At 50.5% G+C, this 56,549-nt stretch overlaps 1 protein-coding gene across 2 annotated transcripts; it reads left to right on the forward strand.

The window, feature by feature from the left end:
- Positions 1–14,328: 14,328 nt before the first annotated feature.
- On the forward strand, positions 14,329–56,227 carry LMO1 (LIM domain only 1). 2 transcript variants are annotated; one of them, XM_081540813.1, is made up of 5 exons: positions 14,349–14,732; positions 19,182–19,441; positions 51,346–51,559; positions 54,220–54,345; positions 55,851–56,227. In XM_081540813.1, the coding sequence occupies exons 2-5, from the start codon at positions 19,417–19,419 to the stop codon at positions 55,954–55,956; spliced, it is 471 nt and encodes a 156-aa protein (XP_081396939.1). In that variant the 5' UTR covers positions 14,349–14,732; positions 19,182–19,416; the 3' UTR covers positions 55,957–56,227. The 2 variants fall into 2 exon arrangements, with proteins under 2 accessions (XP_081396940.1, XP_081396939.1); XM_081540814.1 differs by lacking the exon at positions 19,182–19,441 and having other exon boundaries at positions 14,329–14,732.
- The last annotated feature ends 322 nt before the right edge of the window (positions 56,228–56,549 follow it).

The following is a 56,549-nucleotide window of genomic DNA, read 5'->3' on the forward strand; positions in this document are numbered from 1 at the left end:
CAGGTCCTGGGTAGCAGCAGCCATGGAGGACTATGTGCTCCCAGGGGGCTGGGTTTTTCTCCAAACTTGCATCATTTGGGAGCTGGTGGGGCATGAGGAAGAACCTTTGATCTTGGGGTAGGGATGGGACAGAAGGATCCCACTAGCTAGAACCTGGAGGAAGCAGACCAGGAATGCTCCCCAACCAGCGCCACATGCCTTGGCCCCTGCCTGCAGCATAAGGACGGCTTCTATGATGTGTGTACTGTTGGGACATGCAGTTGTAGCTCCAAGGGGACCACCTGCACGTGGGTGTGTGCACTCTGTGAGCTTGTCGGGAGACGGTCTGTTCTCTGGGAGTGAATCACCGTGCCCAGCCCTATGGGCCAGTCGGTTGGGAGTCTACAAAGCTCTAGAACCGGCATCAGCCCCCGGAGCATGTGGGAACACCCAGCCTGGGAGACCCAGCCCAGGACCACTCCAGGACTCCAGACCTCGGTGGACAGGTGATTAGGAAGGTGGGAGAGGGAGAGAGGACCCTAATCACGCAGGATGAGCACTGGGGATTCTGACTGGAACTGAGGTTGGGATTCTGAGGCTGCAGGTCAGGCTGGAGTTTGGTTACTGGAGTGGCTGTGACCCCAGAGGGGACATCGGGGCTCCAAGAGCCCCCATAGTGAGGGTCTCTCAGGGGTGGGAGGTGCAGAAGAAAGCCATTCGGCCATTAGGAGAGACCCATCCTCCAGGTGTGCCTCATTCTAACTGCTGAGGAAGGCTGCAAACTCCCCAGCAATATAGAGGCTCTGTCATCACCAATTTTCAGAACAAGCCAGCTGGCTAGATAAATAAGAGAGTGGATGGAAATATTTGAACAGACAAATTCTCCCAACTGAGCATTGGGTGGTGAGTGTGTGGAGGGCAAGGGCAAGTTCAGAATCTCAGAGTTGAGTTAGAACCCCAAGGCCTTCTTGTCTGACCCATTTCTCCCCCAAAGCAGGAAGCTGGAAGAGAAGATGCAAACACTTGCAGCTTACTAGTTTTTCTTTTATCCCCATCACACAAATCACTATACAAATAACTATATGTAATTAACTAGATGGTTGTGATAAGAGCTATGGAGGAAAAGAAAAGCAGAGAGGGCTCTGCCAGACTGTAACGGAGATCTAACCTAGTCTGCAGGGGAGAGGCCACACTGATGAAGGGAGGGACATTAAATCCCAGACTCACAGTGTGAGCCAGAGGTGGTCCAAATGAAGAACATTTCATGGAGAAGAAAGAGCAAGTCTGAGGGCCCTGTGGCAGGCAGTGGTTCAGGTGGTGACAAAGGCAATGGGTGTTGGTGGGGGCAGTGGTAGATGTCCATGATGGGAGATGCTCTAGGAGAGCCTATTTGTGTAGAGTCAAGGGACAGGCAGAGATGGGGGCTTTCTGCAGAGAGTAATGGGGAGCCATTACAGCTTTGACGGTTGGTTGACAAAATCTGATTTGCATTTTTATAATATGTCCCGGCAGCCTATGGAGTATGGAGGCTGGATTAGTGGGCCTCAGGGTGGATGCAGGTATTCTAACAGGATGCTCTTGGAGTTTTGTTGTTCAGTTGCTCAGTCACGTAGGACTCTTTGCGACTTTATGGACTGCAGCAGGCTAGGCTTTCCTGTCGTTCACTATCTCCCTGAGTTTGCTCAAACTCATGTCCATTGAGTCGGCGATGCCATCCAACCATCTCATCCTCTGTCATTCCCTTCTCCTCCTGCCCTCAATCTTTCCCAGCATCAGGGTCTTTTCCAATGAGTCAGCTCTTCTCATCAGGTAGCCAAAATATTGGAGCTTCAGCTTCAGCATCCATCCTTCCAATTAATATTCAGGGTTGATTTCCCTTAGGATTGACTGATTTGATCTACTTGCTGTCCAAGGGACTCTCAAGAATCTTCTCCAGCACCACAGTTTGAAAGCATCAATTCTTCAGCACTCAGCCTTCTTGACGGTCCAACTCTCACATCCATACATGACTACTGGGAAAACCATAGCTTTGACTATATGGACCTTTGTTGGCAAAGTGATGTCTCTGCTTTTTAATACACTGTCTAGATTTGTCATAGCTTTTCTTCCAAGGGGCAAATGTCTTAATTTCATGGCTGCAGTCACCATCTGAAGTGACTTTAGAGACCAAGAAAATAAAGTCTGTCACTGTTTTCATTGTTTCCCCATCTATTTGTCATGAAGTGATGGGACTGGATGCCAAAATCTTAGTTTTTTGAATGTTGAAATTTCATGCTGCTCTTGGAGTAGCAGCATGGAAAAGGTAATGGTCACTTGGACTAGGACAGTAGTGGTGACTATGTGATTGGAGAGAGTGTTAAATATGACTCCAATTTATTTCTAAATTTTTTAAATTACAAATTACTTATTCATTATAAATAATAAAAAGATTCTAAAAGTATATAATGAAGAAAGGTAATACTTTCCCCTTAACGCTCATCTTCTGCTCTTACCTGCTAAGGCCACCCTGCTGACAGCTGGAACAGGAGCAGCCTTGCACATCTTTCCTTTGTGTTCATCTAAGGGGAGAGAGGTTTTCTTTTAAATGGGATATTACTTGCTACTTACTCTGCAACCTACTTTTCTCCCTTAACAGTACATCACAGATATCCTTTGCAATTCTGTAGCTGTTGGTCTAACTCATATTTTAACAGCTTCATGGTGTTCTACAGCTGGGCTGTACGACAATTTGTTTGATCACTGAGTGACATTGATATGTAGCAGGTGGCTTCCTGCCACCACAAACAATGCTGAAATTATTAGGTTATCCTTAAATACGGGTGATTTTCCTCCATAAGATACTTTCCAGAAGGAGAATTTCTAGGTCAAAAGGCATCTGCATTTCTAATTTTAATCAATAGCACCAGGTTGCTTGCCCCAAATTGTAATAGATTGTGCCAGATTACTTGCTCAGCAACAAATGAGAGCATCATTTTCTCAGATTTTTAGCAGACCTGAACATTTTACTCTTAATTTTTTTCCAATCTGATGAATTAAAGTAATGAAAACTTATTTCATTTTAATTTGCATTTTCCCAGCTGATAATTAGGGTAAGCATTTTATTGGCCATCTAGGTCTTCTCTCACAATGACTAGTTCATACCCTATTTCCATTTCTCTTTTGGGCATTTGTCTTTTCCTTTACAATTTATAGAAACTCTTTGTATATGTGACATATTTTCCCTTTTACTGTTTTATATTTTGCAGATTTCTGGTAAATCATTTGTCTTTTTCTCTGTTTATGGTACCTTCTACCATCAAAGTTTTAAAAATCAACTCTAGTATAATATCTATCTTTTTCTGTTACTCTTACAGGTATATCCCACTAAATTTATTCATAATTTCATTATCCAAATCTATTCTATTTTCCTTTAAATTTTTGTAATATTTTCACTGGTTCATTTTTATGTTAAAATCTCTAACCCATTTGGAATATAATCTTTATGGGGGGTGGGTAGGGATATCATTTTTTTTCTTTCAGATAGATAACCAATTATGACAGTACCATTTTTTTGTAAATTAATTTATTTACTTTAATTGGAGGCTAATTACTTTATAATATTGTAGTGGTTTTTGCCATACATTGACACGAATCAGCCATGAGTGTACATGTGTCCCCTGTCCTGAATCCCCCTTCTACCTCCCTCCCCAGCCCACCCCTCAGGGTCATCTCAGTGCACCAGCCCTGAGCACCCTGTCTCATGCATTGAACCTGGACTGGTGATCTTTTTCACATATGGTAATATACATGTGTCAATGCTATCCCTCAAATCATCCCACCCTCGCCTTCTCCCACAGAGTCCAAAAGTCCGTTCTTTACATCTGTGTCTCTTTTGCTGTCTCGTAATAGGGTCATTGTTACCATCTTTCTAAATTCCATATGTATGTGTTAGTATACTGTATTGGTGTTTTTCTTTCTGACTTACTTCACTCTGTATAATAGGTTCCAGTTTCAGCCACCTCATTAGAACTGATTCAAATGCATTCTTTTTAATAGCTGAGTAATATTCCATTGTGTATATACCATAGCTTTCTTATCCATTCATTTGCCAATGGATATCTAGGTTGCTTCCACATCCTAGCTGTTGTAAACAGTTCTGTGATGAACATTGGGGTACACGTGTCTCTTTCAATTCTGGTTTCCTCCATGTGTATTCCCAGCAGTGGGATTGGTGGGTCGTACGGCAGTTCTGTTTCCAGTTTTTTAAGGAATCTCCACACTGTTCTCCATAGTGGCTGTACTAGTTTGCATTCCCACCAACAGTGAAAGAGGGTTCCCTTTTCTCCACACCCTCTCCAGAATTTATTGTTTGTAGACTTTTTGATAGCAGTCATTCTGACCGGCATGAGATGGTACCTCATTGTGGTTTTGATTTGCATTTCTCTGATAATGAGTGACGTTGAGCATCTTTTCATGTGTTTGTTAGCCATCTGTATGTCTTCTTTGAAGAAATGTCTGTTTAGTTCTTTGGCCCATTTATGACAGCACCATTTTAAAAAATAACTTTATTGAGATATAATTCACATACCATACAATTTACCCATTTAAAGCATAGAATTTAATGTATTTTAATATATTCTTAGATAGATGAATCACCACAGTCAATTTTAGAACCTTTCATTATCTCAAAAAGAAACCTTGTATCTTTTAAGTAGAGGATGAGATGGTTCGATAGCATCATCTACTCAGTGGGCATGAATTTGAGCAAATTCCAGGAGATAGTGAAGGACAGAGGAGCCTGGAGGGCTACAGTCCATGGGGTTGCAAAGAGTCAGACACAACTTAGCAAATAAATAACAACAACAACCTTTTAGGTGCTAGCTTGTTACTCCCCTTGCAACCACTCATCTGTTTTCTATCTCTATAGACTTGCCTATTCTTGACATTTCTATAGATGGAATCATATAATATGTAGACTTTAGTGACTGCCTTTTTTCACACAGCATCACATTCTGAGGCTTATTCACTTTGTGGCATGTATCAGTATTTCATTCCTTTTTATGGCCCAATAATACCCTTTGTCAGTTGATGGCCATTTGTTTTTTCCCCACCTTTTGGCTATTATAAATAACGCTGCTTTCAACATCAGTGTACAAATTTTTGGTGCAGATATGTTTTCAGTTCTCTTGTCCACATACCTAGAAGTAGAATTAATGGGTCATATTGTGATTCTATATTTACCTTTTGAGGAATTACCAGGTTGTTTTCCAAAGTGGCTGCACCATTTCACATTCCCACCAGCAGTTAGGGGTTCCAATTTCTCCACATCTTCACCAACATTTGTTATTATCTGACTTTATGATTTTAGCTTCCTAGTGGATGTGAGTTCAGTTCAGTTCAGTTCAGTTCAGTCACTCAGTCGTGTCCGACTCTTTGCGACCCCATGAATTGCAGCACGCCAGGCCTCTCTGTCCATCACCAACTCCCGGAGTCTACACAAACCCATGTCCATCGAGTCGGTGATAATAACTCAATCATAAAGTCAGATAATAACAGAGTTATTATCTGACTTTATGATTTTAGCTTCCTAGTGGATGTGAAGTGGTATATTATTGTGGTTTGATGTGCATTTCCAATAGTGATGAACATCTTTTCAGGTGGCTTAATGGCTTATTTGTATATCTTCTTCAGAAAACTATCTATTCAGTTCGATCTATTCATTGTTTTGTCTGATGAACTGAAATGAAACTTTATCATATATTAAATTATTTTCTAATTTGGATCTGTGTATTGGCTCTTTGTTCCTCTGATCTATTTACCACTTCCTAGCTTATCCTGTGCTGTTCAGATCATGGTGGCTTTGTAATATCTTTTATTATCTAATAATGCAAGTTCTTGTCAACTAGTCTTTCTTTTCATGTTTTCTTAACTAGACTCAGATGCTTATTTTTCAAATAAAATTCAAATTAATTTTTTTACATTTCCAAAATACTTTTAAATTTGAGATTCTGATAGAAATTGCATTGAAAGTGAAGTGAAGTGAAAGTCACTCAGTTGTGTCCAACTCTTTGCGACCCAATGGACTATACAGTCCATGGAATTCTCCAGACCAGAATACCGGAGTGGATAGCCTTTCCCTTCTCCAGGGGATCTTCCCAACTCAGGGATCGAACCCAGGTCTCCTGCATTGCAGGCAGATTCTTTACCAGCTGAGCCACAAGGGAATTCCAAAAGGCTGACTTGTCAAGAGTGGGAAATGAATTATTTTTATGAGAATAAGTCTTTTCTTTGAAACATGGCTACCTTTCTATATGTTCAGATCTTGTTATATGTCCTTCAATATGATTTCATAACTTTATCCAAAGAACTTTACCTTTGCGATTGTTGTTTTAAAATTATCCCTTAGTATTTTGCTGTTTTGTCACTATTGCAAATGAATTTTTTTGTCATTTACATTTCTAATGTCATTGCATTGAGAAAAAAACTATAGATTTTCCTTTACCTTTTATTTAGCCACCTTTCCAATTATCCAATTCTAGTAACTTCTAAACTAAACTTTGTTGGAATTTCTTGAAATACAATCACATCATTTGTAAACAAACATGTTTGTCATTTAAAAAAAATCAGCTATTTATTCCAATTAGTTTATTTTTGTCTTATTGAATTAATTAAAATCTCCAAAAAATGTTGAATATTAGTGATGGTAATGAGAATCTTGGCAAGAGATGTTCTTGCCAATTTCTGGCAAGAGCTTCTGAATGTCATATATTTGTTATTGAGTTTTGATAGATAGTCTTTATCAAATTGCAATATTTTTCTTCTTTTTTTTGCTTTGCTTGTATTTTATTAGCAATATTTGCTGAAAGTTATGAAATGATTTTTTGCATCCATTACTATAGTCATATTTTGATCCTTTCATTGGTTGATGTACTGGATTTATATTGATAAATTTCTTGATGCAGAATCTGTTTTTGATGATAAACTCTCCTATGTATGGTGTAAATTTTTGATACTTTTCCCATATCTAGTAGCTAATATCTTATTTTAGATCTTGCACTCATTGAAACTGGTCTGTAATTTTTTCTTTCTTTTTTAATTCAATCTTTATAAGTTTGGGGAATTAAGAAGATGCTAGCAAATAAAACAAACCAGTAATATTTCCAAATTATTCTCTTGTCTGGAAATAATTTAGGTAACATTAAAAATCATCTGTTTTTAAAGGTTATATAAAACTCATTTTTGCTATAATCTGTGGCTTGTAATATTTTTATTTTATTCTTAATTATCGTAAAATACACATAACAAAATTCACCATCTCATCCATTTTTAAGTGTACAGGTCATTAAAGGTAAGTACATTTACATTGTTATATAGCCAATCCCCAGAACTTTTTTTATTTTGCAAAACTGAAACTCTATCTCCAGAACTCTTATCTTGCAAAACTGAAACTCTATACCCATTAAACAAAAACTCACTGTTTTCCCCTTCCCTTAGCCTCTGACAGCCACAATTCTACTTTCTGTCTCTAAGAATTTGACTGTTCTAGGTACCTCTTCGGAGACAGAAATGGCAACCCACTCCAGTATTCTTGCCTAGAGAATCCCTTGGAGAGAGGAGCCTGGTGGGCTGCTGTCCATAGGGTAGCATAGAGTCGGACATGACTGAAGTGACTTGGCATGCATGCATGCATTGGAGAAGGAAATGGCAACCCACTCCAGTATTCTTGCCTGGAGAATCCCAGGGACAGAGGAGCCTGGTGGGCTGCCGTCTATGGAGTCGCACAGAGTTGGACATGACTGAAGCGACTTAGCAGCAGCAGCAGCAGCAGCAGGTACCTCTTATGAGTGAAATCATGCAGTACTGGTCTTCCCGTAATGGTCTTTTTTTACTTAGCATAATGTCCTCAAGTTTCATCCAAGTTGTAGCATTAGTCAGAATTTCCTTCCTTTTTAAGGCCAAATAATACTCCATCATATATATATCTATTCATCCACTGATGAATACTTGAGTTGCTTCCCCCTTTGGGCTATTGTGAATAATGATTCTATGACCAGGGGTTTACAAATACCTCTTTAAGACCTTGCTTTCAATTCTTTGGTGTATATTCCCAGGAGAGGAATTGCTGGATCATACAGTATCTTGTGGGCTTCCCAGGTGACTCAGTGGGTAAAGAATATGCCTGCAATGCAACAGATGCAAGCAGACACGAGTTTGTTCCCCAGCTTGGGAAGATGCCCTGGAGGAAGACAAGGCAGTCAATTCTAATATTCTTGCCTGGTGCAGGAAACATCAGTTCACTTCCTGGGTTGGGAAAATTCCCCTGGAGAAGGGATAGGCTACCCACTCCAGTATTCTTGGGCTCCCCTGGTGGCTCAGACAGTAAAGAATCTGCCTGCAATGTCTGGATTCAATCCCTGGGTCGGGAAGATCCCCTGGAGGAGGGCAAGGCAGCCCACTCCAGTATTCTGGCCTGGAGACTCCCCATGTACAGAGGAGCCTGGTGGGGTACAGTCCATAGAATCGCAAAGAGTTGGACATGACTGAAGCAACCGAGCATGCATGCACATGGTATCTTGTAATGTTTTAATAGCAGAGTTTTCATTAAAAACAACAACAACAACAACTTCTGTTTATTGGCCTATTCAAGATTTCAACTTCTATGCTCAATTTTGATAATTTTCTACTTTGCCTGGAAAGTATTTCCTCTAGGTTTTCATATTTGTTTTCATAGGCTTATGTACATTATTGTTATAATTCTTTAACCTTTTCTGTACCTGTGATATGACTCTTTTCTTATATCTAATATGGTATGTTTTTGCTTTCTTGCTTTTCTTAACTAAGGTTGCCTGGAAAAGTTTATCAATTTTGTTGGCTTTTTCAGAGAACCAGGGTTGGGTTTTCTTTTAATTATTTTTCTATTATTTATTTTCTGTTGTGTTAGTTTCTGATTTTTATAACTTTGTCAATTTCATTTATTTTCTTTGGGCTTAGTTTGTTCTCTGTCTAATTTCTTAAATTAAATACTTAGTTAAGATTTTTTTAGTCTTTGTTTCATTGTTAAAAGCACTTACTATGCAACTATTTTTTAAAAATTCTGTTATATCTATAGTAAATATATTTTTAAAAAAACAAACAAAAAACATATATGGCTATATTTTTTCCTCTGAATACAGCTGTGTCTTATAAATTCTGTATGGTATGCTATTCTCTTTTTCATTACTAGGTGGTTTGTAATTTCAGTTTTGACTTTATTTTTGATCCAGTAGTAATTTAAAAGAGTGTTTCTTAGTTGCCAAGCAGTATATACTTCTGGCCTTGAAATTAGTCTTATTTATATTAATATTGCTGTTCCTACTCTTTCTCTGATTGCATTTACTTGGTGTATCTTTGCTCATTGCTTTATTTTCAGTCTTCTTTGTCACCTTGTTTTGAGAATATTTCTTGTAAACAGCATGTGGCTCTATTTTATGCTTTAAATTACTCAGACAATCTGTTTTTTGATAGGGAAATTCAGCCTCTCCGCAGGTAGTGTAATATATCGACATACTTAGCTTTACTTGTTCCACCTTATTCCACATACTTGTTGTTTCTCCCCCCCCTCCACACACACACCTTTGTTGTTGTTGTTGCTTTTGCTAGCTTGGTTGAAATTCTGCTTTACTTCTAGATTTCTGGTATTAAGAATTGAGTGGTTGGTTTACTGAAACAAGATAAAGAAAGATTTGGGAAGAAAATCATGAGCTCAATTTGGCTTTTAAATTTATATATATCCAATTGGAAACATCCAATGGGATGAAACATTCAATGGGAGATGTCAAGGGGGTAAGTAGAAATACCAGAGCAGAACTCAGAGGGAGAATCCTGAGCAAGGGCCACACACACCAACAACCCTAGATGGCACCTCCGGGTGGGGAAGGTGTTCAGAGACGCCTGGGACCTGGTCCTGGGGGATGCCACAGTTAACAGCTGATGAAAGGAGAAAAGTTGGCAATACATGAAGACTAACAGCAATGTCCACAGGGTAGAAGGAAAACTCAGAGAATGTGTCTGTCTGAGGAAGAAACATGTTCAAGACAGAAGGGATTATAGGCTTTAAATTCTGAGAGGTATGGTGAGGCCTGAACATAGTCTTTTAGTGACATAAAAGTCACTGGTGACCTTGGCAAGCCTTGTGGAGGCTAAAGCCAGATAGCTGTGGAGGAGGAGAGAGTGGCTGGTGAGGAAGTGTGACAACAAAGGGAATAGATGGTAAAGGGTCTCAAGGCAGATGTGAGGTCCAAAGAACTCCTTTGTTTACTTGTTTTAGGTGAGACACCAGAGTTTGTCTGCCTGCTGTGGTGAAAGGTCCAGCAGAACCAGGAGGTCAAAGAACCAGGGGAAGAACCAATGGGCCCCTTTGACCAGTGGTAGCTGGTGGACCAGAGCACATGCTGAGAGATAGGGCCCAGCAGGAAGAAGGTCGTGTTCTCTAAGAGGGAAGGTATGCGTGACCAGGTACCTGTTGCAGATGTGGAAAGTGATGGTAGGAGCACAGACCTGGGGCAGGAGGACCTGGGCCTTTCTGTCTGACACATCTCATCTCTTAAGGTAGGAAGTGACATCATCTACTGACACTGCAGTGGAGCAGGGGAATGGATCAGACAGCTGGGGAGACAAGAAGACAAAGAGAGTGTGGGAGAACACGTGTGGCTTCAGGAGACCTTCCGGGCAGTGAGGGGCAGTGGGAGCAAAGCCTTTGGTTGGCCTGATGTTGATGACATTGATGATGCCCTTTGCGTCTCTGGCTGAGCTCCACTGCCCCCCCAGGCAAGGCTGGCTGTGGGGGCTATTCTGGCCCATTCTCGCTCCCACAGCCTCTCCCTTCATGCCAGTCACATAGCTAAAATAGGTTGGAACGTGGAGGCCGTATATATGTCAGGTACCAGATCTCACACATTTATAACAATCAGCTCCAAATTCTGATTCCTCTCTTCTAGGTCCTCCTCTCCAAAAAGGTGTAAGACCTTCTAGGGATGTTTACACATGTAATTCAGGTGCCCTCTGGACACCATCAGATTTTGGGTTCTGGATAAAGCCGTTTTCTCTCTAACATTCCCAGGGTTGGGAGGTAGAGCTGATAGGCTAGGGATACAGATGCCTCCCATATAATTAGGGTTGCTCCCTGATACTCTCGCCATCTTGTCATCCACTGCATGCACGTGCTTCCACCCATGCCACTGAGCTGCTGACGCAGGTGCTTTTGTCCCTCTCTGCAGTTACCCATCATTTCTGGTAACCAGCTGTTTTAGAGGAGGCTTTGATAGTAGAGCTGTAGGACTCTTAGTGACCTGCTTCCTCATCTGCATTACTGCCCTCTTCTCATTGGAACGCTGGGCAGAAGTGGGCCAGGCCCAGCTTTGCACCATACCTGGAACTGTTGCCCTTCCAAACTCTAGGCTTTGCTACTCAGTCTAGACCCCCATGGGGATTTCCTCTCAGGACCCTCATTGTCTCTCCTCCAGCGTGGTCCCCACTGGGGACCTTGATCCTTATAGTACGTCTGTCCATGTCAGAATCTCAGGACAGTGTCCTTCACTAGTGCTTGAGGCCCATATACATTCAGAGATGGGGCTGGGCATCTGTTTCAGTTTCCCTGACCATTCATCATGGTGAAGCTCTAATGTTCTCTTCCACGATGAAAACCATGAGGCTGGTCTTCAAAGAGCTCACCCAGGCCCTCAGTTTAAGTGAGGGTGGGGGCGGTGAAGCTGGGTGCTCAACCCCTTGGGCTGGACTCAAGTGTCAGATCTGGCCAAGCAGATAACCCAATTGCAGGGCCATGCTGGTCCATACAGTGCTTTTCTGCAAATTAGCAAAAAGTACTCTCTTTTGGCAGGTGCAGCCTATGTCAGGCACATGGCTTGGAGCGCAGAGAGAGGGCAGAATTTCAGCCCCCTCTTGCCCTCTTGGCCAGAAGCCCTAGTGCCAGGAATAGCCAGCACCAGTCTAGACAGTGACTGTGTCTAGCAACACAGAGAACTAAACAGCATGGAGATCAAAATATTGGATTCATAGGAAGCATGCCCCTGGGTTCTGGTCCCTTTCCATCTGAGGTTCTGGGCGGAACAAAAAGATGTACCTAAGGTTCTCACCTTCTGAGCCTCCATTTTTGTATCTGAATTCCTCCCCTGCCTCTGCAGCTCCCATTTTCTCCAGTGACCCAGTGTAGACTCTTCATATGGTATCTGTCCTCCCACTCCAAGAGAGAGCTGAAACTGTGCCCTTAGGGACTGACCTTATTCTCCAGGCTTCAGTGGAGTAAGGCAAGTACCACTCAGAAGTCCAGACTTCACACAGAGACACTCACTTAGAGGAACACAGGGGAGATGTTTCCTTAGACGATTTTGAGAGGTGGGCAAGGGCTTCCTAAGCAAAAGGATGCCATGAGAAGAATCACTAGAGTAAGAACCTGCAGGGTGTGTTGAATTACAGCAAAGCAATCCAGAGGGGCAGGAGTGTGAGGCTGTTGTTGGAGGTCAATAGATAGCAATTAAATTGAAGCGAAGGGCAGTGGTGGTTACAAAGGCTTCCCCAGATCTAGTGAAGGGCCTAAAATGATCTGAGAAGCAGTTAGGGCTTGGTCTTGTGGACAAAGGGGAACCACGGAAACTTTTTGAGCAGGAGAGCAGTAGGGTCAGCTCTTGGCACCCGGAAGATGACTCTAGCAGCTTGTGCTGGATGGTGAGGAGGATTTGCCAAACTTGGTCACTGCGTGGCTATGTCCGGTGCTTGTGGAAGATGAGAGCAGCAGACTTGGGAGGTCATTCTGAAGGGCACCTCTGAACAGCCCCCTTTTCTTCACTGAATTGAGTATAATTAATTCACTCATTTCACAAACTTTGCCCCATACGAACTATGTGGGTCAATGTGCGAGGATGGAGGAGGGCAGCAGGAATCAGGATGAACCCTCCCTTCCCCTCCCCTAGCCCTCTCTCCACCCCTCAATCAGAATGTGTTTTGATAAGTGGGGGCTTGGAGACAGCATAAGGGTGACAAACTGTGCCTCCTCCACCAATTAAATTTTTTAAAAAGCTGCTATGGAAGGAGCGAATATTAGTTTCCTGATTTATAAAGCCAAATGGATTAAGCTCATTCATTGCCCGAGGAAACAAAAAGGAAATCTTCAATACCTCTGTGCACATTGAGAACAGGAACAATACTGGTCTTTAGAAAGCAGAAACCTAATTTGGGGGAATCAATTACCCTCTGTGTCCCTGCCTCTGTGGGCTCTCTCACTGGCTCTCTCTCAATAGAGATTTCCTGGGAGGTAAAATGTGGAGAAGTTGGTCAACCATAGGCACACCCTCTGTTTAGCCTTACAAACAGGAGGCAAAGAACTAGGGTTTGTGGAGTGGGAGTGGGGGGTGCGCCTAGGTATCAGACACTTGTGGAAATGGGAGGAGGCAAGCTGCGCTGGGGAGGGCTTTGGGATAAAACCTGGAGAATGAGAGGATGGAAATATAGGGATGTGCAGTGAGAGGGCAGGAGAAGGAGATGATGGGAACCTGGGGTTTATACCTAGGCGGAAGGGGAGCATCGTCCAGTCCGTGATGGGGTGAGGAGGACACTCTCTCAGCCTGGCTCCACAGACCCCAACAGCCTCCTGATTCGTTTCTTCTGTGGTCTGCACTTGCCCTTGTGGCTTTAAGCCTGCAGTGTGCAATGGCCAGAAAATTAGACAAAATGAAAGGGGATGGGGCGCCGGCCACAGTAGCCACGGAGTCACATTCACAGCCACACACAGAAGCACGTGCACAAGCTCACACATTCCTGTGCTGGGTCTCAGACACTGGCCCACCATCCCCAGCCCCAGAGCCACACTCACCCCGATGCACTCACAGTCACACATGGGGAGTCACACTCACAAGGACACGGTCAAAGACTCAAAACGACACCCCACACACTGCCACCCGAAATCGCACACATTCCGCCTCCCCCAAGTCCTAGCTGAAGCTCCCACGGTGTCTCACCACCCCACACAGCCCTCACTCTGGCATGTGGTCACACACACACACACACACACACACACACACACACACACACACACACACACACACAGAGTCCCTCACATGCACACACTCTGGCTGTGCTTTTGTGTTTTGTCAGAATTAATGAGAAAAGTTCCCGTGCCCTGCGGGTAATTAGTGTCCTTGGAGTTAAATAAGCTAATGGCGGGCACCTCTGGCCCAAGCAATTATGTTTGTGTATTGAATAATTGATTCAAAGGGGGGGAAGGGCCGCTAATCAGATCTGAACATAATGAATTGATTTAATTCACAGGGGAATCTGAGGGGCCCTGGGAAACGCAGGCTTCTTCACTCGGCTGAGCGAGCGCGGCCCGCGAGGAGAGAAGAGCGCGCGGCGACGGCGGCGGCGGCGGCGGTGGCTCCGGCGGCTCCGGCGGCTCCGGCCCGGCCCGGGCAGCGGCTGCCGGCTCGGCTCGGCTGTCGAGGCCGGGCGGACTCGCCCCAGCCCCAGCCCCGCCTCAGCCCCGCCCCCAGGTCTGGCCGGCCCGCCCTCCCGCCCGCCGGAGCTCCTCGCCGGTGGGGCTCAGCTCCGGGCGCCGGTCGATCCGCCCCAGTCCGCGGCCGCGCTCGCCGGGCGCGGAGCCCGCGGGGGGCCGGCGGGAGCAACGCAGACGGGCGACGGCGGAGTCCGAGCCGCCCGCCCCTCCGCGTCCTCGGCCCGGGCCGGGCTGGAGCCGCCAGGGACCATGGTGTTGGACCAAGAGGACGGTAGGTGCCCGGGGACCCGCGGGGCGCAGGGCGAGGGCGGCGGCAGCGTCCCCCGCGCCCGGCCCCGGCCGCCTTTGGCCGGCTCCCCGGAAGCCCGGCGGTGGAGGTGCGCGCGGGTGCGTGTCGGAGTGCTGGGCTCAGCCCGAGGCTCCTCAGCCGGATTAGGAAGTCACACGGGTCAGCCAAGCCCGGCAGCCCTGCACGCTCGGGCTGGGAACTTTCTCACTGGCTCTTGCCGCCTCGCGGGCAAAGGAGCGCCTCTCCCATCCGCACCGTGGGCTTCCCCGCAGTGCCCACCGACCCCAGTCTCTCTGCCTCCCCACTGGGTATCTGCATGTTCCCGCTTCTGCGCCGCTGCGGAAAGGCTCCCCCAGGAGGATGCCCAGAGAACCCCGGGGTGAGGGTACCGTCCAACCAGCACCGTCCTGGGGTCCCTCCGGTCCGGAACTTCATAGCTGCGAGATGACTGACATGGTTTCACACCTGGCCGGGCTGGGGAGGACTCTCGCCGATCAGTTCCCCCAGCCCAAAGTGTTGGGAGGTGCACTGCTGGTTAGGGCATGTGGATGGGCTGTATATCCAAGATAGCAGAGGCGGATTCACCTTGAAGGAATGAGCTTTTAAGCTTCAGAGCCCTTCCGTTGTAATTTTGTTTAGTAAATCTCCTATTCTTTTTCTTAAAGACCCTTTACCCACCCACCCCAACCCTAGTTGCATAAGGAAGCTTGACTCTCACAAAATCTAACCACCCCTGGGTCCAGCTCACACCCTTCCCATTGTAACTGCCAGTCTCTCAGGAGAACTCATAGCTCTGCTGGTCCATGGAGCATCCCCAGTTGCTAGGGCAGTTCTCTGGTGCCCGGGAGATGAAGCCTTGAGGCAGTAGGCTGGGAAACTGGGGATTGGGAGGCAGCTGCTGGTCTGCAGGGAGGGGTCTGGGTACCTGGCCTTTCTCTCTGGCCCCGCTAGTCCCTTGTCCCACCCTGCCACCTCCCAATAGGGTGATCAACTGTCCTGGTTTGTCCAGGACCATCCCTGTTTTATCACTGACAGTCCCAGGTCCTGGAAGCCCCTCAGTCCAGAGAACTAGGGCAAACTAGGACATCTGGTCGACAGCCTATATCCACAACCTTCTCTGGGCTGTTGTGCAGGGGTGGGTTGGCCTTTATTGAAGGGGCAGGGAGACTTGTTTTCTGGAGTGCAGATTCTGCATAGGCCAAGTTACAACTGCAGCTTCCTAGAAGGCCTGTCCTGGGCTTCCAGAAACTGAAAGAGGAAAAGTTTGCCAACTGTGTACTTTGCCACTCTAGCTGGTTGCAAATCCCTATGCATGGGCTGCTTTGTGGGAGTAGGGGGCTGGGCATGGTGGGGCACCTGAACTTGGCCAGCAGGCATTCTGATTGTACACAAAGTCTGTAGATTCACTCTGTCCCCTCAACTGTGGTGGCCACTGGGAACGGGCCTTTGTCACTCCAAGTACCCCATTTGAGTGTCACCTGTGAGGCCAGCTTGTAACTCCATCTTGGAGCTGGAAGCGGGCCCTCAGGCCAAGGCACATGTGACAAGCCCCACTGAGGAGTTCTGGAATATCTGGTCTTCTGGGCCCCCGGGGCACCAAGTCTCCAGCTCCCTCCCCCACAACCCCAGTGCAGGAATCCTCCATTGGGACTTTACTGCCAGATGCAATGACAAACTGCTAGGACCTGCCCAAAACTTTGTAAAGCAGCCAGGCTCACCTCCTTTCTGCTCACCGTAACCTAGGGGGCTGAGCAACTGGCCTCCCTCTGCTGTCCCCAGAGGCGTTTCAAGGGCATTTTGGAGCACTCTTGGCAGTATTACAGTGAGAGTACACGCTCATCACCTGTGGAATGTGTCAGGCGCAGATACCCCCCACCCCCAGCCCCAGGGGATACGAGGATTCCATCCCGGTGTTGTGGGCGTGCCCCTGGACCTGAAGGCAGCTTGGGTGGGAGTGAGCTTGGGCACAGGAGTTACCTCCCTGCCCAACAATTAAGCATAAGCTGAGAGGGAGGCTGCTGGAGGAGCCAGGCTCCTGCCTGGGTTTGTCAGCCCAGCAGGCCCTGGGTGGGAGCTCAAAGTCACCCAAAGTGTCCAAGGGTTGCTGGGTAGCTCTGTCCACCAGAAGGCCTCTGTGGAGGCCCTTCTCCAGATGAGTGTGGCAGCTCAGTGCTCATCACTGGGGCTGCAGAGGGAGCTGCCTGTGGGCAAAGGCAGCCAGCCCTTCACACACAGCACCAACTCCCTGCTCATACCCCAGCCTCTTCTACAGTCCATTGTTCTATAACCCGGGCCTGCTCCAGTCCCTGGGTTGGGCTTGCAAGGCCCCTGACTCCCGAAAGAGATGCTGCTAACTGTGTGGCTGCTAATTGGGCATCTTGGGAGCTGGGGAGAGCTGATGTTGGGACAGAGTCCCAAGCACAACACCTGAGAGTGTGAAAGTGGCCTCAGCTAATCAAGTTCGGGTTTGTGGGTCAGGGCCAGACCCTGAGAGTGAGGAGAAGCAGTCCCGGAGGCCAGGAGTAAGGCCACAGCTCTTGTAGAGTGAACACCTCCAGGTAGCACAGAGGTGTCTACAGAAAGAAGCTCCCACTTGCCAGCCTGCCGGGTCCAGTGCTTGCTGCGCTGTCAGGCCCCCAGCTCAGTCTGGGGTGAGGGGCTGGCACTAAATGTGCCGGCGGCAGCAGTGCCAAAGCCTCCCTCAGACCCTCAGGGTACAGTTGAGCTGCAGTGGCAGGGGAGAGATCAAGCTCGCAGTCCTGAGGGATGGTGAGTCTGAGCAAAATGATATATTTAACATCAAATATACTCAAGGACTATTAGGATTAAGTATTCAAGATGAAGGGGAAAGCGAAACTCTCTGAGCTGCGGATGAAGCATCTCATTAGAAGCAGCCTCTCTTCTGTTTTCTCAAAGCTTGACTTTCCTGCCTAGGGTAGAGGAGGGTGGGCTGCAGCACTGTCCCCTCTCCTCTTCCCCCTCCCGTTAAGCACCCCGCATTGGGGCCCCCTAGGGCTTAAAGGGCATGACCTGGCCTTCAAATCTCCTTTGTACCCACTACCAACCCCCCCATTGTCTGGGGTGCCAGAGTTTACAAAGCACATTCATATGCATTGTCTCATCTGATCCCCACAGCAAATTTGGAGATAGCAGAGCCATCTCCCGCTTCACAGACAGGGAAACTGAGGCCCCGGGGAGAGAAAATGACTTGCAAAAGTCCCCAATTGGTAATAGGCAGAGACGGGATGGAGTCATGGTGGCCCTTTGCCCCTCCAAGGACTCCAGCTTCCTTCTCCTTGCCTGGATCTAGTCCTTGGAAGTGACTGCAGGGGACGAGCCTCTGGCACATGTGTCTGGAGAAGAGCTGTTAAGATTTCCATCCCATCCTGGAGCTCTGTACTGTCAAGAAAAAAAAAAAAAAGCCCTTGATATTGAAGAGTGGCCTTCCTGGAGAAGGCAGCCTGGGCACCAGCCCCAGGGTGCCCAGAGAGAAGCAGGGTTCAGAAGGAGAGGAGATGAACACTGTCTCCCTTCCTGCCTCCTGCATTACTAAGCAAGAATCATCAGCTCTGTAATAGTAGGAATCTGTTTTCATTGCAGTATCCCCATTGCCTTAGAATAGAGTTTGGTGCATAATATGTGCTCAATAAATAGTTGTGGAATGAAAATAATAACCTTCAAGGCCATGCTGTGCTTGCTCAGATAGAAGTTGAGACAGGATCTCATTCTCTGTGAAATCAGGATGCTCTTCCGAGGGGCTGCTGGGGTAAGGGTGGTGATGGAAGACTCAACAGTGGGAAAATCTGTGCCCTGCAGAGGGTTAACTTTGCCAAACAATCCAGGAAGCAACCAGGAACCCCGGACAGAGGAAGTAGGAAGGGAGGGTACTGGTCAGAGACAGAGTGCCTCGTGGGAGGGGGCCAAAATCAAGGCTGAGGGGACTGACAGACAGGAGTGGTCTACCAGACAGTGATTGGGAATGAGGACCCTGGGTCCTGAGCAGAGCCACGCGCTGAGTTGAGGCCTAGAGGCCTCCAGGTGGCGCTGCGGAGCCGGGCAGCCGCGCGTCTCCACTCCCCATTAACTCGGGAGGGAGGGGGGCCTCGGGAAATGTGTGCATTTATTCAGTAGCAGGAGTGCAAACCTCATACATTGAGGGAGAAAGGCAGCGGGAGACGGCCGCCGAGATTCCCCCATCTCTTTGAATATAATTTTAGATTGAGATTCAGATTAAATCCGAAGGGAAAACACTTTATGAGGCTGAAAGCTGTGTCGTTGCCAGAGCCAGGGTTATGAGCTATCAAATGCAATTACATTAAGACAGATTATACTGGGCAAATTGAGCCATTTAGAAGGTGAGAATCAAAGAAACGGCTCTGATCCTCTCTTCCCCCTTCTCTCTCCCTCTCCCTTTCCCTCTCCAAATTGCAGTTCGTAGTTCCTTGCAATTCTGAGGCACAAAAGTAGGTGAGACTGCTTTTGTATCTGCGAAGTGCTTCACTCCTGAATGTAATTCTAGCTGAGTGCAATCTAGGTTAAGAGCCGGACAAGCGGGTAATTAGAGTCCGCTCGCTGCCCGAGGACCGGCCGCCCCGCCGAAGCGCGCCCGGAGTCGGCGCCCTTCTCCCGGCCGAGTCGAGCTGCGGCTGGACACGGAGCGCCCGAGATGATGGTGCTGGACAAGGAGGACGGTAGGTGGCGGGCGGGGGTCCCGACGCCCCGCGCCCCTGCGCCCCCGCCGCGGCGCGCGGGAACACACACGCCGGGACACGGGCGCGCACACGCCAGGCTGTGCGGGGCTGGCGGGGCGGGCGGTCCCCAGGGAGCTGGGGACTGGGGTGGGGAGGCAAGGGAGCTCTGGGCTGCGCGCCCCCAGGGCCGGGTCAGGCCGGACCGGACCGCGGGCGATCGAGCTGTGCTCTGGCCGTGTGATGCTCTGCGGGGCCGCGTGGAGGCTCCGGCTGCCCTCCGATCTCGGCGCAGCGGCGGTTCGCGTAGAGCTTTCGTCTTTGCGGCTGCTCCTCTCACCGCAGCCATCACCCCGCGCCGCACGCGTAACCCGAGAGGCGCTGAGCGCCGAGCAAATCAGTGGCTTCGGGAAATCGGACTCCAGAGCTTGCGGCCGGCTGGCGCGCAGAAGGAAGGTGGCCACCGGGTGCCTGGCAGGCCAGGGGGAAAGCCGGCCGGACCCTCGGGGAGACGGCTGCCCGAAAGCTCGGTGAGATAAAGGGACGCCTCCTGTGCTGCCCACTGTCTCCCTGGGGGCTCTTGAGCTCGGAGGCAGGAGTTTGGCCCAGAGGAAGAAAGTGTCCCGCTCCTGGCCAGTAGCACGCGTGCCGGGGCCACCAGGACCCACCCTGATCAAGAGCTTCACTGCGCCTAAGAGGTCAGAACAGAGGGGCCCGTGGTGGCTAGAAGCCACTACCAGCTGGTCTCACATACCCAGAGCCTTCCTGACTGCGAGTGTCCCGCAGTAATTGTCCTGGTATATGCAGGAGAGGTCGGAGAATCCAGCCCCCCTGAGGATAAAACCAGTGGATGTCCTGTGACCCAGGGGTAGCCCTCGGGGTCGGGAGAGTGGCCCTTCCCTGGCCTTGGCCCAGGCCCTCCTGCCCTGGAGGTGAGGGTTATCTGGTGGGTTAGTGTTGTCAGGAGACATGAATGTAATTGTTAGCACCCAGGCCACTACCTGCATTCTCCTACTGGTGAGGCAGAAGAGGGGTTTTCTGTGAGTCAGCGGGAGTCCTCTTAGGGTGACATCAGCTGACCTCTCCCAGTGAGTGTGGAGGTCTGTGGCCTCTGTTCTCCAGGTCGGTGGTGATCCCGACATGGTCACTTGGTGGAAATAGGAAGTTAAGTGACTTAAGGTCACACAGGATGTTCTCTTTGCTGCCACTGTGTGCTGGTGCCCCCAGCCTCCCTTCCCACCCTCCGAGACCTCAGGCAGGAAGGGCCATTTAAAATATCTGGCCCAGGAGGGGCGTGTGGGGGAGCTCTGTGGCTGGTCAGCCCATTTCTGGGCATGTGTGTAGAAAGAGAGGGAGGAGGACTAAATGCTCTGGCCAAAAGAATCCCTTTGCCAGGGTTTGGCTGGGGTGAGACCCCTGCTTGCTGTGTGCTTGTTCTTTCTTTATAGGCCCTGCCCCTGGAGACCCAGGTGGGCCATTAGAGGGCTGGGCTGGTGCAGGTGTGTACCCATTGGAAAGGAGGAGAGGTCTGGAGTGAGGCCAGACAAGGAGGAAGGAGTCCTTGCTTTAGCTCCTTTCTCATCGACTCGCGGTGTTATCTCGGACCAGTCATGCCCATCTCGAGACCTCGCTTTTCCTCTTGGTAAAGTGGGGAGCCAGGGCAGCCAGGTCCTTCCTTGGTGTTTGGAGGTGCTCCCGCCATGGGGAGCATGTAGGAATTGGGGTTTGTCTTCAGCCCAGATTGTTTGGCATTGACTCCCTAGGCCCAAGCCAGAAATCCCGAAGACCCAGGCCCTGTACACAGGTGGCCTCAGGCAGGAAGACTGGCCTCCAGCTGACAAGTTAACACGGCCACCAGCACCTCGGGTCTTGTATTCTGTGCAGGCACCCCAGAATGCCTCGGCTCTGTGTATTAAAGGTTTCTAGATGAGCCCTAAATAGAAATGGTTCTCTGGAGGTCATTTCAGCGAGTCTCCTGCCTACCCCCCTGGTATATGTGTTTCCCTTAGTGTTCCCCAGACCTGTAGAGAAGAGCTGACTCTGCCCTAAGGATCCCCACCCTGTCCAGTCTTAACGATGTGGTGCCCAGTAGTGCTGAGATCACTGAGCTCTGGGACCCCTCACAGCACAAGGAAGAAGACTGGCTTAAGTCCTGAGGAGCCATTTGATTCATGTCCTGCTCAGCCTAGATCTGTCTTTCAAAAGCAGCCTTTTTGCTCATAAATCCACCCTCCATTCCCTGTTGGAGTCTAGCATCTCCTGGTTCCAGGAAACCTTGAAGGTGGTGCCTTCAGCTAGGTGGAGGGAGAAAGGCTCTAGACCCATTCACATCCTCACCACCCCCCCAAACCTACTGCCTAATTCCTTCCTCACACTTAATGCTCTCCCAGCAGGTGGCCGTCTGGGCTGGGTGGCAGCACTGGTCCCCCGGCCCCCGGGGAGTGTGTTCCTCCCGGCTGTGGACTGCACCCTTTGTCTGGCTGCAGCAGGGAACTCGGGCTCCTATTAACCACCCCCAATGCCTTTTCTCCACCTGACAGCATCTTGTGGGAAGAGGCCCAGGCTCCTCTGGTTGAAGTCAGGTCCGCCAGCTGCCGAGGACCAAAGCTCTTGCTCTGCTGGGCTGCAGGGCTTTCATGTTGCACTTCTGAAAGATAATAAAATATCAATCGCTTTGCCGTAGCAACGGGTTTAAGAGACTTTCTGAAGTATTGAATCGTCAGAAAAAAAATTTTTTTTTTTTTTTTGCTTTTAAGCACAGTGCATTATTAATAAAGTAATCCATTAGGTCGAGCAGTGAAGGGCCACCACAGAGAGGAAAGATCTGTTTTGCAAACGGTTAAACTTCGGGTTTCAAGATTAATTGCTTTCATTTGGATGCTTGCTCTTGGCCTAGCCAGCTCCACTTTACTGGAACTCAGGGTCCTGCCTTTCTACATGCCATGGGGCCTGCCTGTCAGCAAAGGGAGCCCAGCTCCAACTTTCCTGGAACCCACCTTTCTCCCCCTGGCACCTGTGCTTGGACTATTACCAGGCAGTGGGCTTTCCGGGGAGGTTTGTGGTCCAAGGGGAGCTATAGCCCTGAACCCTGAACAGTCAGATTAGCTCTCAGGCTGTTGGAGAAATGGCCCTAGAGCAGGGGCAGGCAACAGAGGGTCCAGGCAGCCCCAGAAACAGGGAGAGCCTCAGGTTGTGAAGGAATAGGCAGGAGAGCATGCTGAGGCCATTCCCAAGGGGTGGCCCCACGTGTGTGCTGCAGAAGGGCAGGTCTGGGTGAAAGCTGCCTCTGCATAGGCCCGGCAGGAGGGCCAGAACGACTGCAGGAAACAGCAGGCAGGCAGTGGAACTAAACGACAGACTTAATTCCTAGGGCATTTTTAATAAGTTAAAAACACCTAAGGAGATTGGAGCTGGGCTGAGGAGGACCAGACAGTGCATCTTCAATTGTTAATGACCACTATGATTACTGCCTCCACAGCAGACTTGGTTGATCCAGGGGGGCAGGCTCTCAGCTACGCTTGGCTACTGACCGGCAGGACCTCCTAGAATATCTCGTCATGCTCTGGACCACGGAGTGTCCTAGGAGCCTCTTCCAGCAGAGTGTGGCCAGGACCTCCCTGGCCCTGGAGGAAAGGCAGGGAGGTAGTGGGCCCTGATGCTGTTCCATAGTACAGACCCCAACCCATCAGCAGGAGGTTGGAGCCAAGTGGACACTGCTCTCTGCTGAGGGCTGGTAAAGGCCTTGTGAGACTGGCACGGTGGGGACCAGGCCTGGCACCCACCGTGTGCCTGGAAGAGAAGGGTCTCCATCTGCACCCACCAGTCTGGCCTGGGCTGCAGCCATCTCCTCATGCAGGGGAACGAAGCATCACAAAATCCTAGCAGCATGTACAGCTATGTCCCCTTCCTGCCCAAACTCAGTGAGGCAGGGAGCCTGTAAGCATGGCTTTCCCCAACTCCCTCCCAGAGCCCAGGGTAAAAAGCAGGTGCTTCTGTCTGTTCCCTGCTCTTCCATTCATCTGCCCATGCGGAGAACTTGGGATGCGGGAGGCGGGGTGGGGGGACAGGGAAACAACATAAATTGGTCTGTCGTCCAGAATCCATGTCTCGCTAATGTACCCAGATTAACTCAACTGTAAATTGTCTCCTTGGATGGCAGTGTCTTGCTAAAAGTTTCCCATATGATTCATGATTTGGATTGCTTTTAACGGCTATTGGCTAAGCAAGCCGGTGACTGTACAAGGTGATGCAATTGGCATTAGCGAGGGGAGGCACGGGAGCGTGTAATGCAGTCAATACTGCATTAACTACTGATGCCCAATTACAGGGAGTGGGAGAGAGCCTTTCAGAAGCATTAGGACTGGGGGAAGCTGAGATCACTGGCCGCTGCTCGCCTAAAAGCTTCACCCTTTGCGTGCCGGGGCTCAGCCCTGGCCTGGCCACTCACTTGGCCTCTGTGGCCGTAGGAACTGCCTCTCTCTCTTTCATGTCCCACAACAATGCTTTTAGCACATGGAAGTGTGCATTTTTCTAGAGCCGGGGCCTGCTTCTCATCCCTCCTGAGAATTGATTTCCCACCCGGCCCTAAGTCTCACAGTCAGACGGGGTGGCTGCCCCACCTGCCTCCATTTAAGGAACCACTCAGAAAGCCCCATCTGAGAGTAGGACCTAGAGGAGGTCTATTTTGGTCTCTCCCCCTTGGAACAGATGGATGATTGCCAGCGAGCATTGGCTGGCCGACCCTCTATGATCGGAAGAGACGTGAGGTTTAGCCTCAGCACAGCTGGACTGCTGGCACAGGCAAGGCTGCTGAAGCTGGAGAATGGTCCTGGCTGGGCCTTCTCTGAACAGAAGACAGAGCTGGGTGGCTGATGAAAGTGACCCAAGCCAGCCTGGGGTCCTTAGCCAACGTGGGCCCCCTCCAGAGCTACATCCCACAAAGGGCAGAGCTGTCCCCGTGTAACCAGGAGGCCAAAACTGTTGTTCGGGTCCAATTCCAGGGGCCAGAGGGCCTCCCAGGAACCCCTAATCAGGCACATTAGGAAGTTTGGAAGCAGCTAGGGAGAAAGGTAGAAAAAAGGACCTGATACCCCAGTGTGGCAGGTACTATGGGACTGGCTGCCACATCTGCTATTGTGCTGAGCTATGTAGGTCCAATATGTCCACTGTAGTTCTGTGTTCTGTGCCAACCCAGCGTTGAGGTGGTTTTGCCTTTATACCTTCTCATCTCTACGGTGAGAACAACCACATCTAACTGGCAGGATTGCTATCAGGATTAACTCAGATAATGTCCACGTACGCACATAATAAACCAGGAAGCTTCATGCATTGTGAAGAAACAGTGCTGTCTGCAAAACCACAGGCTGATCTGAAATAGTCCTGTGCCCAGAGCAGTGCTTTGTTTGCTGCCTGGCACTGGGCCCTCCTCCTCCCTTTTCTCTAGTTTATCCATCATGGCCATCCCTCACCACTGTCCAGGAGGCAGGGTGGACTCACTACTCACCACTGTTTAAGTCCTTACAGTCAGGTAGTGCCATGGGAAGAAACCTCCAAAATCACTCTTTGCAAGCCCTTCCATTTATAGTGGCACAGTTGAGACTCAAAGTTGCCCAGAATTACGTAGGGAGTTAGAGCCCAGAGCTTTAGCATCTTTTTGTGTTCCATCCTGGCTTCCATGCCTCTGCCTGTACCCAAAGTGTGACAAAGCTGGATGGTAGAAATCTCTGATAAGGAGGAATGTGAGCTTAACCAAGACCACGTGTCTGGGCATCCTACTCATGGCCCCACTGACAGCCCAGGGCATGTGTTCTCAGAGGTAGGTAAGTCCTCCTGGTAGGTGCTGATGGGCGCTAACCTGACCAGGCCTTCATGGGCTGGAGAAGCCCCAGAGGTACATGTGGCCTGTAGCCCAGGCTGCCTGCCTGCCCTGTCTGGAGCTGAAGGACACTGAGGCACACAGGACATCCTCCCAGCCTCGGCTGAACTTTTTGTGGTGCTGCTGGCCTGAGTTTTCCTGGTAGGTTTGTACTCTAGATAGGGCTACACCGGTGGAGTCAACTTGTGCTGACTTGCAAAAGCTAATTTTGCACATCCCTTCCCAACTCTGAGTTCAGTGACATCACATTGGTAACTTGATACAAGCCATGGTGGAAATAGTAACACCACAGAAATTGGCAAACACTGGAAATCAAGATTTTTTTTCCCCCCTGAGAATCAGTTGTGAGATGTTTATCAGCACACCACTGGATTGCATTCATCTGGGACTCTGGACCTAACTCTTTCATCACCATTCTCCCATCCCATCTACCACCTTTCTTTTGGTACCAGAGGACCCAGCCTTTGCCACCCTGACATTCTACGAGATACCTGCTGCCACACTAGGCTGGGCAGGACTGATATGTCCACTCTGGTTTTGTGTCCCATGCTGACCTGGCATTTCCCTCTCTACCCTTGCTCATTCTGTCCTCCTTGCCTGGTGCATCCTCTACCCTTCGGCTGGCCTTGAGGGGGCCTACAGGCAGCCTAGGCTTCTTATAGACCATTCCAGGTCCTGTTCAGAGTCACATCCACCCAACTAGCTACAAGTTCATCTCTCATTGGTTGGAGGATGTTTATTTTGTGTTCTGGCTAAGGCAGGAGCCTATATTGGCTGCCATAATGGGGGTGGGGGTAAGGGGTGAGGGGAGCTGGCCCAGGTGCAGGGACAGATGCCTCAGAGTACAGGCCCACCAGGTCAGATTGGATCCCCAACTCCACCTCCTACCCCTTCCTAAGTGGGCTTTCTTGAGTGGCCTACTGTCGTCATATACAGCCTGTTAGCAGAAGTCAGAAGACCCGGCTGATTGCTGTGTGACTTCGGACAACTTCCTGGGCCTCGGTTTTCACATGTCTACAGCGGGAGCCACACTTAACTGCCACCTAATGTCCATGTACACACTTGATAATCCTGGAAGCCTAGTGTCCGTGTGAAGTGAGAGTGCACTCTACACAGATGCAGGATGATCTCTTTGGCTTTGGCCTCTTGGTCTTTACACAGCAGCTCTTGTTTCACTGAGCCCTGAATTAAAAGCAAGCATTGTACTGTGCATGTGTATCAGTTAGTTATTGCTGCATAACCAACCACCCCAAAACTCAGAGGCTCAAAACAACAAGCATCTATTTAGCTTTTGAATCTGTGGGTCAGTGATGAAGGTTGGGCTTGGCTAAGAGGTTTTCTGGGCCTTGGCTAGACTCACTCATGCCTGGGGGATGGCTGATCAGCTGGATGCTGGGGATAACAAGACTATGTCCAGCAGACTTCATCATCCAGCAGACTTTTCTGGATTGTTCCCAGGCTGGAGGCAGGTCCAGAATGAATGTGCACAAGGCTTCTTGAGGCCTAGGCTTGGCTCTGGGATATTGTCAGTTTGTATTCTGTTGGCCAAAATAAATCACAAGGCCAGCCCCAGTTCAAGAGATGGGGGGACAGTTCTATCCTTGAAGGAAGGAGGTGAAAAGTCACATTGCAAAGGGTGTGAATATGGGGAGGGGTAGAGACTTAGAGCCACGTGCAGGTTGTGCAACTCACAAGACCAGAGCTTGGCTGTGAACCCAGGCCATCTGCTCTCCTTCTCTGTGCTCTGCCGGCTCCCAGCTCCCCACTGCAGCTGGCAGACTTGAGGATGGGAGAGAAGGATGCTTGTGACCCTGAGTAGGATCAGGAATGGTCTGTAATGGGGCTGCAGGGGGAGCTCATGGGAGAGGGGTGGAGCCAGCGAGAGGATGACTTGGGGTTGGGGGTGTGGGAGGCTTCCTGTTGGGGCCATTGTTGGGGGCCGACATCAGAGCCTGGCCGGTTCCTCCATGGGGAAGCCTGGAGGGGGACTACAGTGAGGTCAGGCTCCACTGCCTTCTCTGGCTTTTCCTCTGTCCTGCAAAGCCACCCATCAGTTGGAAGGGCCGTGAAGTTCTATGGTTCCCAGAGCAGACTGAAACCTGGACATCCATGCAGATGCAGCCAAGCGGGAATCAATTCATTGGTTAGCCCCTTGCCTCAAAACAGGGCAGTAAGTGGGCTGGTGAGAGGCCCGTGTACATTCATAAACCAGCTGATTGAAAAGCAATATTTCAGATAAATACAAGCCAGCGATCTATCAGTGGTTGTAATAAAACCCAGGCTTCAGGCTGTGATTTTATTTTGAAATAATAAGAATTGCTTGATTCTTTTTACTTGAGTTACCATGGTAATTCCAGCGTGGAGCAGTGTTATATTGATTTAGAAAGTGGACAGTAATATTTCTTTTGTGTTATTCTGTTTCTAGGCCTTGATTTCTAATTTCCACTTGGAGATTACTTTTATAAATTTCTTAAGTCCTTCCACTTTTTTTCCTCTCACAGTATAATTTTCCTCTCATATGCCGCTATGTTCTGAGCTTATTGGTTTGCTCTTATTTTAAATTAAACTTGCTGGTTTCAAATATTGAAATGACATCTTTGTCTGTGTCTGTACTTTGGTTTAGCAAAATATTACAGTCTGACGCTTTCTGCTTAATAATTTAAGGGAGGCATTCTGTCGGCCCTCACTGGGTGCTGATAACTTATGACTCAACCAACGCAGACCTTAAACTCCTGACATTTTAATATTGTGTGGCGGGAGCAGCCGCCCCTCTGCTTGGAATCTCAGTGGAGAAAAATCCATGTGGTACCGCAGAAGGGAGTTTCAATAATTCACCTTTGCTGGTTGGCACAGTGACTTGATAGAGAAGGGGAGGGAGGCTGGTTCTTCTTGGGTAAGTGGGAGCAGCCCTGGTCTGGGCTCCGATGGCCCCCACGGGCACTCACTCCATCCAGACTTTGCTGTCACCTGAATCTTTAAAAACTCCAATTCCTGATCCCTTGGTGATAGACTGTCCAGGCAGGATTTGGGGGAGGCTGCCTGTGGACACCATCATGAATGCTGAACTCTCCGTTTCTTAGTTTCCCAAGTGAAACTAGTCTGGGCTTTGAGTCAGACAGACTGAGTTCAAATTCCACTTTGGTCACTAGGTAATTCTAGGTAGTAAACTGAATAGTAATTCTAACTGGTGAAACAGGTATGATCACGACCATCTCTACACAGCTCTTGATGGTCTTAAAGGTGATTGATGCGGTTTCCCTCCCATTCCTAGGATTTGGGGAGGAGCAGGGGAGAAAGTGGATACGAGTGTGCTTTGGAATGTTTACTGTGCTCCAGATGTGCCTGGGTTCAGAGCTCTGGCAGGAGTGTTCTTTGGAGAGGACCCAGGGCAATGATTCCATAAGGAAGTGGGTCAGCCCCACCCACTTTCCTGGGCTGCCCAGCGGAGAGCAGGGAATCTGGTGCGGCAGGCTAAAGGGTGTTTTCTGTCCTCCGACCTCTCCATACTACACAGCAAGAATGGGGCTGCAGAAGGAGGCTCACAACAACAGAGGTTATAGGGCAGAGATCTATACACAGGCCCCCTCTCTCTGGCCTGAGGAAAGGTCTTTCTGTTCTGTGTGTATCCACCAGTGTGGTGGTGTATTAGTTATCTCTCGCCGTGTAACAAATTATTTCACAATTTAGCAACTTAAAAAAGCACCCACTTTTTAATCTCACAGTGTCTGTAGGTCAGGAGTCCAGGTACTTAGCTGGGTCCTCTGCTCAGGGTCTGTCATAACAGTCGAGGCACTGGCTAGGACTGTGGTCTCATCTGAAGATTCATCCGGGGGAATGAGCTTTCAAGCTCACTATGTGGTTGTTGGTTGGATTCAATTCCTTGTGGGCTGCTGGACTGAGGGCCTCCATTCCCCACTGATGGATGGCTAAAGGCTGCCTTCAGTTCCATGCCTCATAGGTTTCTCCACTAGAGCAGCTTGCTTCCTTGAAGCCACCAAGGGAGAATGTCTGCTAGCAAGCAGGAAGTCACAGTCTTTTATATAAAGTAACACATCTAATCACAGGTATGATATTCCATCACTTTTGCTGTATTTTCTTCCTTGGGAGCAAGTCTCTAGGTCCAGCTCACACTCAAGGAAGTGGGGGGGGGGGTTACACAGGGTACAGAGGATCATTGTGTGCATACGTGCTCAGTTGCTTCAGTCGTGTCCAACTCTTTGTGACCCCAGGGACTGTAGCCCATCAAGCTCCTCTGTCTGTGGGATTCTCCAGTCAAAAATACTGGAGTGGGTTGCCATGCCCTCCTCCGGGGATCTTCCTGACCCAGAATCGAACCTGCGTCTCCTGAGACTTCTGCATTGGCAGGTGGATTCTTTACCCACTGAGTTACCTGGGAAGCCAGAGGATCACTGGGACAATCTTAAGAAGCTTCCTATTGCTTGTGAGAGGTCAGCCTCTGGAATAGCATCTCAAGCCCCAGGTGTCCAATGGCTTAGCTGTCCCCAGAGAGAGTGACTCACCTCTATCCCCGGGAGGCCCAGCACCTCTGTTCCCTGCATCACCTCACACCAGGGAAAGACACAGATGCCCCAGCACCTTTCATTTCATCTTCACAGCACCTCCAGGAGGCTGGAGCTCAACACATCCCATTTGGCAGAGGAGAGGGTTATGCCCAGAGAGGGCAGGCTTGCAAAGCACTTGTCTGTTACTCCAGGGCCTCTCTTCTCTTGGAGGAGATGAGGGTCATTCCTTCTTGTGGCAGCCTCCCCACAGCAGTGAGACTGAGGGCCTCAGCCCCTTGCCCACTCTGCCTAGGCCAGGTAGAGCTGGCATCTTTGAGGTGGCTTGGGCAGAGGCCACCTCAGCAGTTTCTCACCTGTGAACAGGGCTGAAGGAGACTCTCCTGTGGGCTGGGGCACAGGATGGAGACCAAAACTCATGCCTCCTCCACCTGGCTCTGCCACAAACTCACAGTATGTCCCTGCGCAGGCCTCTTCCCCCTCTGGGGTTATGTTTTCCCGTTTATGTTTCCAAGGTTGCTGGCTGCTTGATGCCCAGCTATACCAAGCATGGAGACGTGACCACTGGTGGGAAGCAGATGGGGTGAGGCCAAGACCAGTAGAGGGACACCACCCCATTGATGTTGCTGTGTCCTTCTTTTGTCTCCCAGGGTCAGGAGAAGTAGAGATCCCAGATGAAAGCATTTGTGGCCTCCAACCCTCCACACTTGGTCAGGTAGATGATCCCATCCCTGGCTCTTCCCAGGCAGAGCTCAACTAGGAGGCAGAGGGGACTCTTGGAATAGGCCTAAAGCCTGGAGGCCAGTGAGCCTGTCACAACTTCAGATCTGAGAGGACCCTGATCAATTATGTCCTTTTATCAGTGGTTGGGGGTTGGGGGGATTCATGCACCAAGAAGCATCCATTAATAATTCTCTGCTGACGCTGAGATACTCAGCTGATACTTTCTGAGTAGAAAAGTCCAGGGCCCAGCAAAGGCTGCCTGCAACCTGGGATGAGACATCAGGGCTGAACCTCATCTCTTTGCCTGTTGACCGGAGGCAATCTCTTGCAGGCAGCCGTTCTCACGCCAACCAGAGGCTGCTCCCTAGCTTCCAGGCATCCTGGCAGGGCTTAGGGCTCCCAAGGAGCAGAGGACAGTGGGCGGGGCTAACTTGGGCACAGGTCCTGATTGGTACTCAGCCCAAGTACAGAGTATGATGTTTTGACCTGCCTTTTTGCCCCTTAGGATGTTTTCACACTGCTCTTTGATCCTGAGAATGCTTTATCAGATCAGTGCTAAAATATGCCTTTTACACAAGAATAACATCTCATTAGTATTATTGAAAATGTAAAGAAAAAAATAATCCAGGAAAAAGCTTAAATTGATTGAAATAATAAACACAAAGCAAAACTGGCAACAGTTAAGACTGCACCTGGCAAAATATGTTATTGACTAAAAATTGACAGAAGAACCAAATCTTCCTGATAGAATTTAGATCTGCCAAAGTTGGCTCAGAAAATATTTTCTGGTATAAATAATTACTACAAAAAAAAATTCTCAGCAACAATGAAAGTTCTAATTTTAAAGATTTGATTTGAGCCCCAAACTGATCATGAGCCACATAATAACTTAAAAATTTAAGAATAATTTATCCCAATGAGAATAATTCCAATATAATAAAATGGAGGAGAAAGAAATGGTTTAATACTAGTGAATAGAAAATTGATCAAGGCATCAAACTGACTTAATGAAGCTCATTAAGAACTACTTTCTTGATGAAATATCATCAAGATATAATGCTTATTAACATATAGCTGTTAGGGGCTAGCCCCTAGTAGTAGATGTTTAGTAAATATTTGTTGTGTGACCTGTGGATGAATGAGTTAACAGGTAAAGGAAGGCAGGAGAGAAGCAGACAGAATGAAGAATTCCTTTTTTCCAGAGAGAAGGCAGATTTTCTTTTTATTAAGATCATTTGGGCTACCCTGGAATGTTTCCCAAAACCACCAAGCAGTTCTCCAATTCTCAGTGGTCACCTACTGGGTGTCCTACAAATTTAACTCAATTCTGACATCTATCTACCCAGAGGTGACGTCAGATCCCACAGGTCCAGGGCTCATTCCCACAAGACTGCCCTCACATCAGAAGCCAATCGCAAGTCCAGGTGTCACCTGTACTTCAGACCAACATGCTAATAATCAGGGTTCCCCACACCCCCTCCTCAGGTGAGATCATTTCCTAGAATGGCTCAGAAAGCTCAGGAAAGCATTTCCTTACATTTACCAGTTTGCTCTAAGGATATGATAAAGGATACAGATGAGCAGGTAGATGAAGAAGCACATAGGGTGAGGTCTGTAGGGTCCTAAGCATAGCAGCTTCCATCCTGTGGAGTTGGCATGCATCACCCTCCTAATACGTGAACATATTCACCAACCCAGAGCTCATCAAATCTTGTTCAGGACTCTGTATAGAGCTTTATCACTAGCCACCTCCCAGCCTTTCCTGGAGGTCATTGGGTGAGGCAGAAAGTTCTGATCATCTAATCACAAGTTCTTTGTGGTGACGAGCCCCAGCCTGAGGCTATCTAGGGGCCCCATCCTAAGTCACTTCATTAGTATAAACTCAGAGGTACTCAGTGCTGCTGCTGCTGCTGCTAAGTCACTCCAGTCGTGTCTGACTCTGTGCGACCCCATAGACGCAGCCCACCAGGCTCCGCCGTCCCTGGGATTCTCCAGGCAAGAACACTGGAGTGGGTTGCCATTTCCTTCTCCAATGCTTGAAAGTGAAAAGTGAAAGTGAAGTCGCTCAGTCGTGTCCAACTCTTAGGGACTCCTTATGAATAACAAAAGATACTCCTATCACTCAGGAAATTCCAAGGTTTATAGGAGTTCAGTGCCAGGAACCTGAGACAAAGACCAAATGTATTACTGTTATATTTACTCAGTCCGTTCAGTTCAGTCTCTCAGTGTCCGACTCTGCCACCCCATGGACTGCAGCACACCAGGCTTCCCTGTCCATCACCAACTCCCAGAGCCTGCTCAAACTCATGTCCATTGAGTTGGTGATGCCATCCAACCATCTCATTCTCTGTTGTCCCCTTCTCCTGCCTTCAATCTTTCCCAGCAACAGGGACTTCCAATAAATAAGTCTGTTCTTTGCATCAGGTGGCCCAAAGTATTGGAGCTTCAGCTTCAGCATCAGTCCTTCCAATGAATATTCAGGAGTGATTTCCTTTAGGATTGGCTGGTTTGATCTCCTTGCAGTCCAAGGGACTCTCAAGAGTTCTCCAGCACCACAGTTCAAAAGCATCAATTCTTTGGCGCTTTGTCTTTTTTATGTTCCAACTCTCACATGCATACATGACTACTAGAAAAACCATAGCTTTGACTAGATGGACCTTTGTCAGCAAAGTAATGTCTCTGCTTTTTAATATGCTGTCTAGGTTGGTCATAGCTTTTCTTCCAAGGAACAACTGTCTTTTAATTTCATGGCTGCAGTCACCATCTGCAGTGATTTTTCAGCCCAAGAAAATAAAGTCTGTCACTGTTTCCATTGTTTTCCCATCTATTTGCCATGAAGTGATGGGACCAAATGCCATGATCTTTGTTTTTTAAATGTTGAGTTTTAAGCCAGCTTTTTCACTCTCCTCTTTCACTTTCATCAAGAGGCTCTTTAGTTCCTCTTCGCTTTCTGCCTTAAGGGTGGTGTCATCTGCATATCTGAGGTTATTGATATTTCTCCCAGAAATCTTGATTCCAGCTTGTGCTTCATCCAGCCTGGCATTCCCCATGATGTACTCTGTATATAAGTTAAATAAGCAGGGTGGCAATATACAGCCTTGACATACTCCTTTCCCAATTTGGAGGATAATTAGAGGGGATAAAACTAGGGGCAGAAAAAAACCAGCCATGACGTAGGAGTGAAGTGTTCTTTGTTTTGAGTTTTATAGGATGACCACTCCCTACCCTCTCCAGCCTCAGACTGCCCTCTGCTCCTTCTTGTAGTTCCCTTCCTTCCAAGAGTCATTCTGGGCCTGTGGGTGGGTGGGATGGAGATGGGGGACTAGATGGTCAGACTGGAGGCAGTTGAAGTCCTAGAAAGAAATGGTGGAGGGCGTGGCTAGAACGGTGGCCTTGGGAATGTGAGGGCTCCTCTGAAGTCTCCTGGTGGTCAAGATCTTGCCTCGAGCATTTCTACTACCAGTAGCAAGGCTTGAGTTTCCAGAGTTGAGCCCCAGAGAAGGCAGACAGAGTCCTCAGCTGCAAGCCTGTCCTTATCCACTTTTGTCCCGGAGGATCCTGCTGACCCTGCCCAGCTTTGGCCTGAGGCTCCCTGCTCCTACATGTGGTCTCTTCTGTGGCTGCCCCATGATTGGACCAAGCTCCTGGCTTTCCAGGCTTCAAAGGAGTGAGCTGAAGCCCTTGGCCTGAGGCAGCCAAGAGCACACCAGGGCAGGGGAGCAGCAAGTCCAGCCCAACTAGCTACCCACGTCCCAGCTCCCAGAATCTCATGTGATTGGTCTGTAAAGTGTTTCATGGCCTTCACAGCTCTGGGCCTGTTTCCTCTCTCAGACTGACTTCCATGAAAGCTCCTGGACTTCCCTGGTGATCTAGTGCTTAAGAATTTGCCTGCTAATGCAGGGAACACGGGTTCAATCACTGATTCAGGAAGATCCCACATGCTGTAGGACAGCTAAGCCCGTGCTTCGCAACTACTGAGCCTGGGCTCCCTAAAGCCCGTGCTCCGCAACAAGAGAAGCCACCGCAGTGAGAAGCCTGTGCATCACAACTAGAGCGTAGCTCTCCGCTTGCCACAACTAGAGAAAACCCAAGTGCAGCAATGAAGTGCAGCCAAAAATAAAATAAAATTTTAAAAAATTCCTGATTCTGGGAAAGAGCCACGTCTCCCTATCCTCATCCATCTAATACAGTCCACCTCCTGAGAGTATGAGCGTATGACTGGCCTGAGAAGATCAGAACCTGTGTCTGAGGGCACTTCCATGGTGAGGCGAGTGTAAGGCCCTGGCTCTGCAGTGAGCCGTCCCTCAGGGCCCCTGTGCAGCACCGCTCCGCGTACCTGCCCAGGGCCTAGGGAGCCACCCAGCCCATTCCACCCTGGCCACACTCTTCTCCCCATGGCCCACATTCCAGATGCTCTGCCTTCCCTTCCAGGATAAAGGCTTCAGATTCCCTCCCCCAAGAGGAGAGAAACCCCAAGAGCATCAGTCCAGGCCCCAGGTTCAGGGGCGGCTGGGTGCACCCTGCCACAGTGGGCCTGGCTCCCTCTGCTGGCCACATGCTTCATCTTCTTGAGTCACCTTCTCAGATGAGCCACAAGGGGCGCTGCCCTGGCCTGGGCGCTGTACTCTCTCCCTCTAGCAGTTTTCATAGTCGCCTTCCTTCCTGGCCTTTGTGGCCTGGATCTGAGCTTGTCCACCCCGTCTAGGGTAGACTTGCAGGCCCTGGGAGAGGGTAGCACTCTACTGAACCTCGGCTAGGGACCTGGAGGACCTCATTCCGATCCTAGTCATAGTGCCTATGCTGTAACTTTTAGTACCTGATGTAGGACAAGCTCAGGGTCTGGAAAAAGGACCCCCCTCCATGAGTATGCTGTTTGCCTGTGGGACGATGGCCCCAGAGGATGCAGAAATTTCAACAAAGAGAGCTCTAAGGAGACAAAACACAAGTGTTTGAGTGGACACACTCAGAGGGTCAGAGGAGAGTGATACACCAGTATGGTCTGGGTTGCCTGGGGAGCAGGGCTGAAAAGAGGGCACAATCAGATGTCTGGTTGGGAGTACTGAGGAGCGAGCCGGAGTGGGTGGGGAGGGCGATCTGAAGCCCTTCCCTATGGAGTAGCTGTTATGAGACAGGGTGACCACGGCCCAGCCCCTCTGAGGACTGGCTGTTAGACCTCCCAGGACCCTTCTCCTGACCCCAGAACTTACTTTTTATGAACTGTTTTCTCTTGTTCTCAAAGGAATATTTGTTTTGTTGTTTGTTTTGCTTTTCTTTATAACAGCTTTACTGAGAATAATTTGAATGCCACAAAATTAACCTTTTTAAAATGTGCATTTCAGCATATTTAGAGTGATGCAGCCATCACCATTATCTAATTCAAGAACATTTTCATCACCCGAGAAAGAAACTCCATATCCATTAGCAGTCACTCCCCATTCCCCTCCTCTCTGGCAACCACTGATTTACTTTCTGTCTCTATGGATTTGCCTATTCTGGATATTTCATACAAATGGAATCAGACAAGTTGTGGTCTTTGTGGCTGACTTCTTTCCTATCATAATGTTTCCAAGGTTCATCCATGTTGTAGCATGTCTCAATATTTCATTTCTTTTCATTGCCAAATAATATTCCATTATCTATATATACCACATTTTATTTATCCATACATCAGTTGATGGGCATTTGAATTGTTTTTACTTTTTAGCTATTGTGAATTATGCCACCACGAACATTCATATACAAGTTTTTGTGTGGGCATATGTTTTCATTTTTCTTGGGTATATATTTAGGAGTAGAATTGCTGAGTCATGTGGTAACTCTATGTTTAGGGATATTTGTTTTTGACTTTAAATAAATAGTACAAGAATGTTGAGAAGATAAACCATCCTTGGCTGTCTGAGCTTTGGGAAAGGAGGTTGCCTGCAGCCTGGTCCCCTGGGCACCCAAGGTTCAGCAGGACCTTGGGTAAGTCCTTTTCACCTGCTGGCTTCAGTTTTCTGATCAGTGAAGTGGGATTTCTTATGGATCTTTGCTCATTTCAAGAGCTGTTGTTAGTAATTACTACTTAAATAGCGTGTCCAGGATTGCAAAACATTCCTCTTGCTTTAGCTGCTTTGCTCCTTTGGCCCTGCAGTTTGGATATTATTACTCAAGTTCTGCTGATGGGAATGCTGAAGCTCAGAGAGGCTGAAGGACTTGACCAAGTTTACATTTTGGATTAATGGCAGAACCTGAACTTGAACCCAGACTCATCAGAGTCCAGGTCCCTGGCCTGAACTCCCATCTCACCTGTGTCTCTGGGCACAGCAGGGTGTTATGCAAGGGAGATCTCTGTCTGAGCAGCCATCACGTTCTCCTCTCCATCCTGCATGCTGGGAAGTCAGGCCCCAGACGTGGCAAGACATGGGCTCTGAGGCAGAATGGTAGGATTTGTCAAGAGTCCACTTTTTAGCTGTGTGACTTTGGATAAGTTATTCCACCTCTCTGAGCCTCAATTTCCCCATCCACCAAACTGAAGCAGTAATTACTACTCAGAGCACTGGAAGGAGAATGTGGTAAGATGTATAGGAAATGCCAAGCATGATGTGAGGCAGGTGCTAGAACACCTGAGGAGGGCTTGGGGAGGGTGCGGAGTGCCGTGGGACTTTTGAGGAGAAATGGGTGGATTCTGGGCTGTTCAGAGCCCGTGTTGGGGAGGAGACATCCCTTGGGCTGGCCAGGAAGCTGAGAGGAGGTGCACCCTGCCAGCGTTCTCCAGCCTGGGGCTGCCAGAAAGCAGGAGGGGTTTTCAGGGGTCTCACCAAAACCTCCTGTCTCCAGGAGAGCTTGTAGACAGGCCTGATGCACCCTCAGCCCTCACCCCTAGCCTCGCCCATGATGCCTGAGATGGGGGCTTGCATGACTGCCTTAGTTAGCCCGAATGGTAATAAAACACTTTAAATTTATTGTGACATTTGGATTTAATTAAAAAGTACACACTTAGGGAAGTAGAACATAATGGAGAGAGAGGCAGGGTGGCTTTTCCCCTCCTTTCTTCCCCAAACTAATTAGCGTTGTATTTTAAATTGTTTATGTGCCGCTAATCATTGTAATAAATCATTTATACTGAAAAAGACACAGTCGGCTGTGCCCGCCGCGCGGGTTCCGCTCGCCAGGCTCTATCGCGAACAAATTGATCTGGAAGTGAATTTATTAACCACTGGGGAAGAAATCATTAGTGCTTTCTCTAAACATTCCCCAGGTACACTTTATTGCCGCAGTTTATGCTGTAACTAAAAGGAGCATTACCCAGGCCCATGTTGTAATTTCCTCGCAGAGCCGGCAGCCCACTCCCAAGACAGGGGGTGGGAGGGGTTGGGGCATTCCTGCCTTCTTGCCTGCAAGTGGTCTGATGACCTCAGCCCTTCTGCAGGGCTGCTCATTCCAGAAGGGGGCTGCCCTCCTGGTGCCTCTCAGTGGAGGAGTGGTTCACAGTCGCTCGTGTTTATGTCTCTTTCAGTGTGGCTTCCAGTTGAGGGCTTAGCCTCAGGTTTGGAAAACTGAGGGGCAAGGGCTGTGAGTCACTGATGTCAGACAGGCTTGTCATGGACCAGCTTCCCCACCCAGAGATGGAAGGCATCAGTGGTGGGCTGATCGTATGCTTGGAGGAACAAATATGCCTGAGCAGGGACCCAGGCAGACCAGGGGCTGCTGGGAGCCTATTCTACCTGCAAGCATCCCCACGGCCCTCCTCCTGCGGGCCCAGGGGCCTCCTCCTAGGTTTGGCTGGAGCAGTCTGTTCTGCTTGGCTTCCAGCTGAGGCCTGCTGCCCCGTGAGTCCCGTCCCCTTCCAGTGCAGGGCCAGGATGGTGCTCAGCACACCCCACACGGCCTGACGGGTGGCAGGCAGGGTGACTGTCAGCTCCCTGGCTGCAGACCCCATGCCTCAGTGTAGCCTGCGGCCACCCCGGCCTCCCCATCAGTCCAGCTACCCAGTGATGCTTTCTCTCTCTTTGCACTGGGAGGCTTCAGACCACTCTCACTTCCCAGGGCCTGCACGCCCAGGACCTCACAGCAGGCAGGCTTCCTCCTACCAGGTTTCTGGAGGGGAAATTCTCTTCTGAACCAACACCTTCTCCCTGGGAACCCATGGCTGGTCTGAGATACAAATTCCTGCCTGTCTAATTCCACTGCTCGTGTTCTTAGCAGTTTCCACCACGGGGCCCCACGAGCCTCCTCAGCCAGGTTGGGGGTTTGTGGGGATCTGGCTCATGTGGGCCTTGCCTTCAGTTCTTTTCATCCGGATCTGCAAAGGAGGGAGGAGCAGCCCCCCAGGCCTCAACAGGAGGCCCCAGGATGGCACCTCAGGCAGGCACCCCAGGGGTCCACTGGCACCCAAGAGGCTCCTCCCACTCCTGGGGTCTCCCTCCCAGCCTCCTCACCCTCCCCTCCCTCACCCAGCCCGGTGGCTAGCAGATGGGCCCTGGCTGCTCCAAGAAGCAAGCAGGACCCAGCAGCTGGCTAGGCCAAGCCTGCCTGGAGGGTCCCCTCGTGGCGTCTAGAGAACACATTTAAAAGTTTGAATTCAAAATTGATTTTGAAGGGCCCTAATCTCCGATCCCCTGGCGCTCACGGTGTGTCTGCAGCTCCTGCCAGACTCTCGTTTTCTGGTTCAGCGCGTTGGTGCTCGCGTCTCTGATGCTGTGAAATTGAGACTCATCTGAGAGTCCGTGCCCTCCTCCTCCTCTGTGGATATTGCAGGCCCCTTGGGAGCCCTGTTTCATTAGATGGGTGACTCGGGCTTTGCCGGTGCCCAGGGAGCAGCTGAGTTGCCGTCTGGGGAATTCAGCTTCCAGACGTTTCCCCACTAGTACCCACAACTATGCAGCTCTAAGCAGCATCCTGCCAAGTGACTGGGGACTGGCTGCAACAGACCAGGATGGGATGGGGCTTGGGGGAGCTGCAGATAGAGAGAAGCTTGGACCTGGGGATTTTCTGTAGCAAACTTCAGGGGCTTTTTCCTCCTACTGCCCCCCAAAGGTTCAGACTAGGCAGGGAGGGAGGAGTGGTTATATCTTTAAGCTCAAAGGACTCTCAAGAGGGGAGATGTGGGCGTCTGTGCCAGGGCAGGCATGCCCCGGCCACAAGTGCAAAGGGAAAGACTGAACTGCCAAGATTACACAGATACCTGAGCTCCAGGCTTCCACCCCAACACGAGAGTTGGGATGGAGTATTTACTCAAGAGGCCTGCAATGCAGGAGACCCGGGTTCAAGCCCTGGCTTGGGGAAGATCCCCTGGAGAAGGGAGTGGCAACCCATTCCAGTATTCTTGCCTGGAGAATTCCATGGACTGAGGAGCCTGGTGAGCTATAGTCCATGGGGTCACAAAGAGTCAGACACAACTGAGCTACTAATACTTTCACTTTCAGAGGCACTGAGGAGGGGGGCTTCATTCCTCATGGGTCTGCAGGGCTGAAGGACAGGATTGCTGGCCCTTTATCTAAAAGGTAGAGGGTTTATATTGGGTTGGCCAAAAAGTTCATTCGATTTTTCCTTACGATTATACAGAAAAACCCGAAGGAACTTTTTTGGCCAATCCAATATTTGCACAAGAGCAGTCATTTCTCAGCTGGAGCCCTGGGGTGGGCCTATTCAAATTCCAGAGAGTGGCACGCCAGGCACTGCTGCAGTTGCATCTGTGTTTGTTTCTTTGAGCTACATAGCTCCAGGTGTGTGATTCAGGACAGCATCAAGCCTGATGAAGGCACCCATCTCTGGGGAGCCTGCCTATCTGCATAAGCCCACTTGGCCCAGCAGACTCTGGTCAGTAATATCTGCATAAATTCCGTTCAGTCTCTTCATTCATTAACTGAACTGATGGTTAAAAAGTGATCACTGTGGGGTTCAGTGCTGGAGACACAGTGGTGAGTAAGACAGAGCCCCCAGAATAGGTCTTCATGGCACTTACATTCTTATGATAAGAGACCAAACGTTTTTCTTAGGTAAAATCACAAAGAAGTAAAAACAATTACAAATTATGGAGAAAACTCAGAAAGAAATGACCAAGGAGTCATTTAAATAAGGAAATCAAGAGATCAAGGCTGGCCTCTCTAAGGAGATAACATTTAAGCTGAAGCCAAAAGATGAGAAGGAGTCAACCAACCTCATGAAGAAACAAGAAGGGTGTTCTGGCAAGGGAGAAACAGCAGGTGCAAAGGTCCTGAGGCAGGAGGAAGATCTGGACTGTGGCTAAAGCACATTAGGGGTTGGGGGAGCAGAGACCAGACCACACAGGGATATCATGGGTTTGATGAAAAGTGTGGGTGATAGTCCCAGCCCCCTGGAAGTTGAGGAAGGGTTTCAAGCTGAGCAGTGACCTGACCTACCTGGTTTTGAAAGATTTCTCCAGCTGCTATTTGAAGTTGGGTTACAGATACAAACAGAAGATGAAGCTAGTGGGGGTCTTAGCTAGTAGTGTGGTGAAAGATGGTGGTGGCTCTGGAAGTGGAATGAAGTAGGTGAGATGGGATACAGACCAAGCAGGGAAGAGGAATGAGGATGATGGAAGATCTGAGGATGACTCTGAGTTTCTGGCTCGAGCATCAGAATGGATGATGGTGTTAGGACTGAACGGAAGCCTAAGTAAGGGTACAGGTTTGAGGGAGGAGATCTAGAGTCCTATTTTGGATCTGTTGCTTCCTAGATGTGTCTGGGGCTTCCCAAAGGTGAGAAGAGAAGGCCTCCACCATGCTGGAGGGGCACGCACTGCAGATAAGTATGCAGTTAACTTAGGCACCATTCCCCATGACAGCCTCCAAAGAGAACGTGCAGCTTCTGATGTTTCAAAGTGCCCCTAGATTCTGTCTGCAGCTGCTCCCATGTCTCTCGGTACTCCCCTTCAAGTTCTCTACTGGGTTCCCTAAAGCTGTTGCCCGACAGCAGGGTATGCTGTGTCCGGCTTCCCTCAGCAGCAAGGACCCATGAAGTGTTATCTGCCCCCGCAGGAAGATCCCCATGGGCTCAGGCTTCCAGACGCACCATACCTCAGGAGGTTTGCCTCCACCAGAACCCGCTGCAGAAGTGCTAGCTGCTTTTGGACTCCGGCACAGAAAGTGGCTCCCTTGGGGGACCCTGGGGACCAGGGGCCCATCCTGCCCTGATGCATCCCTGCAAGGGGTGTTTCAGAGCTGCCTTCTTTTGGCCAGGCCCAAATCAAGTCCAAGCAGAAGTTCACTTTCCCTGTCGCTTAGTTAAAAATGCTGTGGTGCTGCCTATGGAGAGAGCAGGGAGGGGGTGGGGCACTTCCTGGCCAGCAGCCTGGGTCCAAAGCCCTGCTCGGCCACTCACAGGTCGCCTTGGGCAGGTTTGTGATTTCACTGACCTCGGGGTCGTGAGGAGGATGAGCGTTAATGAGTCTAAAGCATTTGGCTGTAGTGGGCATTCATTGTGGAGTGGTATCACCCACCGTGGCTGCAGATGTTTGGGACAGGACTGGACAGTGCTTTCCTTCAGCTTCTACTGTGGTGGTCTATGGAGACTGGGAGGAACTTGGCACTTTAGAGAAGGCAAGTGTTGCTGGACCCCTTTAAATTTCTTACCTAGACCCCTCTCCAGGCCCCGCTCCCCCAGTCATCTCATTCACACGAAGCTCCTGGCTGTTGACTGAGGCTCCCCCACTCTTGTGGCTCTGGGTCCGGAGCTGCCAGCTGTCTCTCCTCTCACAGCTCAGCCCTCCCCAGTGAAGCTTCTTTGTCTCTCTTAAGGCCACAGTGCACACATCTCAGCCCTGCCTCCACACAGCCTTTCTGCTCCCTTCCCAGTCCCTGAACCATATTTGTCCTTAGATTCCAGTCCACATCCCATTGCTGGCCTGGCCAGAAGCCCTGTGTAGATCCCATAGCAGCCACAGCCTCTGAAGGACCGACAGGTGAGAAGCCTGTGACACACCAGAGCCTGGAGACAGTGCCCGCCCGTCACTCCTCCTGGTCTTAGCCCAGACCCTGCTCTAAGCTTGCCCCCAGAGTCGCACCCTAGACTTCCCCATGTTCAGGCTGCACGGGAGAACCCAGAAGCTGCTCCAGCAAACCTTCTTCACCTGGACTGTTCAGGGAGGCCATGGGGTGTGTGCAGGGGTGAGAACTTGACCCTGGGAATCTGACAGGCTGGGACTCCAATCCTTGCCCTGCCACCTTCCAGCTGTTTGACCTTGGGTAACAGCCTGAACCTCTCTGGGCCTCTGTTGAGTGAGTTAATCATTTAGTGCCTCGGGGTAAAATGAGGATTCACTGAGACAACAGATGTAGTGAACGGTGGGTAAATGGTGGGTTTTATGAAAAGACATATAAAGTTCCAACTGAGTGGCCTCCTTAGGTTTTTGTTGTTGCTGAGGTAGAATGTATATGCAGTAAAAGGCCCAAGTCTCAACTGTTCGGTGAAGTTTTCCATATGTGTGCACCCATTCAAACACCACCAGGATCAATATAAAGGACATTTTCAGGCCTTCAGCAGGCTTCCTCACATCTCCGGACAGGTGATAATACACGCCGTTATTTTGACATTGATCACCGTGGATCGGCTTTCTGTTTGGGAAGTACAAACAAATAGCACGATGCAGTGTGTGCCTGTCTGTCTTGCTTCTTTGATGCCACATTATACTGTCTGATTCATCCATGTTGTTGTGCATATTGGTGATTCATTCTTTGTCATGCTGTGTACTATTCCACTGTATAATCATAGCATAATTTGGTTTCCATTTTACTGTTGATGGAAATCTGTGCAGTCTTCAGTTTGGAGCTATTGAGAACTGCTGAGAACATCCTTGTGCGTCTCTTTTGGTGGACTTCAACTCTCACTCTTTGGGTGCATACCTAGGAAGAGAATTGTTGGGTCGTCAGATGTACATAAGTTTTCTCAGCTGACTTTTTAAAGCTACTTTGTCAAACGTTGTTATAAGCATTTCACGTCCATTATCTACTTTGATACTCAAATAATCCTTTAAAGTAGGCTGTCCTCATTTAGCAGGTGAACATATTGAGCCTGGGCTGGGGAGTGATGGAATCAGTTGAGTCCGTCTCTCTGTGTGGACCGCTGTCAGGGTCTACATGGCCTTCCTCTCCTCCAGAGTCAAAGGGGCCAGTCCCCCCACTGCACTGTCCAGCATCCCAGGAGCCGAGCCCCCACCACGGGGAGTTGGAGGTCACGGGAGCCCCACATCCCTCCCTCATCAAACCCAGTACACAGCTGCCTGCCTGCAAGGGGGTGCGCGCACAGAGGTGGTAATGAGCGTGCTCTAGGTGGCTGTAGCTGCGCGCTTCAACAGTTGTTCTCGTTGGCTTTTGATTCCAAATGAGTAGGAAATGCTATTAGTTCAGGCCTCGCCTGGCGCATGGCAAGGCCCTGGGATAGGAGTGCAGTGAGATGAGAAATTGTGGAGATAAAACTGGTGTGAAATGGAGGCCTTCGCACAAGGCTGGATGTGTCCGTGCAAAATGAAGTTACTTCTGAGAAAACGAGATTTAAAGAGATTCTGCAGAATTAGATTACACTTTCAAATTTCCTTATTAAACGGGATTGATGCTGAGGAGGGGCCGCCGGCTGCCTGTGTTTGGGATCCTACATTGCAGTTCCAGACCCAGGTGTGGACCCCGCTGGGTACAGGCACCTTGCAGGTGGCAGGGACCTAGACCCTACCCTCCGGCAGCTGACGTGGGTATGATGATTGTAGACTGATCACTTCTGGATAATTTCAGCCGCTTCACGTGGGTCCATGTGGACAAAACCTCAGGGCTTATGCTCCTCCATTTCCTGGGGAATGTGGTGTTGAGAACAGAGCACCAGGCTTCTCACTTGTGGGTTTTGTTCAAATCAGAGCTTGATTTTGAGCTACGATCCGTTTTGGATATGTTGTGGGGTTTTTTTAATATAATTTTATTTATTTATGGCTGTGCTGGGTCTTCATTGGTGTGCGAGGGCTTTTTGTAGTTGTGGAGAGTGGGGGCTACTCTTGCGGGCCCTGGAGCATGCAGATTTTAGTAGTTGTGGCACACGGGCTTAGTTGCTCCACTGCATGTAGAATCTTCCTGGTCCAGGGATCGAACCCATGTCCTCTGCATTGGCAGGTGGATTTTTATCCACTGCGCCACCTGGGAAGTCCCAATATGTTGTTTTTTTAAAAGACAGTTAACGATCATAGGACCACTTGAGTGTATGTGTATATATTTACGTGACACCCGTGCGTGCATGTGCTTGGATGTAGGGATATGTCTTTTCATGTGATTTGCTGAGCACCTACTAATGCTCGCGCTGTGCTGGGGCCTGGAATAAAGTTGTTCTGGGGAGAATAAGCAGACGTGGCCCTGCCTCTTATGGACCTAGTTTGCAAGTGTGAGATTACATGTACGTGTGAAAGTATGTGTGCAGCTATGTATGTTTGTAGGTGTGACCTGCATCTGTGTGCCTTCTGTGTCTCCTGATCTCTGTGACGTCTGCCTCCTGGGTCTGCTAGCACCTCTAGGTGAGCAGTGCCCAGCCCGACATCAGACCAGATGAATCCTGAAGACAGGCTGCTGGGCTTCAAATCCCAGCTCTACAGACCTATGACAAGTCATAACCTTTCCAGTGCCTCAGTTTTCCCATTGTTAAAATGGAAATAGTTTTCATCTTCAAGGGCATTTGCTAGTTTCTGTGAGGAGAGGTGCATTTAATGCCAGATGTTATCCTATATGTGCCTGAGGACATCCTAGAAGTACATGCTAGAGTTATTCCCACTGTGTAGATGGGGAGACCAAGAGGCCTTGAGAGATGCAATGACTTATCCAGGATCAAGACCAGGGCTCTGCACAGGAGACCAGACAGGGGCTGATCCATGGAGCCCCCTGCTCCGTCGGCCTGCTAGAGGAGCGGGTGCCCCATACCATCAACAGAGCCTAGGACAAGTTCAGGGGGTCAAAGGTATCAACAGTGGACAGGAATGAGGTCTACATGGTGTGTCAAAAAATAATAAAATGAAAATAATCAGGGTACTGTCTCATAAGGCAGTTGGGAGGCAAGCACTGCCAAGTATTCAATCATAGATATCTCCCTCCAGAATACCCTTAGCCCCCAGGAGAGTCCAGCCCTGGCTCCCTTCCTGCCCCTCGGGTGAGAAAGGGAGGCCTAGCACTGTGCTGGGCAGCTGTGTTATGCTGTGTGAACGCAGTTTTGGAACAGTACTGAGGTGATGGGGCAGTGAGAAATCCCAAGCTCACACCTGCCTGTGTCCCAGGCCTCCCTGCACACCCAGTGGGACCTGCCCTGAGCTGTCACCCCTTGAGCTGCCACAGCCCCCATCTCCCCTGACTGGTCCCTGAAGCTGCCTGTCAGATAGATGTGGCTGATCTCCTCCTGCACATTATTGCAGTGGCCACTAGACAATCCTTTGGGTAAGGCTGGACTCTAGTCAGTGCCTGTTTGACTTTAACCATGGTGGGACGTTCAAATCAAGTGATTCTCCTCAAAATGTGTCCATCACGGGTTGTAGGGCCCTGAGATGGAGCTGTGACTAATGTCATTCTTCCCCACATGCTGAATGGGCTGACACTCATCGGGGCTAACTTTGGACTGCCAGGTTCGGTTAGTCCAGAGCACTTCACATGTATTAGCTCCTGGATTCCTCACCGAAACTCTAGGAGTGCTATTCTCATATTCGTTTTATAACAAAGAAGCACAGAGCAGTTAAGGTCATATAGTCAAAGGTGTCAGATAAAACCAAATTGAAGGAAACTCCGTAATAACTGGCCTGTACTCTTCAAAGATGCTAGTGTCTTGAAACATAAAGAAGGGCTTAGGAATTCTTCCAGATTCAAGTAGACTGAACTTGACGACTGAATGAAATGCATGATCCAGACTTTTATTTTGCCATAAAAGATATTATTGGGGGAACTGATGAAATCTGAATGGGTGGATAATAGTATTAGATCAGTGGTGATTTTCTAGTTTTGATCATTGTACTGGAGTCATGTGACAGACTGTCCTTTCTATTAGGAAATCACACCAAAGTTTTAAGGGGTGCAGGGGCTTCATTACTGAAACCAACTCTCAGCTGAGTCAGGAAAAGAATTATAGGAAGGGAAGGAGAAAAGGAGGTAGCTGCATAGATAAACAGGGAAGGATAAAATAAATATGGTTTTAAAAGTTCACATTTAGAGGTTTGGGTAAAGAGTATATAGGAATTCTTTCTGTTCTTGCAAAATCTGGAAGTTTGAAGTGTTGACAGATAAAAAGTTAAAGAGCAAGAAAACAAGTGTCAGAACAGGGAAGACTTCCCAGGGTGCATGTTAACAATATACAAGCTCCTGTTTGTCAGTCCCAGCCAGTGGCCAGACTCTGGGCTGTGGCTTCCTATGCAAAACCTTATTCTGTCATCACCACAACCTGGTGAAAGGAAACTGGTATGGCCCCATTTCACAGATGACAGTTGGAAAGGTAAAGGGATTTGCACCAGGCCCTCCAGTGACTTGGGACAGTTCCCAGACTGGAAAGTAGGCTTTCTGAGTTCAGGGTCTAGGCTCTTAGCCTCAGCTCCACTGTTGACTCTAACCTCTGGGAAAGAGTGGGGTGGGCAGGACCAGGCATTCTTCTTCCTGGAGCAATGGTGAAAGGAAGGCTCTGGGGCAGAAGCAGACGAGATCCATTTGCAGGATGGAAAGGGGATATTATTCCTGGATTCTGCAGGGAGCAGAACCAGCAGTGCCAGGCAGTAGAGGGGGCCTCAAATACCATGTGGAGTTCCGGGTGGTGGCCACAGTGGCTTCCAGCAGGGGAGCCACAGGGCATAACGTGGAGTGACACGGGGCTGGATAGGGTTGGCATTCTGGGGAGGAGGACTGGCCCTTGAGATCACTAGGAGCAGAGGGAGTGCTCCACAGCTTGGCTCAGCCTGCTCTCCAAACTGGAGGCATGGTGGGCCCAGGAGCCAGTGGCCTTGGCACTTTGGAAAAGTCTGATCTGAGGGGCAGGCTGGCCGGGGGTAGGTGGCAGGAGTTGCTGAAGACTTGGGTGTGGCCTGGCAGACCACTCTGTGGGGTGTGGGAAGAGCTGAATGACCTCTGGCAGTCCCTCCTGGTCACCCGGACTGTCTGGCTTTTCCCCAGATTAAAGAGCTGAGGGTTAGTGTCTGGCAGCCGGATGAGTCAGACTGGGAGCCTGCCTCCTTCCTGCATCGGCCCGCCCAGGGATTCAGCCCGCCCATGGTAGGGGTAGGGTAAGGGTTGGGCTCATCTCCCCTCAGATATCCCCCTGCACACCCCAAGATTTGGGGGAACACTCGAGCTGAGTGAATTAGTTTATTTTGCTGGGTCCCGTGTGTATGTGTGTGTGTGTGTGTGTCTGAGTGTGAGCCTACACGCACTTGCAGGGGCAAACACCATCCATTGTAAAATATCAGTGTTTTCATGGGTGAGTAGTAATTACTGGGTAATGCTTTAAAACCTTTCCTGAAGGAGCGCAAAGCTGTTTTTTTCTAAAGTCAGGAGTACATTAAAAGGATTACCATGTAGATTTGATTTTTAGATAACACTAAAATGGATCCCAAATGGACTTCAGCAAAAGGATGCTATCTCCTTAATGGAAAGTGCATGGCCCGAGGCTCAGCTCCCAGAGCCTGGCAGCGGAGGGAGGGAGGGAAGAGGTGTCTGCAGGGCCGACTGGCAGGCTGGATGGGGGCTGGGGAGGTAGGACGGGGAGGAAGAGCCTGGGAGGAAGAGGGACTGGACCCTATGGGGAGCCTCTCGCTCCATCTGGGGAAAAAGGGACCATAGATGTCTTCCTTAAAGCCCTTTCACCTTGCCAGAGGTGTTTTCAAGTCTCCTGGACCAGCCCAGGGAGAGCAAATAGCATGAGTGTTCCCTAAAGAAGGGAGAGGTGAGTCAGACTTCTCCTTGGACCTCAAACTTTCTAGGCAGAGAAAGCACAAGGTCCTCGGATGCTCTGGGACCTCCTTGGCCAGGCTGACCCTGGTGTTCCATGTTTCAGGGGACATCAGACACTAACAGGAGCCACATGGCTTCTTAACAGTCCTCCAGGGCCCAGAAAGCAGTGTCCAGATAAGCACCCTGCCTGAAGCGGGGTGTCCAGGCCTTACAGAGCACCCACCTTATGCCAGGTTGGGGACCTGGGGCAGCATGTGGGTTCACTCCCTATAACCTCTCTGGGTCCTCTAGGTGCCCTGTCCCAGTGGCGATGGAATTACCAGCTACCATGTGGTCCATAGCCCTGCAGGCTTAGCCTCTCCAGGAGTCAAGCCAGATGGAATATGGAGCAGGACAGACACTCCTAGTGCTGGGATCCCCCTTCATTTGGGGGTATAACTTAGTGGACCAGATACATCCCCTGAGTAAGCCACCCCCAACCCCCCAGCAGTGAAAGCACAAGTGTAGAGCCCCAGGAGGGCCCAGCACGTCTGGGAAGGGAGCCAGGCCTGCTGCCAGCCCAGGGGAACAAGGGGAAAATCAGCCTTAGGGAGGCTGGGTAGAGGCTTCGCCTGGGGTTTTCCAAGCTGGAATTTATATGCATAGCTATGCTGGCTGGCTATCCCTCCACAGGCCCCAGGGACAGTTTTGCCCCCGGGAGCCCCAGACCTTCCCACACCCAGCTCTTTGAATCCCTCTCGTATTTGCTCCCTGTAGGCCAGGCCTTGGAGCCCCTGGGCCCCCCTCAGCTTGCGGGCTTGTCTGCTCCGCAGCCAGCCTCTTGGGGCTCCTCAGAGCTCTGTGACCGAGTTGGCCCCTGTCAGCGGAGACACAGGCAGGCCTGAGGACACAGCCAACCTGAGCCCCATCACTCTCTCAGACCAATTAACCTTTAGAGCTGCATTAAGGAAATTAGGCAGCGGACTTCCCAGCTAACAGATGGGCCCTGCGGGGACTGGAGGATGGAGGAAGGAGCGAGCCCAGCACAGGAAGCCTGCCCTGCCTCCACGCTGCCCTCACCTGTCTTGCTGATACTGGATTCTCTAGGGCCTCCCCCTCTCCCAGAGGAGGCAGCGAGGCCGAGAAGAGCACAGGAGGGAGGCAGGACCCCAGAAGCCAACTTGATGTGGGGCTTACATGAGCCATTTGGCCTGTCTGGGTCTCAGTCTCTCCACCTGTGGAATGAGAGCATTTGCCTGTAAGAACTCCAGGGGCCCCTCTGACCGGACATCTGTGGACTCTGAGACTGAGGTCCTTTGGAAGCTACTTCTCTCCTGAAGCCTGAGGAAGGGTCACCCCTGGAGGAAGGAAGGGAATGGTTGGGGGGAGGGTGGGGGCAGTGAGGGGGAGGGCAGAGAGGAGGGGTGCCCTGGGACTGGAACTGAACCCAGAGCCTGGAGAGTACGCAGGTCCTTTGGAGAAGATGGGCCCAGGAAGAGGAAGCCTTAAGGGGCTTGTTGGAAAACTGAAGGGGCAGGAAGAAGTGGGCTCTTCCCTCCAGAGGTGACCCCTCAGCCCAGCGGTGCCCTGGTCAGGGAAGGAACACCCTCTACCCCCACTACCCCTGTGAGGGGCTCTTAGACAAGTGTCACAGGTAACCCTGCTGTCCTGCCTGTCTCTGAGACTCCCCACACTTCTGTCCAAGCCTGGAATTCACCACACCCAAGCCTCAGGGCTCCGCATGGATGTCCAGGTCCCCTGGGGACATCTGCCCCCACCTCCTTCTCAACCGCCCTTCCCTGTGGCCTCAGGGCTGGGAGCCTAGGAGCCTGTGCCGTGCCAGTATACATGGGTTGCTTGTGAATGCACTTGCTTGCTGCTGGGTGGTCTGCCCCTCCCTGCAGGCAAGGCCATGCTGAGATTCTTGTCCTCTGTACTCACCATTTTCTTGTATGCTGGGAAGCTCATATGGACCCTGGGAGCCAGCCAGAGTTTCCAAGATTCTTACCTTGGTAGGATGAGCAAGGATGCAGAGGCATTGAAGCTCCCCTTCCTCAGGCTAGGGCAGGTAGGAAGCTGGAAACATTCCTGGGGGCTTCCCAGGTGGCCCAGTGGGAATCAGCCTGCCAATTCAGGAGATGCAAGAGATACAGGTTTGATCCCTGGGTCAGGAAGTTACCCTAGAACAGGAAATGGCAACCCACTCCAGTATTCTTGCCTGGAGAATCCCATGGACAGAGGAGCCTGGCAGGCTACAGTCCACAGGGTCACAGAGTTGGACAAGACTTAGTGACTGAGCAGGCACACATACAGAAACATTCATAGGGAGGCCACCAACGAGGCCAGGGCCCGCTGTCTCCCCAACACCAACCAGGAGCTCCAGAGCTCCTGTGCCCCCAGGAGTATCACAGGAGCACCCCACTTTCTTCTCGACACCCCCACAACCACGAGGCTTTAGCCTGATGTGTCTGGTTAAAGTAAAAAGCACACTGCAATGTGAGGACGTCCTGAGGTGGCAAACAGATCTAGGAATCCTAGTGGACCCCAAGCCCATGATGAGTTTCTCAGGGCTGCTGGAAGAGCTGATGAGATGGGGGCTGCCTGAGGAGGCCTCAGGTGTACGGTGGGTCACACAGCACAGGGGACATTGGCTGGATGGAGAGGGGTGACTCAGGGGGGCTGGGCCCTGGGGCTGGTTGCATGCCTGCAGCCGAGCAGACTTGGGGCTCCTGCAGTTTCTGGAGGGACCTTCATGGGCCAGGGGAGGAGGCTGTGCCTTGCAGCTCCAAAGTGTGGGACCCAAGGCCAGGAGAGGTGCTTGCCTTGGAGACGGGGAGGGATCCTGGGAGGGGGCAGCAGAAAGAAGCAAAGGGACATGTCCTGAGCCACAGCGCCCACTGTGTCCATCTGTCTGTCTGTCCGCAGGTGTGCCGATGCTCTCCGTCCAGCCCAAAGGGAAGCAGAAGGGCTGCGCGGGCTGCAACCGCAAGATCAAGGACCGCTACCTGCTGAAGGCACTGGACCAGTACTGGCACGAGGACTGCCTCAAGTGCGCCTGCTGTGACTGCCGCCTGGGCGAGGTGGGCTCCACTCTCTACACCAAGGCCAACCTCATCCTGTGCCGGCGCGACTACCTGAGGTGGGCAGCCTCCCACCCCACCCGCACCCCAGCCCTGCCACCCCGAGAGCCCCCTTTTCCATGGCTGGCACTGCTCTGCCCCGCTCTAGCCCCAACGCCTGGTCTACACACATCCCCGCCCCTGCCCCACCCCTGGGACTCAGTGCCCAGCACTTGTCCAGGGCGGGCATGTCTCTAACCATCAGGCATCCAAGAGGAGCCTCCCAAGGACACCAATATGGTTCTGCCTCTGCCTTTGCCCTTCTGACCCACCCTGTTCCTGGAATCTGGGAAGGCACGCGGTGGAGGAGCTTCCAGAAGCAAGTAGGGGAGTTCCAACTTCCCTGGGCCCCCCGGCCTGCTGGTTTCCTCCTCAATCTCCCCAGGGCCCAGCTCTCCATCCTCCAGGTGGGCCCTGGGATTAGACACCCCCATGCCTGCAGAGTCCGGTAGGTAGCCAGACCCTAGAAGACCCACTGATGTTGGAGCTTAAAGACCTGGGTTTAAACTAGTTCTGAACCTCTTTCCCCAGCCTCAGTTTACTCCTCTGTAGATAGTGAAAATACCAACACTTCCCCACCTTGCATTCCTCAGAGTTCCAACCCACCCATCCCCTACAACCTGGATCCTATTCCCCAGGACTGCCTCCCCCAGTTAACCCTCCCTTAGGCCATCTATGACATCACCAAGGCTGGAAGGAGGCCACCAAGCAGGGGCCTTGGCTGAGACCCAGCATCTGCATTTGGCTCCCATGCAGGCTTCTGGGTGGTGGCCGGGCCTTGCAGGGAAGGAAGGCCTATCGCATTAATTAGTAGGTCGTGGCCAGGGTTTCTTGGGGCTCCCTCTGCTCAGGACTGGGCTTGTTGCAGGGGAGGGTGCGATTATCAGCAGAGACTCCCCTACTTACCCAAAGAGCCTAAGATTTACCTGCCTACACCTTCTGCCTTTGCAGGAGGTTTTGTTTTGTTTTTGTTTTTTTTAAGTGGTGCTGTAAACCAAGATGTGTGACTCAGACTGAGGCTGGAGGAGAGATGCTGAGGCCAAGAGGAGGGGTTAGGCATTGGGGATTCACCCCTCGGCAACCTGGTCTGGAGGTTTAGGACATCACCTGGGTGCTAACCCAACCAGGTTGAGGGAAGATTGCAGACCAGCTGACCTGGCCAGGGCTGGCCACAGTGCAGGAGGGGCTCATCTACAGGGTCAATGCACCCACAAGCACCCTGGGCCCCGCCAGCTATTGGAGCCTGAAGGTATTTTCCTGGGCTCTGGCAGAGGCTCAGGAATGACTCTGAGGCCACCTGGGCCAGTAGGCCAGGGGGTCTGTGGGGCTTCTTTGAGTTGCTCAGTCCCAGAGAATGGCTGTCCAGAACCTGCTCCTCTACAGTGACTTCTCATTGCACTGGTAGCCAGAAAGGCCCCTCTTGGCAGGCAGATGTTGTGGCCCAGCCTTTGTCTGCCTTAATCTGAGCCACCAGGCAGCTCAGGCTGATGAATAATGGAGCTACACTCATCTGCAGGTGCCTGAGCATGAGCTGGACAAATCAGGGATTAGAGGGCCTCCCACCTGCCTCTTGGTCCCTTGCCTCACTTGGGGCTTGCTCTGCAGTGTGCAGAAGGGAAGCGAGGAGGAACCTGGCTGGCGCATACCCCTGGAATGTCCGGTCAAGGGCAGGCCTGCATGGGGAAGGAGTGAGTTCCCTGTCCTTAGAGCTTTGCAATCAGCAGCCAAAAGAAGGGGTGCCTGCCCCCAAAGAGGTGTTGTGCCAGATGTCCTTGAAACTTCCTTTTGGCATCAGTCCTGTTTTAGAAGCATCTTTAAACATCTATGTTTAAAGGATCATCTAGTCCAGCACCCCCATTTTAAAGAAGGGTAAACTGAGGCTCAAGGGAGCTAGGCAAGTCACACCATGAGTCAGTAGCAGAAAAAGACCACCCAATAGGGTTGTTGTCATGATTGAATGACTTGGTCTTGGGAGAGCCCCTAGAACAGTGCCTGGCATATAGCAAATGCTATGCAGGCATTCACTAATGGAGCTGTGGCTGAGAGGTTACAGTTTTCACAATAAGCCTGTGAAGACTGTGTTTCAGTCCCCATTTTACAGTTGAAATAAATGAGGCTCAGAGAAACTCAATGACTTGCCTAAGGACACACAGCCCGTGACTGGCAGACTGTCTCTAAGTTCAGACTTGTGTGAGCCTGGAATCCTTGCTCAGGGCCCAGCCTACTGTTCTGGTAACCCCAGGTACTTGAGGGACCCCATGGGGAGCCCTCATTGTCAGTGAAGCCAGGAAACAGGCAGTATCAACCAACCCTCAAGTCCCCACTGTCTCCTTCCTGGGTGATTGTGTCTGTTTCTCTGAAGCCTGTTCTCTTAGCAGAAGCTGCTGCTGCTGCTGCTAAGTCGCTTCAGTCGTGTCCGACTCTGTGTGACCCCATAGACAGCAGCCCACCAGGCTCCTCTGTCCATGGGATTTTCCAGGCAAGAGTACTGGAGTGGGGTGCCATTGCCTTCTCCCTTAGCAGAAGCTAGACACTGTTATCTGTGCTCCTTCCCTCTGGCCTGGGCCCACCTGCTGAACTACAGGGGTAGGGGGCAGGTGGGACCCCGAGTCGAGGCAACTCCCCTGCCCCCCACAGCCTCCCACAGGCCCCTGAGCCCTCCGCACCCTTCCTTCTGCAGGCTCTTTGGCACCACAGGAAACTGCGCCGCCTGTAGCAAGCTGATTCCAGCCTTCGAGATGGTGATGCGGGCCCGGGACAATGTATATCATCTTGACTGCTTCGCCTGCCAGCTCTGCAACCAGAGGTGAGTGCTGGTCTGCACCAGACCCGACACACTCAGCAGACCCTAGCGGACACCTGCTGCCACAGGCCAGGAGTGCCGCGGAGGCATGCGTGCAAACATGGGTTCTGTGTGCATGTTGTTGTAAGCATGTATGTGCACGTGTGTGTTTTATATATGCCTGAGCCCTCTAGCCAAATGTGTGTGCTCTAATACCGTGTGTGCTCATCTGTGGGGTTCAGGTCTATGCAAACGTAATGGACAGGAACATGCATGAGCTGTGTGTACATTATGTGTTGTGTCCATGCATGTATTTTTAAATGTCCATGTACAAGGCGGGTCTGTGTGTGTTGTGTGTGTGGTGAGTGAGTATGCCTGTGCATGTGTGTTTTAAATGTGTGTACACAACAGCCCTGTGTGTATGTCCTGTGCCCTGTGTGTGTGCTACATGGAGATACCCGCGTGGACGTTCTAATGAGAAGGGGTTCCCAGACCTGACGGGTGATATCCCCCTGGGGAACTGTCCCTCATTCCTGTGATTCTGGTTCCAGCCCAGCCTTCTTTCTGGTCTTTTAGCCCTTACTCTGCGCTGCCGCCCCCCACTCCCCCACCCACCCCCACCGCTCTGTGGGAGACCGTGGGGACCTAAGGAACCAGAACCCTTCAGCCCTGACTAGGGGCCAAGCCCCAGAAGGCAGGCCCTTTGCTCAGGAGCCCCCAAGTCAGGAAAGAGCTCATAGAAATCTTCCCAGAGGTTGAGGTCCAGGGGGACCTGCAGAGAACACTGGTTTGTCTGGGGCTATGCCCAGACCCACTGCCAGGAGGGCTCAGTGAAGTTGCAGCGCCACCTGGTGGTTGAAGCGGGATTGGCTGGGACCGGGCCTGTGACCCTGGGGTCCCACTCAAGGCCTCCGACCACCTGGGGACATCTTTGGGGGAAGGGCTGAATCCTCCAGTGCTTGAGGAGGACTGGGAGGGGCAGGGCCTTCTTTGTAGAGAGAAGGTGGTGGGACAGGGTCACTTCTTCCCGGAAGGATGTTCCAGGAAATCCACAGATTCTGTTTAGAAGAGGAGTGCCCTTCACTGAGCCATCTCCTTAAGGTGGGGGGGGGAACAGAGGGTTGGAAAAGTCAGCCATTTTATCCCTTCTTCCTTCTCCATCTCTGCCTCTCTCCTTCCCTCTCCTCTCTTGGTCTTTTCCTATCTCTTTGTCCATCTCTCTTTCTCCCTCTCTTGGGCATTTCTACACCTTCCCACCAACCCCACCGCTGCCCCCATTCCACGAGAGACCTGGCGGTGGAAGCCTGTGGCCTGGGCTGCGGGACTGGCTGAGGGCTGGGCTGACCTGGGGTGACTGGCCAGGTTTGCTTGGGACTTTCCGGGATCCTCTCTAGGAAGCTCAAGGCACAGACTCCCCAGGACCTCATTGCCCACATGTCCTCCTCCTGGGCTGGGTGGGGTCCTGTCTGGAGCCCCCACCATCCACTGGGACCCCACCATGGCCTCTCTCTCCTGCTTGGATTTTGCAGATTTTGTGTGGGAGACAAATTCTTCCTGAAGAACAACATGATCTTGTGTCAGATGGACTATGAGGAGGGGCAGCTTAATGGCACCTTTGACTCCCACGTGCAGTAACGCCCGGCACCTGGCCTCCAGGCCCGTCTGTCTGTCCATCCACCCGCCTGCCCACCTGCCTGGCCGGCCAGCCGCTCTCCTGCTGATCAGAACTCCTCTGTCCTCGATGGGAGGGATGTCCCTCCCTCCGCCGCCGCCCATCTGTGTGTGACCCCTCCTGGGGCCAGGCTGGGCCTGTACAGTCTGTCTTCTGTATATAAATGGGAACATTTATTTTATGAGAAATGTAATGCGATTTTATTACTGGCGTGGATTAAACTTATGAATGTTTCCGGGGAGGTTACTCTGCATTGATCACATGACTGATACAGACCTGGGGGACCCTCCCCTCGGCTTGGGAGCAAAACAAGGCCCTCCCCTCCGTTCTTGGCAGGAGGGAGGGCCCTGGAGCAGGGCGTGGGACTCTAGTGTGTGCTGTTGTTGGGCAAGGGAGTTCCAGGTGGGCTTTACGGAGAAAAGCTAGAGGGGAAGGGACAACCCCCAGTACCCCCAACTGGAAGTGGGAGCTAGGCTGTCCACCCCCCATCCTCTGGCAACCATATACCCTGGCCCCCAGATGAAAATTTCCCTTTCCTGGGATCCTGTGTTACATC

The sequence above is a fragment of the Giraffa tippelskirchi genome, chromosome 11 (genome assembly GCF_054371585.1).
Source record: "Giraffa tippelskirchi isolate mGirTip1 chromosome 11, T2T-mGirTip1v1.2.pri, whole genome shotgun sequence".
Lineage (NCBI taxonomy): Eukaryota > Metazoa > Chordata > Mammalia > Artiodactyla > Giraffidae > Giraffa > Giraffa tippelskirchi.

Excerpts from the sequence above, each read along its gene's own strand:
- LMO1 (XM_081540813.1), top strand. The coding sequence starts at position 19,417 with ATGATGGTGCTGGACAAGGAGGACG. Across the intron at positions 19,442-51,345 it reads GGTGCTGGACAAGGAGGACG|GTGTGCCGATGCTCTCCGTC; the intron begins GTAGGTGGCGGG and ends GTCTGTCCGCAG. Across the intron at positions 54,346-55,850 it reads TGCCAGCTCTGCAACCAGAG|ATTTTGTGTGGGAGACAAAT; the intron begins GTGAGTGCTGGT and ends TGGATTTTGCAG.